Source organism: Corvus kubaryi, unplaced genomic scaffold (assembly GCF_017639235.1).
Source record: "Corvus kubaryi isolate FWS band 111438036 unplaced genomic scaffold, C.kubaryi_AGA036_p1.0 37385, whole genome shotgun sequence".
In the NCBI taxonomy this organism is placed as follows: domain Eukaryota; kingdom Metazoa; phylum Chordata; class Aves; order Passeriformes; family Corvidae; genus Corvus; species Corvus kubaryi.
In genome coordinates this window covers 13296492-13366422 of record NW_024581127.1, presented here as the reverse complement: position 1 = coordinate 13366422, position 69931 = coordinate 13296492, and the positions used below count along the sequence as shown (strand labels likewise).

Sequence of the window (69931 nt, the reverse complement as noted above, 5' to 3'; positions counted from 1 at the left end):
TTATTCTGACTTAGTGCCTCCCACTGGTTTGTTTTCAAACTAGTACAGCTCCTCAGGGAAATTTTTGCCTGTGTGATTTCTAGTTCAGTAGTTCCCACAGCTAAAATACAAAGCACTGAGGCTGAAGGGTTTAAAATCCACATCCACACTAAAATACACTGATTATTTTATAGAATTATTATTACTGTATGAAAGTGTACACTTCAAATCCCCTCAGAAGCAAATGCTGGGGTAGTGACACATGGTGGGAAGGAGAAAGGCTCACAGAGGTTTCACCTCTTTTCATCCTTCAAACCACATTTTTAAATTATAGTAATCACAGTATCTGATCATATTCCAGACTGGCAGAACCATTCCCAACAGAGTTGTTCTCCTTAAAGTGTTTAACCTTTAAATGTAAATAGATTTCTTTTAGATAACTTCTATAATTATAGATAACTTTTGCCCACTGAAATGTCCATTCATTTCCTGTACACTCACCACTTTTTCAATTTGGCTTTTTGTTAAGGAACTGTTTTTGCAGAAGTAAGAAAGTAGCATAAATAATCAAGTACAATTTCATTGTCTTTACCTGCTTGTAAATTAGTGATCTAACAACACGTTTAACAACCATCACTCCTAGATACATCGGTTATAGCTGAATCAATTGATGTGCTTAAATGTAGCTAAGGAATATGGGAAATATAGAGAGAAAAACCTGTCAAGAGATTGCTACAGCCATTTCCCTGATGGCAGTGCTTATATCTCTGAGAAGTGCAGCCAAAATGTCAAGGACTGGCACAGTCAGTACCCGTGGGGCTAAACCTACTTCAAAACCACTCCGAAGCACATAGATTTGGGTAAAGATGTGTGTCCTCCTTCTGCAGGGTGCACAGAGGGAAGCTGCCAAGCTGGAGGCATCCACAGAGGCACAGGAATGACATCGGGAAACCCAGAATATGAAAATAAGGTGGGAATGTGGGGATGTTTGCTCAGGTATCTCCTGGTAAACTTGCTTCTCTGAAAGAGGCATTGATGAGCAACCCCATCCAGAAGTGGGGTCTGATCCAGCCCAGCAAGTGGTTTTCCCCAGTTCCATGCACCTCATCCACGGTGGATTTTGGTCCAGCAGGCTGGCAGCATCTACCAGAGAAAGGCTCTTCAGGCCCCACAGTGTCGTTTTACACCCACCTGCCTGGCTGTGAGCAATCTGTGGGACTTCAGGGTGTTTTTTCAGCAGGCTGATGTCTCAGAACAGAGCTTTATTTTTGAATAATTTCTTTTAAAAAGGCCAAAAAAAAGGCTTTGCACTGGAAGAAAAAAAATTAGCATTTCTTTGGTTTTCTTCTCTCAGGAAGACTTTCAAAAAGCATCATTTCTGTGGCTTCAGCCTCAAACCCTTCTGAGGTCTCTTACGGCCTCAGCTTCTGCAGTGTTTTGCTTGAGCCACAGGCATGTGACAGGATGGTGTTGGGTGCAAGAGGAATGAGAGGTGCTGTATTTAGATACCCATTTTCTACGTAAGTAAAGACCTGGTGAAGAAGGGACATTCCTCTGAGCTTGCAGGACCTGCCCTTCACCCCCACCAGTGAGCCACTCACCCCGCGCCCTGCGCTGCCCCAAGTCTTTTATGAGGCTCCTGCCTTTTCTGGTGTGGGGCATTGCCAGTGTCAATATTCAAAGAGCCACTTTGGCCTGCTCAGAATTTCTGCAAAGCATCTGTAGAGCAGTGCTGCCACGGGTGAGCTGCCCTTTGAGAGCTACAGAATTGATTTTTGTTGTGCTAATGTGACTTGGAGGGGCTAACACCAGGGAGGAAAGTCTGCATGGTTGGAAACAAAGTTAAAATTAGATGAGCCTTTGACATTGGTCCAAAGTGAGTTCTGCCCAGAGAGGCCTGAGCATCCATGCAGGCCAAAGATGGGGGACCTTATTTCCCTCATTAAGGGGGAGGTCTCACCCCAAAGTGCTTAGAGAAGGGTGGCGTGGGCTTGCCCTGTGGCACCATGCAACTGCCCAGGCAGCTCTAGCTCTCAGCCCCCACGGCACACGTGCCGGGCCTGAGGACCATGATATTTAAAATTACCACTTCCTTCATGCTGAGACACAGGACATTCCCTGACATCCAGGGACACCCCCTGAATTTGTAGTTTTGGCTGGACATAAGCTCCATGAAGCCATGGAGCCTTGCCAATTAGAACTAATCACTGTTTACTCTCTCCATTCCTTCCCACCTGCCCACTTGCAACAAGTTAAAATAAATGAATAATATTTAAATGAATAGTGCATTTGTGATTCCTAGTAATTTCTCTTGAAGTAGTTATGATGAGCACATTAACTGGTACTAATTCATCATGCTGCTTGTAATCTGGCCAGGATTCAGATGGGAGAACCTGTTTTCACAGCAGCTAATAAAAGGTGGTTTATTGCTGCCCTGCCAGGTGTCCTGAAGCTCCAGCCACCTTCCCAGCACAGCAGCCATGAGCATCTGCTTCTCTTGGCACATGCTTCTGGTTAGAGACATGACAATTTACAAATAGGCCAGGCTGATTATGACTCAGCCCTAATCACCACAAGCAGTCCTTTTGTTTCATCAAGGAAAAACCAGATGGAGCAAACATCTACTGAACGCTGTACAGCTCAGGTGCATTATACAGCACCTGAAGCCCAGGGATGTGTTCATAGGCCTTCCCCTAAAACACAGTGCAGGCTCAGGAGACCAAATTATACCATGACCTTGCTTATGCATCATGCTTACAGCTGTTCTGGCTCACATGGGCACCCCGTGCTTCTGGGGTTCCCATGAGGCCAGACCGGCAGCAAGAACTGGCCCAGCAGCACTGAGGACTCCGACCCAGACCCAGGAGTCGATTTCAAAAGAGAAGCTGAGGAAAAAAGGCTGCAAGAAGTTGGCAGGGTCCCCGGGTCAGAGAACACTGAGAGCTCTGCGCTTACTCCCCCTCAGCAAGGCAGGAATTAAGTCAAAACCTGGCTTGTGAAGGCTGTGTGGGCTCTGCTGACTCACGCCAGGATGTTGGAGAAGGGGGCTTGCCTTGTTAGCCAGAGAAATGGCAAGGCTGGGAGAGGAAGCCAGGGCTGAGATTTCCATCCCACTTTTGCCAGCACACCCAAATCCTGTAAGGGAAAGCACTCATCCAGTGACCGAGTGGAAACTGCTTACAGGAGCATGGAGGGAATTTGTTTGTCAATGAGTCCCTCTAATTTGAAAGTGTTTATCTTAGTGAGGGCAAGGACAGGGCACAAACCCTTAGGGTATGCAAAAGAGCTTGGAAGTACCTCCTTATGGCTAAAGATGCTAAGCTTCTGCTAAACCCATGAGTTAATAATAGCTAATAGCTTACAAGAAAAGAAAGAGATTTGGGTTTTGGGGTCCCGATCAAGGCCATATCAAGACCTGACCCATGGTGGCCAGGGCCCAGGCAGTGCCTCCAGCAACAATCACACCACCAGCAGCCACCTGGAAGGGACAGGCTGGGTTTGCCCAGACTAGCCCCAGCTCTTCACTGACAGAGGTTTGGCAATGAAAGATCCTCATAAATTATTAAGAAGAGGGGGCTGCCTTGCTTAAAGGGTTTGTACTTTTAGGACATTTTACTATTTGCCATGGAGGCCAAGGGTGAGGAATTGGTCCAGGGAGAACCAAGGGGTAGAGGGTGGAGATGCACCCAAGGCAGTGGGATCAGGCTTTGGAAAGCACATCAAAGCCACTAAGCTATATATGGTGGCTTAACCAGGAAATACACCCCAAAGCTGCCAAATAAAAAATAAAAAAGCAGGAGCAGCGTAGCACAGAGTTGCCTACTCTCAAGACTGTAAAGGTCAGAATTCAATGCTTGAGAAGAAAGAATTTACATATAATGCACTTGGCTTCTCCTTCAGATTTGGAGCCTTTAGGGTTGTATTTCAGTTTTCCTCCCAAACCACTAACTGCATAATGAAACCTGACATTTTGATGTACTTCATATTACTCTGGGGAGGTGCAGCTTTAGTAAAACACCAAATACATCAAGAGCCAGCAGCACCTTTTTCATGGCCCTCTGCAGCCAGCTACCACTCTAATAGCCAGCAAAATGGTTCCTCTTCTGTGGGCTGCTGGAGCAAATTAACCATCCTGACTTCTCTGCTGAAGAGGAATGCTGTGGAGTGCTACCCCAAAAAAATGACAGCAAAACATGAGAGGAGCAGAACCTGGTTGAGAAGAAAATTAATAACAAACCACATAATTCATTCCCCACTGTTTTTTGGGAGGCATTGCTGAAACAGCACACTGCCCTCACCCTGGGTAAATACAGCACCATCCTACCCACCTGCAGACAGGCACCCAGCCCCGCTCTGTGTCAGGAAAACAGCACTGTATGGGTACCCAAAAATGAATGCACAGCGCTGCTGGGGATCTCCCCATGCAAAGCTCCCAGCCAAGTTCTTGCTTTCTCCAAGAGCTCTGCTCATTCTTGGTTTCTTATCCAGTTTGTGTCACAAGACTCAGAAGTACAACTCCAGCCAGGTCTTCTGAGGAAGCAGTCCTTCTCTCCTACACATGCACAGGCTTAAACAGGCTTTGAAACTGCCCACCATATTTTAACATAATATATTAAGGAAAAAAAAAAGAAAAGTAGAAGCCTTGAAGCCTGCAGAAGTCTTGTGAAGACAGAAATAGTAAATAAAAATGTTGCCACCACCCTCATGGCAGAATAGGCTGATAAAGGAAGTCAGCTTGCAGCAGGCATCAGAGAACCCCACAACAGAACCCCATCTCTCCTGGCTCACACAGCTGCCTGTTTACAGGACTTCTGTAGAACTCCTGCTTGGGACAGTTACAGCATTTCAGAAACACATGCAGCATTTCTCTTGGCCTGTGTGGCAGCAGCTGCTCACAGCAAAGAGGGGCTCTGGCACCACACGGCCACTCTGGGTACCTGCAGGCTGGAGGCTTCGGTGCAGAAAGGCCCCGGAGGACACGGTGACTCTGCACCCTGATCTGCCCTTTGCACCATGGAGAGCCCGACACAGGCGAGCTTATGGCAATGAGCAGCTTTCTCTGCGTGTGGCACGGTCTCCCTGTGACGTTCTCCATGCCCAGGTGCCTCCTGGGTTTGAATCATGAGCCTCCTGTCTGATTTGCTTCTATGATAAGACTTTCAATAACTAACTGCATGTACAATAAAGTAAATATTCAACCAACTCAGAGCTAGACTGCAGATCAAATATCTTTAAATCTTTCTTCTTTTCCTGTTAAAAGCAAAAACCCACACATGCAGCCTGCAGGGGAAAAGATTGCTCTCTTAGCACTTCCCTCAGCTCATGAGATAAATAAGCAGGTACCAGTTTTGTACTTTACAAAAAACAGGCGAGGCAGCTGCACCACTGCATACCATGGTAATGTGCTGGGAATGAGCCAGATGCCTGCTGAGGTCTGGCTTCTCTTCTGCACTTGCTCTTTAGTTCTGCCCTCCAACCCAGCTCATTGGCATGGCAGCATGGGCTGCCTGAGCTGTCTCTGGCCAGGAGAGGAGGTGGATGCCATCTCCTGTCCTTCCCTACCAAGTGGAAGGGCCACATTCATACAGACTCAGACCACAGAAAATCTCTGGAGAGACCATGGCTGAAAAGCCCAGGCTTAAAACAGAGGGAGGAAAGAGGGAATATGAGATTCATCCTCTTTCCTGGCTGTGGATCCTGCAAAGGTATGGATTCTGCAAAAAGTGCCAGCCCCAGGGTAGGATGTCACCGTGAGGACCAGCCAGAAGCCAATGTCCAACTGTTTCTGCAAACCACCACAGGTTTGCTGGGAGCCCCTTCTGCAGGGCAAGGCAGTGGCTCTTGGTAAGGGGAGGCAAACTCTTCTTCCCCCACTGGTGGCATTATTTCACTGAAGGAAGGACACAGTCCATCATGTAAAACATCTGCATGTGAAACAGCAGAAAAGGTTTGTGTCCAACCTCAGCCTGACATTCAACAAGTCGTAACTTCATTGAACATCCCATCCTGAGCAAAATGATACCCAGCACACTCTGCAAAGTGCTTTGGGACTGCTGGAAAGTTACTTGACTTTTCTCCAGGTATGGAAACTTTTACTTATAAGAGTGAGAAACCCAGACCTGTGAATGGCACATGTTTGGGGCTGAGCAGTGCTGCTCTGTTTGGAGCAGTCCTTTGTTGCAAGCAGCAAATCCAAAGCACAAATGACTTCTTAAAGCTTCTCATCTTTGAAGAGTTGAGACTTGAGAGACAAAAACCAAAAAGTAGCCACATGCTGCTTAAGTGCAGGCTTGGCTGCCCACCAGGTGTTGGTGACTACAGCGACTGTACTCTGGTGGAGTAACACAGCCCACAGCCGGCTCTCACTAACAGCTTGGCATCTCCCCTGGTAACACCAGGTCACCAAACAACTTCCCCATGGGACAGATAACAACTGACAGTCACTTGCCCTAAGCATTTTATCAGGTGGGAGCTCATATTCATGAGTTTCATGGAATCATTAAGGTTGTAAAAGACCTCTAAGATTTCCAGTGAATTGTGCATCTACGTTCACATATGTTTGCTGTTGGACCCACAAGGGTAACAGTTCCCTAACAGGGCTTTGATTGTTACTTGTACTAAGAATTGTGTTGCAAAAACAACTGGCAACACCTAAAAGCTGAGGTTTTCCTCTTTGTCCTCAGTTTATAGGCAAAAAGCAGAAATTGGCTGCTGTTCCCTTCACCTCCACACCTTTCCTGCTTGCCACCACAGCACGCTAGCGAGAGGGAAAAGAGCATCCAATTTTCTTTCACAGGAAACTTTTCTTTCCACTGTGAACCCCTTAGGAAGAAGCCTCCATCTTCATATCAGATTCAAGGGTTCCCTTATCTTTCCCTGACTTGAAAGGGTCGCCCTCCCTCATGGATACAAGGAGTTTCATTCCTCCCCCTCAGTGGAGTGCATCGAAGCAGGAGCTCTGCTCAGCCCCTGCCTCAGCACAGGACAGGACAGAAAAAGGCTGTAGTGCCATCACCAGGGAGCTCCCCCCTTCACAGGGGCTGACCAGAGCAGCTCTTGCAGCCCCTGCTACCCCACCTTGCTCTTAAATCAAGCTGCACTGGAAATCTACCAAGCACAGCTCCCGCTATTGACAGTGCCGAGCAAAGGCACAGGGAACTGCAGCGTGTGCAAGGGGAAAGGGAGATCAATGGCGTCTTTGACAGATGAATGATCTGAGCAGAGCAGGGGACTTAAAGATTTGGGGGAAGCTTTCTGAAGGCTCTGAATAGCTTCCCTGAAGGCTGCATCGCACACTGCAGTGTGAACTGGGCTCCACTGAACCCCAGTCACATCACTGGGAATGGCCCGTGCTGGACCCGGTGACACGGCCACTGCTGAGCGGGTGGCTGAGCCAGGCAGATGCCATCTGGAGACAGGCAGGCTCTGACGCAGTAGGGATTTAGTCCAGTTAGAGCTTTGCAGAGCACAAGCTGCACCCTTACATCCACCTGCTAAAAAAGCCCCGGCAGCCGCGAGCAGCAAGGCAGGCACAGCATGGGAAACCCTCTCCTTCCCACCACGGCCTCTGCAGTTCCCAGCACAAGCAGTTACACAAATTGTAAGAGGAAAAACCGATCTGCAGCATTACTTTATTTTTTAACCTTGGTTCAGCTCCCCTCCTGCCCTTACATGAAAAACTTGCCTGTAATTCTGCTTTGACTTTTCCATGCATAAAGACAGCCCTGGTTGCTTGGCCACTAACAGGTACTGACTGCCTCCTCCCCACATCCCAATACCCACGAAATACAGCTCTTAACATCCAGATAGCACCACTGTATGGGGTCATGCACTTTGTACAGTGGAGGTCTGGGGCAAAGAGGAGTCTGGTGCAACCTTCCTGGAGCCACAGCAGTGTTAAGGGTGCTCCCAGTGCACAAGCATGCTATGGGTGAGATGGATTTCCACCCAGACCGCCAGGACTGTCCTCCCTCCCCTTGAGAGTCCTGCTTCTGTGGGAAATGTGAGGTCAGGCTTGATTATGAAATCTCTGATCAAAGAAGAGAAAAAACTGCACACAGCAGGAAAAGGGAGTCAAGAGGAAGACAGCACAGCAGTCTCCAAACCCTGCCCTGAGCTTCTCTCGAATTGCCCTGAACCAGTTGTTTCTTTGTGACTCATACTCCTCTTCTCCTTTATCTGCCCTTTTTTCTTCCAAACTTGTTAGAGGCAGGTTTAGGCATTCCTAGGAGCTGAAGCAACAAAGGAGCCCATATCTCAGCAGGGATGTGGGCTGTTTCTGTAACAGCCGGGGTGTTGCCTCGCAGAGGCAGAGAAGCACCGCTTCCGGCTCCCCACCTCCCTGTCCCTGCTCCCCAGCCTCCCTGCCCGCAAGCCGGGTGACGCCTGCACCAGGACATGCTTCTTCTCCAGGGCAGGCACGAGTGTTTAACGCCAAGGCAAATGCCCATCCCACTTTGCTCGGTTGTTTCATGCTCTGAGTACCACATCCTCTCCCTGCCTTCTGGATGGCTGGAAGTGCAGCAGCTACCACACTTCTGCCTGCACTTCGCTGCTGTGGGCATTGAGGACAAACACACAGAGGTGAGGGAAGTCTTCTTCCCACTGCCACAGGCTGTCATAGAACCAACACCCACAGATGTGCTATTTTAGTCATAGGCAGGCCCACAGGTGTGGCAGCGGCCATGTGTCATCTGGGATGTAACCATCCCAAACACAGCCAAGATTTTTGGCATGGGAACTCCTGGCTGGAGCAAATGAAATCCTCACACTATGTTGGGGTGGCCAAATCAAAATCAAAAGTGTCAGCCCTTCTGCTAGAAAACAGAGAAGTATTTAAGACGTTGGGTAATAGTTCTCTCACCTAGAAAGAGACATGGTATGAATGAGAATGCATAGCACTGCAAAGGGTAAACATCCTTGTGTGAAAAACCTGAGTGTAAATAAAGAAGATACCAGCAACTTTTAAAATCTCTTCCTTCCTCATTCAAAACACATAAAAATTGAACGATTGGGGTGGGGGGGAAGAAGGAACACAACTACACAGGTGGGACAAGCAAAACTGAAATAAAAAATCAAGTTATCAGAAGCTTATAGATATGCCCAGCACTTTATGATCCAATTTATATGAGGCAAAATACGCCCTTGCAGCAAAGGCAGCAGTCTCTTAAGCTCCATGAGGGAAAAAACTGCCAGCAAATGGAGGGAGGTGATTCCTCCCCTCTACTTGGCACTAGTGAGGCCATAACTGAATCCAGTCCTGGGTCCAGCTGTGGGCTCTCTAGTTGAAGAGAGACATGGACACACTGGAGAGAATGCAAAGAAGGATCATGAAGGGATTAGAGCATCTCTCCTATGAAGAAAGGCTGAGCGAGCTGAAAAAGTTCAGCCTGGAGAAGAGTAGGCTCTAGGAGAACCTTATCTGTGTATATAAATACCTGAAAGGAGGGTACAATGAGGAGGAAGCCAGGCTCTTTTCAGTGGTGCCCAGTGACACGGCCAGAGGTAATGGGCACAGCCTGAAACACAGGAGGTTCCCTCTGAATGTCAGCAGACAGTTATTCACTGTGAGAGCACTGGAATATGTTGCCCAAAGAGATGGTGTAGTCTCCATCCTTAGAGATATTAAAAAGCCACCTGGACACATTCCTGGGTAACCAGCTCTAGGTGGCCCTGCTTGAGCAGGGGGTTGGTTCAGACGACCTCCAGAGGTCCTACCAGCCTCAGCCATCCCATTACTTCACACAGGAAGCAGCAGACAGACACCGTTTTCCTTCTCCTCCCAGTTTACACACATACAACAAAACCAAGAGAATAGGTCACAGATTTTTCTTCAGCCAAGGAGTCAGGTCAGTCCCCGGCCTCACGTCACTGGTCTGACAGCACACAAGACAGAGGAGAAGAAGGGACCTTGCATGGCACTGTTGGTCCCTTGCTCCTGCCAGCAATTGTCTTGTATTTATTCCGTGGACCAGCAAGCTCCTTTTTAACCGCATGTAGGTTGCCACTGTGTGCTGTGGTGAGCAGCACAAGCCAGAGAGGCGGCAGGGGCAGAAGCCGGCCCCAGGCATTAGTCACCTGTACAGCAGCACTGACGCTTGCGCAAGCAGGACAACTGCCTGCCTGCATGCCTGACGCTCTTCTGACAACCAAAACAGCCTCTTAACATGGGTACCAACAAAGAACACCAGATCCAAGACAGAAACTGCAGATAAAGCTTCTCAGCCAGCAGCTCTGGTGCCAGGTATTTGTTGCTGAGCCCCACCTACCCAACAGAGCCAAGCAACAAGCACAAGACATGCTGACACTCGTGCTATAAGCAGATTGCAGTCTCTGCACTCACTCTACTACCAACTGCAAACTTTACCAAACCCATCCGCACCCTGGGGTGATCCTCCCCACACCCCCTAACCAGCTCTGAGTTACCCAGCCTGTTCAGGTGAGGACTGCAGAGGCACAGCTGGGCAGCAAGAATTCACAGCATTTTTCAAGAGCTGCTGTAGAGCACCCAGCAGTGCTGGTACCCCCTTCCAGGGCAGACAAGCACAGGGCACTTCAGATGAGGCATGTTCCTTCCCCATGTGTGGTTTTGGGACAGCGTGGCAGGAAGTCACTTGTCTCCAAACCTACATCAAAGGAGCCTCAGGCATTCGCAACCACTAAGAATCACACACTGAACTTCCCAGCATTAATCGCTACATGCTGACCAGCAACAGCAATAACCTTTTCCTTCTCAAATTGTTCCTGTCCCTTGGAAAAGGGTGACAGGGAGGGACCATGTTAACCCTGTACTCATGTGCTGCTCAAGACCTGCTGTCATCACCCGCAAACCTGAAGCCACTGGTAGGCAGCACATGGAGACTGCTTTGTTTTAGGAATGAGCAGAACTGCACTGTGCTCATTCGAATTGCATTAAGTATTTCCTGCAACAAGTCAGGTAGGTATGTTTATTAACAGAAAGATGAGGTTTTCTTTGATTTACCACATTTAAGTTCCATCAAGGAAAGTAACAAACCTTTTTATCATGTGAACTAGGAAGTACCCCAACAGAAGGTAACTTTCCTCTCCTTCCAATTGTCTCACGTGAGAAACACTATATGCATTACTAAAAGCCAAAGAGTAATATTCAAAATAGACTTTTTCATGCACTCCTCCTCTCATACACTGTTGTTTCAATGCTGTTAAGAACATTACACAATGCTCTTCTTTAATAGCCAGGTTGATCTTTCCAACCTTTAAGCCCATCTATTCAAAAAGTTAAGTTATATATAAAACTGTCAGGTCAGATGCACGAGTAATACTTTCACAGACCTATTACAGACTTTTTTTCCCACTTTTAATAGTAACTTTAGCTTCCAGACTACAGGCCCTCCAAAGCCTGTTCCCATTGAAGCTGGTTGCCTTTCCTTCTTCATCTGGCAGCAAGCACCACAACATTTTGCATGCTCTCAGTAGGCTGAGAGGTCAGGTCTTTCCTTACAGACAATGTTTGTTTTCTCAGGGTAGCACTTAGCTCTGTTTTCTTCCTCATTCCCAGCACAGTGTACACATCCCACACCACCACAGGAGTGTTCACATCATCCCAGTCACACCAGAGAAGCAGGCTCAGCCCTCAGTTATTTATCTTCTAGAGTAATAGTGTGATAAAGCAAGTATGCAGCAAGCCAGGTGGGGAAGGAAGGAAATTACATATACATTTATACAGATGGAAGCAGATATCCCAACTCACTTTGGAGTTGTCATTCTGGAGACAGAACAAGCCTGGAGTGGGGCAAACAGGTACCAGAAGGAACTGACTGCTACTTCAACCAGACCAAGCACATCCCCTCCCTTTGCTGCTGGACACCTTTCTCAGACTGCTGATGCGTTATGCAAACCTGATACAAGCCCAGAGGTTAGAAGCGCTCAACAGGCACTATAAATAAAATAGCCAGCAAGCCCTAACTCTTATTACAACACAGCCTATGATTACATCTGCATAAAGGCAACAGCTTTTGGAGAGAAAAATCTAAACAGTAAGTCTAGCAGCCAGATGCCAAAATGAATCAGCAGCAAGACACACCTGTAATAGAGCTGACCACATCCACTTCTCATCAGCAAAAGAGACTACCTAAGAAAGGTCAACAGATGCTCTTGAAGGTGTGACTGTTGAAAGATTCAAGCCCTTGAACTCATTAGCATTATGCCTCAGAATATCTGAATAAAATCAGCTCTTGCTTTCTGCCTGAACACTTATTTAGTCTGGGGATATCATCTTGTCTAAAAGGATTTGTAAAGGAGGCTTCTTTTAGAGAAGTTCTTACCATTTAATTCAGTTACCCTCTGTGTAACTGAGAATGACCCTGAACGGGGTGGGGGGAGGCTGTGAATGCAATCAGGCCTCTTGGCGTCACCTTGGCCTTTGGTGCTGCTGCTGTTACTGTTATGTGTTAGCCTTCTACACTTGCAGAAATTAACCTGAGACAGAGTTTTTAAAAATACTAGGTACAAGTAACTGCAAGTTTCACAAATGTAAAACTTCATCTCAAGGGACAGATTCTTTCACTTAGGCAGGCTGAACCAGCTAGATGCACTAAGTGACCATGAAAAGCTTTCTGCTCCATAGCATATTATCTCACTGTTAACTCAACTTATTTACTCTGTTAGTTTTTATCCTAAATATGTCCAAGTGCAGTTGCAGCATTTTGATTTTTACTCTGGGCACATGTAGTATTTCACAGACAATTACAAATTTACATAGCAATTAATCTCTATTCCGAAGACTGAGGTTCAAATTTCTTACTCGTGAATGAGTTTAAGAAAATGTTCGGTCCATGCAGTACAGCAGAGCTATCACTGCACAGCAGACCCATGGTCACTGTGCTGCACTCCTGAGCAGCTCCCAACTCCATCACGGCAAGGGAACAGAGCAGAGATTCTTCCCAGCGAGAGCGCCGGGAGAGACCCGATGAGTCATGGGAGCCAGCGCTGGCAAGAGACCGGCTGCAGGCACAAACAAGTAGCTCAGATTTCATCAAATGAAAGGAAATAAAGAGCCAAAAGACTTTCTAATATTTACTACAATAATTTGCTATTGGAGGGGAAAGGGGGGACATCAGTACTCTGACTCTTTTCTGACTGTATCTGCTAACAGAACCAGGCATTCTTCTCTCAATTCAGGGATTACAGGAAAACACAAAAATCACAATACAATCCATAATCTGCTTCCACCAAACATTAACCAGCAACTACAACCGCCGTTTCATTTGCATTAAGAGATTAGCAAAAACGTATTCCCCTGGGGGAAAGCCTCACATAAATACAAGGTTTCTGTCATTTTCATAATCTGCCTGTTAAGAGACAGGACCTTAAAAGCCCCACTGCGAACGCAGCACTTACTAATCCACTCACCCATTTTGTTAAACTTTGTTTCAACTGAGTAGCAGTGCTTGACCCTCAGATTACAGTTTCAGCAAATTCAGCTGCATCAAATCTGAAAGGAAAACAGCTGAATTTATCTTAATGGCAGTTTAGGTGCAAAAGCTAAAATGAGTAGTGTTCAATTAATATCTTCAAAATAAAGACTTTTCCTTTTCCTTTAACATTTCCAGCAAGTGAACTATGAAAGTACTGGTAAAGAGTGCAAAATGTGAACTCGGCTAAAGCAAACACGTACTTATTTTTCCAATACAGAATCTTCAACAGAGCAGAAACTGATTGCAGAGCTTTGCAAGAGAGATGCAGACTGTTGCTTTTATTTCACTGAATTTGGGGGGAAAAAAAGAGCAGGTTAAATCTACCACAAACAAAAAGTACACAAAATACAGAGACTGCCCATATTTAATCACTACTTTAAGATCTTAAGAGTGCAGAAGTTTTGGGAAAAGTGCCAAGCTCCTCTTTGATACTCCAAGAAGTCTTGTCCCCAGGGGTGGTCTGACACGACCAAGAGCAGAGACCTGTAGCACTGGAGCTGGGCCACTCCAAATCAGGGCACTCCAGCCTCTTCCAGTGGCTGGAACTGTCAGTTCCAGCAACCAACATCAGTCCAAAAAAAGCCAAACTCTGCAACGCACTTGGTCATACTTCTTTTAAACTATTCCTTAAATGCACAAGGGGCTTCTAAATCCATAACCACATTTATTTCAAAATTAGTCTTAAAACTCCTTCTACAGTTTTATGCTCCCCATTTATTAGTATCTCTTGACAGTGAATAAACCTGCTGTGAAACTACTTGTCAATATAAAAACCAGCTGCCCTGGCTTTTCTCACCTTTGAAGGCCCACAGTTAAAGAAAATTAAACACAGGCTTGAAGCTATACCATGTATTTGTAAATAAAATAATTTGACAGAACAAGATTACAAAGTATGAAATGAGCCCTTTCAGAAAGCTTTAACTACAAGAGAAGTCAATGCTCAGACCATTTTGTAAAGTTTTAAACAAATATCACTGAGGAATAGGAATATTTCCATAAAACACTTTTTAAAATGCTTTTTAAAAAAAGCTTGGACCATATACAACAATTTCAGATGAAAAATTCCACATGCACGCATTGGTTTGGTTACAGCTTCAGGGGTCAGTGCAGCATAGTGCAAGTTTCATTCACAGATAAAAAGATACATGAAGTAGGTACAAGTACATTCTCAAAATACAGGATGTGATCTAACTCTCAGCAACCCTTTTCCCACCACCAAAAGGTGCTGAAAAGCAAAACATACGGAAACCAGGGGGAAAGTACACAAAGAGATGGACTCTTTAATAAGACAAGTTAATATTTGACAACTTAAGAAAGAGGAAACAATTGCATGAGGAAGAAAACGATTGTTAGTCATTAGAAGGTATGTACAAGGGAGGTTTGTACTTTGATTCTATAGAACAACTGAAGCTAGCAAGCCTCCACTCCTGAAATAGAAATACCAAGAGGTACAAAAAGTAAGCACTATTAGCTCAAAGCGCCTTCTCAGAACAGCCCATTTTCCCTGCTGCAGGTCACCACTCCCTCATCTTTCAAGGAAAAAGTATATGCAACTACTTATCTCAGCTAGTCTTTCAGTATATACAATCTGGCAATTCTACACAATCTTCCTGGTCCCAAGTCTGCGTCAGAAAGTGTTTTTCCCTTTGTGTATTTATTTCCAAACAGAACAAATACTCCTCAGTGCTTCTAAAGGAAGCCTTATTTTTAGAAATTGTCTAAGCTAAAAATACTGACGCAATTTTCACCTGAAGCAATGTCTTGCAAAGTTTGAATGTAGAGTGCCTCTCTATAGATGCTAAGTGCATCTTTAGCTACCAGAAATCTCATGGAGGGATACAGCTCTGAAGTACTCTGCTAATTTTTATTAAAAAATATGACTGATACTTTCAGCGTACAGAATGGGAGACTAGTGCAACATGCAGCATTGATTTTTTATTCAATAAATATTTAACCCAATTATTGCCAACCAAGGCAAACAGTGCAGAAATTGTCATTTAGAGATACAAAAGTTTAACATTTTTCGTATAAAGTCAGTTGCTACTATATTCATACAACTATTTCAAAGAGGTTTTTCTGCTTCAAAATTGAGGTTATCATTATAAAAATACAGAAACATATATTTGGGGGTTTAACATGTCTTTGCAAGTGTAACTTTTGCATTTATATGGGAACATGACACTTCTGTATTCAAGAAATTAAAATGAACACTATGATAGAGACATTTTCTGCACTGAAGATTTCATGATAGTCCTTAAATACATCTTTCTTGGTCCTGGGTATACATCTAGAATGAAATAACTTGCATCTCACATTTATCCTGAGGTCAGCTGTGTAAAAAGGAAAGCCAGTTTTATAAGGATACTTACAGGCTTCTTGTTCAAAATATGAGTTTATCTTTAAACAAGCCAATAAAACTCCTGGGGGGAAGAAAAAACCCAATACTCTCACCAGTGTTTTAAGAAAAAAATCTGTGACATTTTTGGGAATTATTTCCAAAATATATAGGCTAGCCCACCCAAATGCTGTATCACCCAACTAAAATTTCAGTATGTACTTGCCAAATTTGAAACTTAGAAACTGTTCTGGAAAGCGTGTATATAAATCCCCATGAAGAATCTCCCTAAGCTTCTCATCTCAAGATCCCAACCCACAAGGAGAACCCTGCTGAAGCCTGTGGGAATCTGCAGAGTCTTTGGATCTGCCCGCACAGGTGAGGATGTGCCATTTGGGTCTCCATCACCCACTACAGGGTGCAGTTATGACCTTGTAAAAGCTCCACTTTGAACACAGCAGTTATTTTCAATAGCACCAACAATCTCTCAGATACCAGCATGTAGGCAAATACAGATATAAAACAGGTTTTTTTGTTCCTGAAGCAGCACAATTGGTACAAGGCACTGCTTGGCATAGGAAGTCATAAGTTACAGCAAAACAAGAGTTTCCAAGTTTTGTGACATTTAGGTTTGTACATTAGATGACCTTGCAACGTATTATATACCACGGCTAGAAAAATAAGATAGTCTACAGGATTAACAAAAACATCACCATCCCATGCATGCTCACAGTTTTCCACCCTAGATCCAAAATAACCCCACATAACATATCAATATGAAACATTAGAAAGTATGGGTTGTTAAATTAAGGAAGTACGTTTCATTCTCCAATCTTCCACAAAAGTCTAACCTAGACACAACTCAAGTAAATGAAGTTGGAAAACATTCTGATAACATTTGCACCAGTCTATCCCTGCAGAGGAGAAAAAAAAACAACTATTGTCTACAGAATTCATAGATTGAGGCACATCGCAGTTGAAGATATTCAGGCGTATTTCATGGCTAGAACAGGATTTTTCTGAGGAACCTCACTACAGACTTCCCCAAAAGCAGCTCCATATGGTTTAAAACACAGCTTGCAACACACGGAAAAACATTTGGTCCTTAATCGCTACTGTCTTCATCATCATCATCATCAGATACATCATTTAAAGATGACTTAGGTGACTGGCTGTAGGAGTCTGACCTAGAGGACTGACAAGCAGTCATCTCCCCGGTAGAAAGAAGATCATAGCAGAAGTCGCAGATTCTCACTGGCTTGGAAGACTGGCTTGGGAGCAGAAACCTCTTTTCCGAGCAAGGCCCGCACACAACAAAGCCGCACTTGCGACAGTGGTGACGGCGGTTGACGGGTGTAAACTTGGCTTTCTGACAGCGCATGCACACAGTGGCTTCCGAGTCCGGTACCCACACAGCTGCGTGTTCATTGCTAGGAGTCTTCCCACTTTTGGAAAGCAAATCAGAAACACACTTATTTATGTGGTTCATCCACTCAGACTTCTCTGTAGCAGTGGCAGCATAAACCGCAAAAGACTTTGTTGGTGTCTTGATAAGCCACCCATTCCGTAAGTCTCCCTCATCCTGGATGGAATCAATAGTGACGTTTTCCAGTGGGATTATGTGCTGTTTATTGTATTTCTTCTTCTGGATGACAATGTTACCATAAACAAGAATGTCATTGAATAGGAAGAACTGCCTTGCTTTGGGCTTCTTCCTACAAAGTTTTGTTAGTACTCCCTCTCCAATCAGAACACGGCCAGGAATAGTCAGGGGTTGACCAGCTGCTCCAAAGCAGTTTTCCACTATACTTATTCTTCTAGTATTTGCCTCACTGTTTGCCAAGCGATCCACCATCTTTCACAAGTATCCTAAAATAAGAAAAAAAAGTTTGTTACTAGAACAGGACTGATTCAACAAGCAAGCAAGCAGCCTTCCCCAAGGAAGGTACCAACCCCGCATCTCTTAAAATATCTAACAGGACCTGCTGGCTGAGAGGCATTGACTTGGGCTAGATTTAAATCAAGTATTAACACCTAAGAATTTTTAGCAACGGATTAGTCTTTTTTCCAAAAGCAAAAATGTTCTATGCAGCTGACAGCTATCTTTATCACACAGACAGCACCTACAGCACTGCTTTTGAGAGCCTCCAGCAGCAAACTAGTTCCTCTCTAGTAAAGCTACTGCATCCTGGTTTGATACTCATATTTCTCTGTATATCCTCCTGCACCTACTCCAGATAGCAACAGAAAGTATCATTCATCATTTCAAGTTCTAATGCTGCAAAAACATCAACTTAACTTAGCAACCTGGAACACACACTAGTTTTAACACAACAAACAAATTATATAATTGACGTTCACATAGGAAACCATACTTCACGAGCTAGTTCACTATTACTTTTTTTTCCCCGTATGTAAACCTCAAATCATGGGCCAAAACCATGAACCTGCCTGCTGGAAACATTTTGTACAGGCCACAGCTTGCACCCCCCACTACGTCTGCTTTCATGGCACACTCTTGAGCCAGGAACAGGGAGTGAGTCATGGCTGGTGGCTCATCACCTGCTTGCTGCTGCCTTCTTTTTGCAGGAGTCCCACGGTCCCTCCCTCCACACCTACACAAACCACATCTGCATCCATCACACTGAGGCGGCCTACACTGGCAGTCCTGCACAGAGGACAAGCCACACAGCTCACAAATTGTTCCTGAGAAAGACTAAGTGACCTGCACCAGCTCAAATTTTAAAAACGACAACTTTATATTTCAGGAAGTGCTGATGAACTGTATGCTCCAATTACAGACTGAAAACCCACCTTGTTCCCCAAGAAGAAAATATGATTTTTTTTTTTTCCTGTGAGATACCTAAGACACCCAACAGGGAACTAAAATTAGGAAGTCACTATAGTGATTCATACCTTGGCAAACCACTCTTTAGCCTCTTTTGCCCTAGAGTTTCCCAGGAAGAAGTCTGGCAAAGGAAAATCTTGCCAGTCCAACCCAGATCTGCTCCCCTCAAACCTCTCATGAGTACAGCCATGCACCTGAACTGTTGTGCTTGATGCAGCAGCGAGATATCTGGCAGAGGCAAGCACTATGGACAGACTTTTCCTCAGCACATAGAAGACGCTCCCCCATGCCTCCCACAGGGCTGATGCTCACAACACCCTTTGCTACAGCCACAGCTGTGAACAGTGAAGAAGAGCAGAGCAGCAAATACTCCAGTGCCTTCTACCTGTGCTTCGTGACATGATCCCAGGTTGGGAAGTCCTCTACATTACCTACTTGAATCTACACTGCCTGCCATCAATACAGCACTAGCCTACAACTAAGAGGAAACTGGGCTGAAACAAGGCTCAGACTTGGTGCTGCTCAGACTCCACTGCTCTGCCATAACCTGATCCAGGCAATCTTCCTCCTATGAATCAAAGCACAGATACTTCCTTACAAAATAGGGATGAAACCCCTCATCAGGCCTCATCTAAATAAGTATGTTACCTGTGATTACACAAATCCACATGCCCATAATGTTAAGTATTATTATTGTAAGTTACTGCTTTGAAAGTGTAATTAGTTTCACACTAAAGTAGTTTGACAAGTGAGCTTGCACAGATATAACTACTTTTTTTAAGCTCTGCACACATTATCTTGTATCAAAGTCTGACACTCAAGACAGAAGAATATCTAGAAGTTATTTATCAGCACAGTTTTTGAATTTTCTTTACATGCCTCACAGCATTAGTTACAATACATGAATATTGTGTTAACTAGTTTTATGGTTAGGAGAATTACAAAGCCACCAAATCCACAACTATTTTGACCTGCAGACAGTGAAGACAAAACAGAAACTGCCAAGTAAAAAGTAGTAAGAAGGGAATGGAAAATAAACTAGGAGCTTTTTTACGTGTACTTGCTGTTGTCCTAGGCTCCAAAATCAAATTCAGGTGCTTGACTGCTGAAGTCCAGGATCTGGAACGACGCTTAATTGCCATTAACTGCCAAATAACCATTCCCATCTAACAATATATGAGAAAAAAAACAGCCTTTGCAAGCATCATAACTGACCCAACAGCCCTTCAAAGGTCTCAGTCACAGGCTCAGTCTAGAGTTACTTACTAATCCCATGTTCCCTGTGAAGTGGGAAAGGACATCAGAAAGCAAAGGGGACAGCCCAGAAAATACACTTTTCTGCAGGTACAAATCAATACACACTAATTATGAACTTACACTTTTATACAAATTATCTACAAATTACATCACAGTAAATGCCTTTGGTATTCCACAGGGGGGAACAGTACTCCTACCCCACTCCCACAAACATAACCATACTGATGGGTTTCAGTGAAGCAAGTTCTTGGTGTGAAGTCACAGCCACCTGTAGGAAGCAGTCACTGCTCCACAGCTCCAATTCAGCTACTCTGCACTCCCTGCCAATAAACTGCAAACTCAGTTCAAGGCCACTGCAAAAGCTTTCAAAATACAAGTCACTGGGAGATGAAAACAAGGAGAGAAAAAGCTAAAGGTTTTAATTAACTGTTCTCTAGGACAATCTAAGGGAAAACAACTCTAACCAGGATTGTTTAATAATCATCATGGCTTGAAACCAAGACACATGACTCCAGAACTTGTGCTGAAGACTGTATTTTGAGCTTCTTGTGAAAATAATCACTAACTGGACCTTAAGCAAGAATCCTGGGAAAGTTAAGGACTATTAAGAAAGACAAGATAAATCACATCTTCTCTAGATTGAAACTTTTTTCTATAATGGGTAACATTCTCACCTGCCAGCCTCAAGGCTGTAAATGCCAGAGACTGCTGATGCCAATTCCAGCTTTCCAAGGCATTAATTGTGTTTTTCCACACTAACAGATTAGACTTTTTAGAATAAGCATTCAGATATTTTCCTCATGAGTTTTTAAAGAACTAAAAATTAAAACTCCATCTGAAATCTTATGCACACTAATGCACATACACCTTCACTTGCCTTTTCTGAGAAAGGAAGTAAGTAGGAAACTACCCGAAATACATCCTGATTACAAGTAATCATGGAACATGACAAAAATAGACTAGAAATACAAGAGAAGACATCCCTAACTCACAGGAGCTAAAGTTACAAGAAGTGCACCTCTTCCTCTCATGAGCACACTGACCAAGGAGATTTAAATTAAAATATTGTCCAGATATGCAAAGGAACTTTTAACCCCAAGATGTCACAGTCCAAAAGCAAAGTTATCAATACCTAGTCTTTAAAACTTACAATCTTGTTTTAAAGCATATTCAGACCTATTGTAAGAGATAGCAGATCATCATACCCCGAAACTGGGTGGCAACATCCTCCTCTCTTCCAGCTAAACTTTCTTCTGAAGTTTCTGCTGTTGGCCACCATAAGAAGCAGATACTGGATTACTGCCCTGAAGATGCAGGATCTCAAAACCTGATCAAACAAAGCAACTCCTGAATGATGGCACATTGCTGAAAACATGCCCAAACCCTTCCCAAGCAAGTGAGGAATAATTCAGAACCATGGGCTTCGAAATAAAAGATTAGAAGACAGCTCCACTTAAGGGGAGAGTATCTTATACGTAGTCTCAGTTTGTGGATGCTGTGAAATCAAAAACCTCAAACGTATTATTAAACTTTATCATATTTGACTGATTTCACACTTGTGGCACACAAACTCCTAAAAGTCCTGAGGCCCTTATGCAACGGGGACTCCATTTGTGATGGACTGATGGTCCTCAAAGACATCAGATTCATTTGCTGCGTCCAGAGGGCAGCACAGTACTAGCTGCTAGTCAAAACATTACAAACCCCCCCCAAAACAAACCAAAAGAACACAAACAGATCACTTTGTAAGAAAAGTAGCTACATAGAGCTACATCATAAGCAGGGTTTAACAGCTTTCCAAATAAATAAATCTCAACTCTCAAAATGCTTCAATACCTTCACTTTGTCCCTCTCACACACACGATCTTAGTAAGTACCTTTCATGATGAAAATGCTGGGCAAATGTGTTCATTTCCATGGCATAATATGCTATTTAAAGGTGATAAAGTATTTCATGACACAGAAAGCCCCAACTCTTCTACAATATACAGGACTGTCTTTGACACTTAAGTTATTTCCATTTTTATTCCCAAGAAGCTTCTAGAGAAGTAACAATTCTGTTATCAAGATACCAAGATCTTCTTGCTCCCTTACTCCAGTTTTACACGTGTATCCTGTTGGTGAGAACAACCATCTCCAATGTGATCAAACATAGATATCACTGAAATTTTTGAAGAACTAACAAGTTATCCACTAAAGTAAAAGACAATCCATGTTGAGGAGGTCACACATTTACTACAGTTATTAACATTCCAAACTACTGTAGCAGGAAAATAAGGGTTGCTGTGCACCGACAAGTCACCTTCCACATAATTGTTTCTTTCTGCAACTGAATCCTGGAGACCAAACCAGTGATCTCCCAGGACTCAATGCTTCTACAGGTCTTATTTAAAACAGGAGAATGTTTATTTTATATGCTAGCTCTGCTTGTGATAGTGGCCAGACTGAACTGCACAGAATTGCTGCAACTGAGGACAGACGTAAGGACTCAACAAAAAGGAATGCAACCCTGACTGACATAGTTACACCCAATTCAATACTGACAGAAAACTTTTCTACTACTACATTAGCACTGTAGCAGTTAGCATTAGCACTGTACAGCAGAACCATAAATAACAAAGGTGCTGGAGGGGAGAAATGAGATAAAAAGCTGTTAGAGCACAGTGATGCAGACTGCATACAGCTCAGCACAAAAACATTTCCTCGCCCCAACTCAACCAGCACTCTCTTCAGGCTGCAGGACAGGAACAAAGGGTGTGCAAGAGAGGGACACAACCCAAATTCCCAAGTTTCTTCAGCAAGACAGCAGAACTGGCAGTGTTCCATTACTTCTGGGTTGGGCAAGAACAAATCAAATCCAGTGTACAGTCCCTGCTAACAAATGTTAATTAATAAGCATCTAATTTTGACCATTATTTTTCTTCAACACTCCTTCAAGGGAGAAAAATATTACCAGCCTTGTTGTAATTGTCAGTTCATCTATCAGCATCTTTACAATTAACTATTAGGCTGTTAACAACTACATTTAACATATTGCATCAATACAAACCAGGCAGTCTGTATTTCCCAGAGCCATGGTATCAGGATGCGGGCAGCTTATCCATTACTATGAATATTCATAGTTAAGGTGACAGCTTTAAAGAAAAAAAAGGCATATCTAAGCTGCCACAAAAAGCACAAGAGCTCAGAACTAATCACAGAACTGGCCCATCCAGTCCTAAAGCTGCAGCAGATCCTGAATGTTTCAAAGCCAGATTCAATAACCCAAGTCCAATAAAAAAGTGTCACTAAACACAGAATCTGACCACACCATCAGAATGGATGAATCTAGATATGGGTACACTGAAGCAAATGTAGAGAATAGAAAAGAGTCAGAAATGGAGGAGTACAAAAGGAATAAAGACAAAAAAGATAGAAACAGCAGATCTAAATCAAAGCACATTATACCTTGCCACCCAATAAACTTCTAAATAATTATCCAGGTCTCATAGAGAGCCCCTGTTCTCACACCAGCACATACAATGTCAGCAACTATGTTACACCACATACATTCAAATTAACCAACTTTCCTTGGTACCTAAAGGTAACATACATACTTCATAAAAGTTTCTAGTTAGTCACTTAATAGCAGGCAAAAATTTAAAGGTTTTATCATGTTTGACTCCACAACTTGAAGGCTCTGAATAAAACGGAAAATTTGAACAGAAATTCACTTTGCTTCCTTATACTTAAACCACACAAATTAAACATATGAAAGGTACAGAAGATAAAAAAAAAAAAAATGAGCAAGACAGAAACAAGTAAATTGTAAACCAAAGACAGACAAGAACTATCTGCAGACGAGATATCTAAAGCACATTAAATGACTGGTTTGTAAGATGAATCATTATTTGGATCTACAGAGGAAAATATCACACTCTCCCTAAAAAGAGTTCATCAGGCAGAATCAGGCATTTAGTTACATGGGAGTTTTTTAGCAGCAGGTTTCAAATAATTGTTATATATTATCACATCAGACTCATACAGTCTTCCTCTTGCACTTTGCCTATGCAAGGAAGACACGCTAATTTGAGTTACAGTTGCATAAACACCAACACTGAAGTTACCCAGAACCCTCATACATAGGGTTCTCATAAAGCTCTGTCTGAAACAGTAATATCACTACTTTTTGTGGACAAGCTTCCAGCTATAAAGGCATCTCAGTAGTGTAATACAGTATGCTAATCTCTATGAATATTACATATATTGCTCTTAAGAGCAACATTTGACATTTTACACCACTGCCGAGTAAAACACAAGTGTAAATTTCTGAAGTGCAACCTATTTAAGGAAACTTATCCATGCTTTGAAAATAGTTTGTGTGGAAAATTGCTGAACTAAAAACATGCACAGCAGATCTGATACAAGTGAGAAGACAAATGAGCATGTTTTAAATCTTACTTTGGCCTCACTAGTTACACCTCCTACCCTGCATCCTTCAGTAAATCCAGAGAAGGATGATACCATCGCTCATCCTGGTTGGCAAAATTACACTTTCTATGGACTTAGATCTCATCAGCTGTACTGAGAATCTAAGAATTCATGCACAAGCCATTTTTATGGTCCTTGACAGGTAATGCCAATAACAGCTGGATTAAACATAGTATAGAAATACCTGCAAGAGACATTTAATTAAACTTTATTTCTATCATTCAGCATGTAAAATAAAATACTGAGAAAAATTAAGTGCTAAGTATCCATCAATCCATGTTTTAATCCATTAGTATTTCATTCAATTGTCTACAGTTACTTAAATACGTCTGTAACAATTAACTGATAGCTTTTTTAGTATTAGTTATATATTTGGATTATTTACCATTTGCTTTTTATTAAATAGTAAAAAGACCAATTTAAGCAAAAAGTTACTACCCACAAAAAGAAATTTCACCCACAAAAATATTATATTGATAGGAGATATGGGTATGACAAGTGTTTTCTAAAGGTCTTTATCACTGCTAAAAGCTGACACAACAGAAACAAGTACATGCCTGTCCTGTGCTAGAGCTAGTTGGATGCTATTTAAAACATAAGACAACAACTGTCACTTAAAGAGAAATGCTGCCTTCTAACAAGCAGTTCTCTCAATGATTCTCTTCAAAAAAGTATTCCCCAAATTGTTGTATTTAACAAACTGTCTTTCTATTGCTATCATAACCAGCTGGTAAGGATATATAGGATAACCCTGATAATATACCAAAGATGTATCAAGTACAACAAAAAGCTTCATCGCAATACTGAAAAGAAAGAAGAGCAGAGATATTACAGAGACTGTATCAAGGTAGAGATAGCAGGAAATGAGGCTATAAGATCCCTCTGAACTTCAGCAAAATCTTTATCCAGATAATCACTTCTGACTAACCTGGTTAATGGCTGCAGCGTTCAGAAAGATACTGATAGTGGGACAGAAACTTTGACTTGATTTACAGACAAAAAAAAAACCCAGACAACCATTTTCTTACAGAAATGTAAGCTGTTCAATCTTCAAATCATTTTCCAAACCCTTAATAAATAATGGCATTTAATAAAGTCAAAAAAAGCTGCAAGATAAGAAACCAGAAAAGATGATGGCAACACCAAGGCTGCTTCAGATTACAGATGGAAAGATCTAAACACTCTAAAGAAACACTATAAAGAAACCCACAGGAAAATGGGTGTTACTGTGGACCACTCCCAAGTCTCATTTTATGATTCTCATAATTTTCACGATTTTCTACATTAATGCATTTTTTTTCTTCCCCCCATGAAGACACATCTTCCTGCATTGTGCAAGCCTGTGGAGCAATGGCTCCAGTGTGGGGAAACAGATTAGCTAACTCACCCCCTCACTGGTACATCCAGTATGACCCAGCAGCCTTAACCCTTCATTTGTCTCAACCTGTTGGCCAATGTTGTGGCATTGACCACAGAAGCCATGCCAGAAATATGTTAACAGCAACCACATTACTTCACAGCGTGCAACCTGTGAATACTCTGCCTTGACAAAACTTTAGAAACCTTCAGATTATTTCTCAGTCCAGCATCTAGTCATGTCCAACTACGTCATGAAAGCAAAATCCGTGCATTTGTCTAGTTGGATGTCATCATAAACCTATAACTACTATAATGAACCATATGATAGTTCACATGAACTATAATGAACTGGTTTGTTTTTAACTGCTGCACATGACTGTCACAAGTCAAATCCCACTAAACTCTTCTTGAGAGTACAGTGTAGAAATTCTTGTTTTAACTGGCTGGCATCTTATAGTTTAGTAATTCTTTCTATAAATTACAGTTAATTTTTGTACAATCTGATTTCCAACTTACTGCTCTTTCACTTTAGTTGACCAGTTGTGTAAGAATTGATCATATAATGTAAATTATTCTAAATGTGTAACAACAACAAAAACCCTCACTTTATTATCAAACCTGCATGGCAAGTGCATTGCTCTTCAAGTTTGCAATAGCCATTTTCCAAACGAGCTTGGAATTCCTGAGTTAGGATTGCCTAGAAAGGCCAATTCTATCTTCAGGTTGGAGATCATTTCTAGGTAAATCTTTCAATATGTATGACTTTATATTCCCCAACCCACTCAGCAGCTCATTTGGGTACAGAAAGCTACTTTTAGCAAAAGATTATTTATTTTTGTAAGCAGCATATGTATTAGCACAGCAAGACCTGAGCAATGCTGTTTTACTATCCAGGCAACTCTTCTGAATAGTTAACACACTCCCTGAGCTGCTGCATGCAGGCAAAACCATCTAAGTTCTGCACATTAGCTTCTCACAGGGTTTGGTATTTAACACCATAAACCTCAGCTGGAAATAGAACGCCAGCTTAACCTCCTTGCAAACAGAAAGGCCAACTCCCACATCCCAAAGAGTTATAATGCTAAGTAATCACAGAGGAGACACAAAGAAAATAAAGGCATGCAGAAGAGGGCTGTCCCATCAGACACGTTTGGCCTGTTTTAAACCTGCCCTGCATGAAGGATGAGAGCAATCACCTTGGCCATAAGGCCACGTGCAGGAATGGCAGCACCCCTGCTCCAAGCAAGAAACATGTGGCACCCATCAAAGAGACGCAGAAATCCAGAATTGCTGAGTCCAAAGCTGCTCCCACTATCTTCTCCTGCTTGCAGCAACAGAAAACATGAAAGATGGAAATGCAAGCAGTACTAAAGGGTTTGTACCACAGGGAAGTACATGATCAGGAGGCCTCAATGCACTCCTAGACCAGCTGGAAGGGGCTGTATTTCCCTTCTGTCCCTTGCTGCACTGGAAGTCATCCCTGAATGCCTCTTCGGGAAGAAGATACCTCACTGCAGAAATCCAGGAGGAACATTCTTGTAAGAGGTCCAACTTCTTAATGAAGTCAGTTGCTTATTACCACTGTCAGGCTTCTATTTACAATAAACCATGGTAGCCAGTATTGTTTTTGTCTTCTGGCATGATAAGAGACAGATCTGCTGCTGGGAAGAAACACATAATTGTCCATCCCGCACTTGGTAGTCAGGGGTTGGAGCACACAGAGCAACTATCTAAACTAACTTCTCTGTGTCCTTACCCATCTGCCGATAGGGTGAGCATTTCCCAAGCACCTACACAGGCTTACACGGCTTTGAGCAGCACTTCAGGAGCTCAGGTGACGCCACATTTAGATGAGGAAATTCTTAACACTGTTCACAATGTGAAAGAGGAGGTTGGCAGCATTAGCATGTGGAATGGCTAGAACTAAGGGAATTATTAAAAAAGCAACCAAACAAAAAAACATATACGAAAACCTCAAACCACAGCACACAGGCAAAAACCCTGAAAGCTTGAGGTCTGTAGAGGTGAACAGGCAGGCCTGATCTACCACACATAGTGCTCAACTTTGACACAGTCATCTCTCAAAGCACAGAAAGCAAGATCCAGACAACTACAGGCATAGCAAATACTTGCAGCTCTGAGCATACTAAAATGGGGATAAGTAAAAAGGCTGGTATTTTTTATATCTAAAAATTATGTATTAATAAACTACATAACACACATGTGCCCTTTAAAATTAATTAACAAACAACTGACTAAAAAAGCCCAGTATGCAGACCAAATCTTTGCTGTCATGGGAAAAAACCCTAGTATTTTGACTTGCCATTTGCATGTATTTAGGAGCACTAGCAGTGGTTTAGCTTAACTTCTGGTTACTAGCAAACTGCATCTTTCATCTTAACCAAAGCACTAGGGACATACACCAGAATATAGTTTCAAAACCAATTTCCACAGATCTGAAGTCCAAAAAAGCTCAAGTTCCTTCTCAAGTTTTCCACAATTCTGAGTAGATAACAGACATCAGAAGAAACACAGACAACAACAGATCAACACCTTCCAAATGTGCCTGAAGAGTCAAGGGCAGAGGACAGCAGCCTGGGATCCTGCTCCACCTCAAGAAGCTCCAGGAGATACAAACCCCATCTGCTGGGCCGGTGCCTAAAAGAACACTTGACCAGGCAGCAATACCAAACACTGGAACGTATTTTTGTTCACAATTTAATGTTTTCCTCCTCCAACTGTTTAGCTGTTGGGAGAGTCTCTCCCAGCAAACTTACTCTCCAGTTTGGCAGCAGCTACTTGCCCCTCCCTTCCAGACTGCCGGGACAGGCGCCGGGTGTGCTCCCCCTATCCAATACACTGCTTTTCAAGGGACAGCTTAACTGGTGATAGATAGCCCACTTCGGCAGCACCGGGGCACACTTCTGGACATCTGGGCTAGCAAATTACTTGACAGATATACACACTTAACATTAAATGGACGTTGGGTGAGGGACAAAAAAAAAAAAAAAATCAGTCAAAAGGATCTGACCAATTTCAGAGCAAGCTAGATCCTGCTTAAGCTTTGTCAACACAGCAGAACACAGAGAACCCACTGCATCAACATTTTAAATTTTGAAAAAGATCTATTTAAATTCTTTTGAGGAGGGGACACAGCATCATTAGTATAGAAAAAAACAGATTCAGATGCAGCTGTTCTACAAGAAGTATTGCCAAATCCATCTTGCAAGCAATTTTCTAAAACCAGATTGGCTGTGTGGTTTGTTGTTGTTATGGGTTATTACAGCTCACATGGAGGCAACTTGCTAATGGCTACCCAGACCGTCTCTCAGTCAATGCAAAAAAAAGGATTTGGTTTCCAGTGACTGAGATAAATTGTATTTTTCAGCATGCTTCTTGCAACAACTTTAACTGACAAGTACAGAACATTTACAGAAAGATCTCTATATGCATCTCTAAGACACAAGTGCACATTAAAAACAGAACCTCCTGGATCTCAGAACACCTGCTTGTTTTAGCACCTGAGAGCTACCAGAACAGCTACATGTTCCAAAGAGCTTCTTCAAGTTAACAGAATTTATTTTTCCTTTTTTTTTTCCCACAAAGGCAAACCTGTGACACACCAGCCTGTTCACTGGCTTATGTCTTTTTATTATGCATAGGTACTTAAACAAGACAGTGTTAACTTAAAACAGAAAGCTTGGGTTTTTTTTTCTTCAGTTCGCTTTTATTACCATTATGAGAGAAGTTACTGACTTCACTAACACTCTAAAAAGGACTAAACGACAGGTAATAATTTACAGCAAGACCAAACTAGAGAGAGTTACCAAGTAGTCAGAGCCTGACAAGAGCCATTAATTTTCTATAAAGTACTACAACACAAAAGGACTTTCTCTTTTAGCAAGCCATGTTTTAAACCAGAGCAAAGTTTTCCCATGGAGTCTCACAATTTACAAGCACAGCAATATAACCACATCATTGCTATTTCATTTTTATTATATCAATTTTTTTTCATGCGCATATGTCCTTTGAATCTTGTTATAGGAAAAGAAGCTGCACAATAAAGAGGTTTCTTTTACCAGCTCGGTAATTTTAAGCATTTCCACAAAACTAAACAAGACACAAGCCAAGTAACAACACTCAACCTTTTCCTCTCTGACCAGGTGCCATCACCTCAACTTTCTCCTGCTCCTGACCTACCTAAGCTAAGAACTTTCTACTTTAAGAGGCAACCCTAATAATACATTATACTGCAGAAATACCTTCAGGGGGCCAGGAAGTTGATCACTACCTAACAGGATCACACAAAACACTGCTGGAGCACACTTTCAATATTATAGTAGGAAAAACAGAATATACAGACCTACAAACTCATTCAAATTCTTCACCCCTTATTAAAAAAAATAGTTCCAAGTAACTTCTACCACTAGTTCACCAGCAAGAACAGACTAAGGACAAGTATGACTGGTTGCAGGGAATCCTTTTCCAAATATTTAAAACTGCTGAAAGAAGTTGCCCAAATTGGTACCTAAAATGGCTCACACCCCAGTAACCACGTGCAGGGCTGGCATCAAGAGAACCTAGGGGCGCAGGAACCTGAAACACAGCTTAGGGCTTGGAATCAAACCACACATGATTTTCAGGAAGCTTGACAACACTGAAGTGCTGCAATCATGGACCTGTCACTGCTGATCCCCAGCAATGTTTAAAATGTATTTAACCAGCACTATTTAAAAACACGTAAGCCAATAAGCCAAGGGTTGAATTCTCTTTCTGAGCAAGGGACACAAGACCTTTATGTCAAATGCTGCTACCTGGCGACACATTGGTGAATGGTGAAGGTCTAGAAAACTGACATCTGACAGCTATTAATAAAAGCCAAAAGGAAAGCTTTAACAATGATACCATAAATAAAATTTGTCAATCTTCAATGTAACCAGCTTTTTAAACATAACCTGTGTGTTAAAAGGGCAGTTCACTTGCCTCGATGCTGTTAACCTAGATCAGAGAGAGGCATGGAGGGGGAAATAATCACTGTCACACACAGCTTTCAGAACAGAAGTTACACTGAAAATCACTCTCAGAAGTTTTACATTACCAAGTATTGACAGCTATGTCAGGAGAAATTTAAAACAGAAGGAGAAAGGTAAAACCAAGGAGTCATTTCCTGAAAGAACCCCTTAATCACAGCAGCTTACTGTAGGTGGTGGCCTTCCTGGGAAATGCGTTCACTGACACTTTTTCCTTTCACTGCTTGTCAAATGTGTTTGATTCATTTTAGTTATATGGAAAGCAATTGGAGTACAGACTATCTAGAGGACAATTGGAAAACTGCACAAAGGTTTGCACTGAAGTTAACCTGCACAAAGAAGATACTGTCAACCCGAACGGCTGCGTGTATGGTACACTGTTAATTTGGTTGGCAAATTATGTGTACACTTTAGAAATGCAAATGTCAAAAAACATGCTGTAACTTTTCCTCTTTCAGAAGGCATACTAAGTACTTAAAAGCAAAACGGTTACCTCCCTCTGGATGATACGCTGGAGGCACAAGAAGCCTTTAAAGAAAGCTAAAGCTGCTGATACAAAGATCATATATATCACTATTTAGCAGCCCTCCCGTGTCTGTTTGAATCAGTAAAATTTCTCAAGAGATTGCCTCTCAACACAGTAACTAAGCTTGCGTGTTGTCTTACTACATTCAGCCACATTCTTACAACCCCCATTACACTGGGGGTCAGAGGGCAGGGTGATGGAGCAACAACACTCCTGTATTTGAAATCCTTAACTTTCAGCTGGTATTTTTTCTTCTTTTACAGTCTGACAAAATGCCAAAATCCTGCTATATTACATACATAATATGCTTAACACTGTTTTACTATAAAATATAACGATGCAAAGAGAAAAAATAGAAAGTCACTCCCACTTCATTTTTTAAATCCTTAAATTATTTACAATCACTAATAAGCTTAAAAAACCCAACCAACCAAAAAAAAATCAAAACATTATTATGTCCAAAGAAGCAGTACTCTTACTTATTTATGCCACTGAAGTCAACATGAGTGCATTTTTGACTGTGTAGCATTAAAATGACAGGCTGAAAAACATGCAGTACTCTTCTATTCAATAACACTTCTGCACAACAATATTTATTTTCATAAAAGGAGAATCTTTGTCCTACAACTCTCAAGCCACTTCTAATGTGCACAGACTCATTTATTTCAACAGTACTACTCGTGTGGCCCTGAATTTGCAGGACTCAACTTACTAACACAGCTGTCATCACATCTTACAGTTCATGACAACAATAAAATAATCTTTAGTAAACATATTCTACCACACCTATCTATAGATTAGTTTTTCACCCCCCTCAACTATAAAAACAAGTTCTCCAATGAATCATGAAGACAAAACTTATCCTACAACAGCAAACTTGACACTTGCTGCATTAGGGAGAAAGTTTTAAATACGTGTTTCTGTTTCAGAAGTCTGTATTTGCCTGTACGTATTCTCTTCTGGAACAATCTCCACATTACCACACTTTCATCCAACTACTGAATTAATTCATGAAAGTAGTAAAATATACATATACAAGCATGACCTATAACTTTAAAAAAAATACAAAAATGAAATGGAAAAGTAAGCTTGAATATTAACAGAGCTTAAAATAAGTCATAAACGTACCTTTACAATTTGAGGCTGTACAGAATAAGGTTTCATTTCCTAATACAAAACCAAGAATTTAAAATCCATACCTACCATCCTCTAAGAATCATATCAGTTGTTAATATTGGGATTTACTTATTTGGCATCACCCATTAATAAGTGCACTTTAAGAATAAAAACTGGCATGCCATTTGTTTGCTTGGACACCACTTACAACATTTTATCTAACAGACATTTTCAGAAAATCATATCTGCAGCTACTAAAAACTTCAACTCTGCCTTATCTATGTGCCATGCCTTGACCCTAAGCTTTTACTTAAACACCTCTAGCCCTCTTTGGTGAAGACAAGGCACTAAAAATGCTGTAAGTGTATGAAACCAGTGTTTGTACTCTGCCATAATTGCTCTCACGGGGCTTTTGGCAATGCTCTGTCATATCATGCCTCACCTGAAATTGCAGTTCCATCTCTTTACTGCTCTGAAACTATCCCACCCACATCCACTAACTCCGACAGTGAAACTTAAAAGCCACCATACCTTTTGAATATCGCAAACATTTTGCCAATGGCAGTTTTTGTAGACTAAAGGGCTTACTGATACTATGGATAGATCCCTCTGCCACCCCGGGCACATGTCTAATTACTACAGTTAAAGCTCAGCCCTTGATTTAAGGGAAACAGAACAGAGTTCTAGCTGAAGAATGGTTTCATCATGGCATCTAATGAAAATTTGCTTCTAGGTGGAAAGATGCTACTCTCTTTCTACAGAGGACAACCGAGGAAACCGAACCAGCTTCTCCAGCTTAAAATTTCTACACATCAGTTTTCATTCAGCATTTAAGGGACTTCCTCTATGTGGGCTTCTATGTAGAGCAAAACTCAGACACTCCAAAAGGCACACAGCCGATTTGCATTCAGAAGCAAGAACTTGGGACTCAGGCTCACAACACTTCACTTTCACTGTTTTTTCAACAAAACTGGTGGCATTGAAACTCTTGGGAAAGTATTATTTAAGAAACTGAGCTGATATAAAAGGCATTTAACAATACTGGGATTCCTATTACCTACTGGGACTAGTCAACAGTATTTAAATTAGAGACTAAAAGCAAGAGCACTGCCTTCTGAGCTAAAGAACCGATTCCATTCTGCATGCTGATGACTGTACACAAAGCAATTAATCTGCAGGATCTCAGCACCGATTACACTGCTGTCTTTAAATACTTCCATTCTTTCAGACAGGCATCTCTAAAATGATTCAGTACACAAGTATCAAAACTTAAGATCTGAATATTTAAGTTCTCCTTATTTCAGGAGAGAAAGAGGAATTTGCAGTCTCAGTTCTGAAACAGATTCCTGTGTTGTGGGTCTGGTTTTAGTCACTTTGCCTACTGTATTAACCTCATCTGACCTTAAGCTGTTAGGCACATCGAAGCTTCAGATATAAGGTTTCTCAAACAAGCATCAACCCTTCCAGTAACTCCTACCACAGCTTGAGAACAGCCTGAATTAGAGCTTAATGATGCTTCTGTAACCATTCACATCAATTCAGGCAAAAGACAATCCTTGATCTCTGGTTAAGGATATAACAACCTGTCCTTTTGGTTATCAACAACTATTGTACTGACGCTTCATGTCAAAACTCGAGTTACAGCTATTTCCCTTAGCAGGGACAAAGCCGATGCCAGGACGTGCTGCTCAGCAGACTCACCCATCGCTTTCTTGCCGTGATGAGAGCAGTTTTGCCATTTATAAATATCGGTGCCTACGAACATAAGTATTGCTAATGAGGCGAGAGGAAAAACACGCGGCTGTCTTTTCCCGAGCTACTTTCAGAAAACAGCTTATGAGCCATACATATCTCTGGCAGACCAATTACATTCCCCTCAAAAAACGCGAATTTCATAGAAAAAAAAAATAGCACCTTATGCTCGCAACCGCACGACTCGCGGTTTCGCTGGTTTTTCACCACAGCGTCAACACTTTTCAGACGACTCGCTCCGAGAACGACACGGAGTTTCACCGGGCGAGCGGAGGGTCGGGGGAGCGCGGCCCCGCCAGCCCGCCGGGGCAGGAAGCGCCCTCCGCCCACCCGCCCGTCCGTCCCGTCCCGCCGCCTCACGGCGCCTCGGCGGAGTCACGAGTCGAGGAGTTTCGGGCACTTACGTAACGCTGCGGGGCCGCCGCCGGTGTTTCTCCCCCTTCCCGAAGACGAACTCGTTTCCGAGGCCCCGCAACTCCCTCAGTGCCCTGGGACAACCCAGCGCCCGCCGCCGCCGCTTCCTTCCCCAAGTCCTTCCCGCCCCGCCGCCTCCCTCCCTGCCGGCGGGACGCGGCGCTGCCCCAGCCCCGCGGCGGGACAGCGGAGCCCAGCACCGCCTCCCGCCGGGGAGCTCCTTCCCCCCCCCCCAGGCAGCCCCCGGCTCTCAACATGGCCGCGGGAAAGCGGCCGGAGCCCCGGCGGAGAAGGACTCCACGAGGAAAGTTTCCCTCCCGCTCCCCAGCCGGCCCGAACCCGGGCCGAACCCCGGCCGCCAAGAACGCAGCCAAACGGCGCTGCTCACCCGGTACACCCCGCTCCGGCCGCCGCCTGCCCCGCTCCCCCCACGGCCGCGGTCACACACCCCGCGCCGGGGGACGGGCTCCGGGACACCGCCCGGTGAGGCGGGGCTGCCGCCATCTTGGGCGGGAAGGACTAGCGCCTGAGCCCCGCGCTGCCCAGAGAGCCGCCCTGAGTGGGGAGGGAGGGCAGGCTGATCCCGACCCACGAGTGGCACCTCGTGGAAGAGGGATACTTCAGGCACGAGACCTGCCTCATGGGGTTTTTTAAGAAACAGAACGTTTCCATTTTCTGTGGACGATCGCGGGTTTGTGCTCGCGCCCGTGGCTCTAAGTACACTCGCCCAGAGGTAATTCAGGATGGGCTCGTTTTTAACTACCTCTCTCTACACAGCACACGGAAGAAATTAGTAACGTGTTTCAGTCTGAAGAGTTGCTGGTCAGCCGGTAGAAACTGTGGCAGGTCTGCTAGAAGGGTTCCCACCACAAACACTGTCAACACAAGGAGGCACTTCTATCTTCTGTGTTAAAATTTTTTGTGTCTGCATATCAAGTCATCCAGTGCAGTATTTTCCAAATCCAGCCGGCTGCTCGGCAGCTAACCTGATCCTCTAGGATTTCCATCCGTTGATCCATACTACCAGAAGGGAAGGGTTGCTGGGGAGGTTCTGAAGAGCTGTGGAGCAAGGAGGGTAAGAGGGTACAGCGCCATTAATTTCTATGGTACTGCTCTGATGCTAAAGTCTGCGCTGGAAAATGGCCCAGTGGGCCTTTTTTTTTTTAAAGAAAATTTCACTTACATGTAATATGGCAGTTTCATTTTTCAAATTTCACATTATTGAGCAATAATGTGGTTGGCTTTTCTGGGAATTAAAAATAGGTAGTGGGGCTTTCCAGTAGTAATCATGAACCCGCTGAACTTTCTGACTTTCAGCTGAATTTTCTATCCCAGCTCAGACAAGGACACAGATAGGCAAGAACCACATCACTGAGCTGGGTTTCTCTGGCTGTGGGAAAGGGACACAAAAAGGGAGCAGGACATGGAGGTCTGAGCACCCTACAGCATGACAGCCTGGTCTTCCATTTCTCCCTCATATCCATTCAGTCAGCCTGAGCTGTCATGTAATTATTCTTAATGTACTGATTTATATAAGGTGTGGGCCAAGCTGTTTAACATGAGTTTTTGGGAACAGGTGCTTGTGGCTATTTAAGCCACAAATCTGAGAGTATGTGCAGGAGGGTGTATTTGGCAGGTGCTTCATGTGTAAAGAATTTGGGCACAGCCAATATTTAAATTGGCCACCAATATCTTCATTTTGGGATTGCCAGTTGCAGAGAGATCTTCACACTAGAGCATCTTTTATGCATGGGCTGGGCTGGTTCTTGTGAACCAAAATGGTCACTTTGTGTTGTGACCTTCTGTAGATTTTCACTTGTCATCTAAATCAATTTTCTTGGCATCAGAAGTAGCTTCATGGTTAATTAAATTTTCTTTCATGCTTACAAATAATTTTATAACTCCTGGTTAAGATGCAGCAGAAGTTGGATACAGGCAAAGTGAAGCAGTCCTAGTGTTTCTGGCTGTGTGTCTGTGTTTTAATTCTCTTCATAAAGCCCAAATTGGCATTGTTTTCTGAAAGGTTTGCAAAGTGTAACTAACAGTGAGATGCTTTTTGTACCATATATAGTCATGGAAAATTAGCACAAGACCTTAACTCCAGTTAAGAGAAGAATAAGTAACTTGTTGTCTGAGGAAGGCTGGGAACTAAAAATTACTTAATGTTATTATGCAAAGCAACTTTAGTGCTATGAAAGCCTGCCATAATTTTTTTCTGTTATCTTCCTATATCTTCACAATTCTTTTTTTTCCTACTAAATGGCATTTTTTTTTACTGTGTTCAGCAAGAGGAAAAAATAAACCTGAAAATGGTCTATGTTTGCAAATCCTCAAGCACTTGTTCCTAAGTCTCTCGATAAAAAAGTAAACATTTGACCTATTTTTTAAGTAGTGTTGAAAAACTTGGCTAAATACCAATGATTCTTGCTTTGTGTTCACTATATCAAAATGTCACACTGATCATATGTGCCTGTTTCAATGGGGGGTTTTTGTATTTATCTATCTTTGCTCTTACATGCCAAGTTTGTATCTTAGTACTGCAGAAGCAATCTTGCAAAAAACTGGCTTTACAGAGAAGACGCATAGAAGGCAAAGGATGGGAGATCATGGGGTGTTCTACTGGAAGAAGTAGACGCTAATTTATTTTACTATTTCACATAGAGTGATTATTTAATTGTAATTTTAATTTAGCTGAAAAAAACTTCTTCCAAAGCACAGTGTAGTCTAAAGTAATGTTTATTTTTGCTCTCTAATTATAATCTTACTGTCACGATTATGCCAGAGCTATGCTTTAAGGGTGGAGGAACTATCTTCTTCAGAAAATATGAAATAGCAGTGATATGCTGCAACACGTCTTACACTGTGCTTCCTGAATTGCCTTATTATTTTTGAATGGACACTGTTTACACACAGCTGTTTCAGAGCTTGCATTTTCACTTCAAATCTTCACAAGGATCACATGAAAATTGAAGCAAATCTGTCTGGTGTCAAGCCAATGCAAATAGATGTTTCAGTAAGTATTTTTACTTCATCATGTCAGTGAGATATTTGCACTATTTACGAAAGCTTCCAGTAATGGGCAGTCTACAACTCCCTTGGCTTACAGGTTTCTCTCAAGCAATTTGAAAATTGCTATGAACCTTTCCTTTGTGCTGACATCGAATTTCTGATGGAACCTTATTGAGGTTGCAGCTTTCTTTAACATACAAAAATGCTCCAAAATTTTCAGCACTGTAGATGGGGGTTTTTTAGTAGTAAAAAGCAGTTTTAAGAAAATTAAAAAGTAATATTTAAAAAATTGATAGAAACCAGCATATATGTAGGTTCACAGATTTACTGTGAGGCAAGATCCTTTAAAGGTGTCTTGCCTGTAAAAGCTGGAGTTGAAGATTTTTTCCTTCAGAGTTCCATGTACAATGAATGACCTACTGGTAGTCAACTGTAGTTTGTTTCATGGAAGTCCACTTGTCTCTCCCACAAACTCTTTTTCAAATGCCCAAGTATCAGTTTTACAACTGATAGGACTTGCAGCTAGAATCTTGCAGCATTCATTGTGCTTGGGCTAAAATAAGAATCTGTCCACTTCTCACACGGCTGAGTTGTGTGTTACAAAATTAAATTATTAGAGATTTAATTAATAACTTTATATATTCTTGGTCGGCAAAATTCAGGTATGGTATATTGAAATAGGACTTTAAATGCTTTGCTTTCAGTAACTTTAAAGAGCATTACAAGCAATGAAATAAAAATCTTTATGTCTTTTGCTTCTTTATTAACTGAAATTCATTTTGAGGCAGCAGCATATTGGCTTTTCTAGCTGATGGAAATGCAGAAGTGCAGAATACCTTCCCAGCTTTAGATTACTTCTTTATCACCCACAAAGGGAGACCCAACCCAGTAATTTAAAGCTTTTTATGCTTTACTCTCAAATCTTGCCTTTTGTGAAAAGAAGAATGAATATGCTGAACTGGTGATTTCAAAGTTATCCTGGTCTCAGATTCTGCACTGGAAGTTTGTTTGGCTCTACTGTGTTGTAACCACACCTGTTGGTTTGTCAGAGTTTTTGGAAGTGTCCTTCTGGGATGCTACTATCTTTTCTCAATGTTTTTTACATACACATTATCCTCTTCATTCATTTCATTTGCTGCCTTGTTGAATTGTGTAGGAACACTTTTGACTTTTCTCACACTTTAGCTGTTACTGCTGTCTTATCTATGAAGTGTTTTGCTGAGAAGAGCAGAGCTGTGTGTTTTAGGGATGGGGGTTGTAATAGGCACTTTTCCATTATGTTTTTTTCTTATGTGATTTTTTTTTTTTTTAATTGCAGAGATTTCCTATTCTGTAGTACACCAGGGACTGGAAAGACACTGGTAGCTTTTGCACTTGCTAATGAATGTAGCCAGGATGATGGGAGAGTAATCTTTTTTATGAGAAATGGTGTCAACTGCCTGAGTGAATGGGTAGGAGAATATGAATGACAGTTTCATTTATTACTTGAGTGGGTAAGGTTGAAATGTGCCATGTGTTCTGTCTGTAACTAGCTTTCTGTTGTCAAGAAGAAATTCTTTTTCATGTTTTGTCAGATCCTTCTACTGAATGGGATTGTCAGTGTTTCCTTTTCTAGTGGGGTTTTTGGGGGCTTGAAATCTTGGGATGTATTGGTAAATATTAGTAAAGCAAACAAGAAAATCTTGCAAAGCACCACCACCCCCCTCAAAAAAACCCCAAACTAACCAGTTCCAGTGCTCTTGCAACCATAATGTTTTTCATGTATTTTCTCTTTCAAACAGTGCTGCTTTCCTGATGTCAATGTTCCTGTGTTTTCTTTGTAGGCTTACCAGATGTGACCTTCAATTATTTTCCTTGATGAGATCGATGCTCTTGCTCCTGTACATGCCAGCAAACAAGACCAGGTTCATAGGTAGGACATGTCTTGTATCTATGTAGAAGGTGCTTGATCTTCATGAAAAGAAGACCACAACCTATTTAACTTGATGTGACACCTTCATTTAACCTGAAAACTAGTAATTCAGTGCAAGTGAATTTCAGATTATTTTAAAAAGAGAATTGAAAACCATTCACTGAGCTTGAAGTCAGCCTAAGGTCTGTGTTATCTTATCTGTATTTAATGTCTTAAAATGAGTCTTTTGCAAACCAGCATCTCATCATTAAAAGATTGTCCTTTTTGAAGGATCAGTGGAGAAGGTTATGTGGAACTGAAGAAAATTTACTGAACCAGTGAATGAAAATCGTATTTTTCTGTTGGCTCTGTTGTAGGAACACTGCTGGCACTAATAGATAACTTAGCCTGCAGAGAGGTTGTGGTAATCAGAGCCATCAGCAGACTGGGTTCCTTAGATCCTGCTTTACAAAGACCTGGATGCTTTGCACGAGAACTCCGCTTCAACTTGTCAGACGAAGAGGTCAGAACTTCAACTCAGCCTTAGTGCTTATGTGGCAAAGTCCACCTTTATAACAAACCCCTGTAACAAGGCAGCATCGCAGAGCAGTGCAGGTCTCCATCAGCAGTGTCCAGCCTGGACACAAGAGGGCTGTCTGGAGACTGCATTTTTGTGGAGGCCAGACCTGGTATATCACGGTATCCCGCAGTCGTAGGGAGGAGAAGAGAGATCCAACAGGCAGGAATTGTGCAGCAAGATTGATTCCTTTAATTATTTTACAAACTCTTTTATAGACTTTTTTCTTCGCAGTCTAATTGGTCAAAGGATCAGCCACCCTTGGGGTGATTGGCTAAAAATCCTAAAACATCCATTGTCAAAATATTTTCCTACTGTACTATAAACAAGGCTTTGCAAGGTTGCAGGTGTTCATAGCTTATAGAACTCTGCTAATATTTTCTGTGAGAGAGAAAAATATCTCACGGGACTGGAAAGAAGCAGGAAAAATTCTTGCTAGCACTGTGGATACAATATTTGTATCCACACTGGTACTGGAAATACGTAAGATGATTTCAACATGCAGTTAATTCTCTGTTAATTTTTGGTTTCACTGTGACCAGTGATGGAAATGGGATGCTGCCAGACACCAAAATGTTTAAGAAAGAATGAGTACATGAATTAATTATAAAGTACGGCTGTAGCATCTTGAAAGAGAAAAAAATGGTGTGCACACAAGAATTCCTTTTTGGTAACAAAAGCTTTGATCAAGGCTAGTACTGGAGCAAAAACTATATTGGGATGTGATGTTCTTACTCATACTTCCTAACAGAGGTTTGGACTAAGATGTAAAGTACACTGCACAGGTGCAAGGCTTGGGAACCTTCTAGTCCATTGGCAACAGCTAAAGAAATAAAGGGTATGTAGCAACCAAAAAGTTTTGGGATGGGGGTGGTGTGAGTGGGTCATAGCATGCAAAACTGGAACCCTGGTTTTGTGGTTTTTCTCTATCACTGATACTTCTTAGCACTTTTTGTAAAAAGGATTCTTGGATTGAAGGCCAGTAAAAGTACACTAAACAGCACATTTAGCACAAACATTTGTCTTCAGTTTTTATCTGCTTCCAGGAACAGAAGATGAGGTGCCATGAAACACATCTAATACACGATTCCCTACTGTGGAAGAATTCTAAAAATCTGCCATTGTTGTAGTGCTAGTTTTAGTTTAGCAAGCTGCAGCTTTTCCTAAGAGCTCAGTGGAGCAGCTTAGGGCAGGGCAGCCATTCTGTCCTCCCGCAGTCCTTTTCAGACAGCTCTGCAGTTTTGCTCCAGCTAGCTATCAGCTCTACAGCACAGTGACAGCACAGGAGGCAAGAAGGGTCTCTCCATGAGTGTTTCAGAGGACTTTTAATAAAAGTTACATCTTGTCCCAGAAATCCCCAGAGGCAGAGAGACCTGGTGATCCGGGCACAGGGGCTTTTTCTCAGGGGCTCAGGGGCGGTACATGGGCGGAGTTGGGGTACAGGAACCAATAGGGAGAACCCGAGGGAAGGGCCAGGGCTAGGGGCAGGGGAAAGTGGGGGAGAAACAATATGGGATCAGAAAAGCAGTGGGTAAACAGATTACTACGTGGCATAATTAATCAGGAAATACTTCAAAGAAGTATCTTGCTAAGATCAGAGATAAGGATAAGTGACATTTGACATTTTCTGAATGAGTGACAGTAGTTTGGGTTGTACTTACTCTTTTTGATAGTAACTGTAGCAATTTGGAATGGAGTGCTAGGACTGTTTTCCTCAAATGAACTGGAAGAAAAGCAAATTTACTGAACTGAGACTGTCACCATGAAATTTTGCTAAATTGCAGAGAATTTAATGAAAAATCTAAGTTTTCAAATAAGGTTTTTACTACAAATTTTTCATCAGGATCATTAGATCACTTACAAAAACTCATTTTTGATGGAAGATGTACATGCCTTTTATTTCACTGCAACCCGCAGCAAGTGTCTAATGTAACAAGCTGAGAATTAACTTTCATGCTTGAAAACACAAAGAGCGTATTAATAACTGACCTTTAAAATACTTAAACGTATAGAAGAGAAGTATTTGTATTGGGCTGAGGGCTTTGGGGGGCTGTGGGTTTTTTTAAAAGGAAACTTAGGGCAAACTAAAGTTGCAACCATTTTGGTTTCAGGCAAGAAAAGGGATTTTCAAAAGTCACACATGAGACTAGACCCTGAAGCCATTGGACAACTTTCTTGAGGACCTGGCTGTGCTATAAAGAACTGTGTTGGTGAAATATGTGTAGTTAACAAAAACTTTCAAGGAAGAAAAAAAAAACAAACACCAAATGATTCTATGTTTAGGAGACAGGTGCATAAAACTCCAGGCAGGACTTTTCAGATGCACTTCAGGAGCCACAGGAAGCAAGAAATTATCTTCCCTGGGAGTCGGAATGTGGCACGTGACAGCAAGCCAACCCATTCTCTGCGCTACACTGAGCCTCCTCTGAAGGCTTTAAAGGGGGAAATTAGGAGCTGTTCCCAAAATCACTGCTGGTTTTCCATCCTTCAGAGCTGCCCAAGAGATGTAAAAGGTGGGGCAGGAAGGACTCACAGGACTACCTGTGCTTGTATGACAGCAGGTGGTTGGCCAGGAACATGCTGTAGGTCAAGTGCTGGAGGACATAATTGATGAAACAAGTGTTCCCCAGGTTTTGGAGGCCACCTTCAGCATCCCACTTTTCCTGCCAGGCCATGGAACTCTTCTGTGGAAGAAGATCCCATTCTGGCAGAGCCATTTCAAGATGGAGGAGGACACTCATGGAGAAGCACCACCACTGCAATGGTTTCAATGCCTTGTTTTTGGATCCATTCGTACTTGCATGCTCAAGCTCTCTGCAGAAATCAGAAGCAATTTTATTGTCCCACACTCCTCAGTGCTTCTTACTGCACACCCTGTTCCTGCAGTGGTGCCACACAGGACTTCCTGCTGAGCCCCATCTTCATGTCTTCCTGGAGCTCCCCTGCAAATTTTCAACTTCTGGATTTCTCAATTCCACAATCTTCCATAAAGATCTGCACTCAGCCCAGCTTTCCTGCACCAGCACTCTGTGTCTCTTGGGATTCAGGACCTGCTGCAGGGGGCAAGTCTGCCGTAACAAGGGTAGTCTGAGTCTGGGGGTGTTCCTGCAGCCTCCTCATGGCTCCAGTCCCATCCTGTTGTGTTCAGGCAGCACGAGAGGACGCAGCAAAGACTCTGAAACCAGCACCTAGAAGCTGGAAATTAGATCAAGGTGCTCCAGCTGTCCCTGGACAGGAACAATTCCTGTCCTCCCTGTCCACACAGTGCATGGTGTTAAAAAGCCACTATGGAATGGTTCTGGAGTGACTGGGAGAGACTGAAGGCAACCACGGGAGACAAAAGGTGACATAGGAGCTTCTCCAAGGATGTTGATTCCAACCCAGGGGCCCCAGCAGCAGGGTGACCTCAAGCCCAGGGACCCCAACAGCCTATGCCTAGAATCCCATGCTACATCCCAACCTACTGCCATCCCCCCCCATATACACACCCCTCTGGGGACCATACCCTGGGCAAGCTCATCCCAGCACCCTGTGCCTGCTGCGCCAGCATTCCTGAGACACCCCAGTCAACCAGCACTGTTACACCACTGCGTCCCTGCCTTCATCAGTAAATGCTGGACTGGTGCCAGAGGGTTCTGTGTTTCCTGGGTGTCCCCATGCACTGGCTCTGTGTCCTTTGGTATCACGTCCAGTTGGAACACATCTATGTCTTGTTGGGTTTGTGTGTCCTATGGATCTGCATGTCCAAGACTAGCACACATCTCCAGGGATGGAAGGACTGATGAATAAGAAACTAAGTCATTTTTTTATCATCTGTCATTCTGTAAAGTGACAAGATTTCACCTGTTGATCATCTTTTTCTTTGCTCTTATTTTGTTTTTTCCCCATGTTTGTGGTTTTGGCTCTTTTCCAGTTCTCTTCCATTTCCAATGTGTTGCTTCCTGTACAGCATGCTGCTGCTCCTTTTTCTTTCTCTTTTTCTTGCTGCCTTGACTCTCCAGAGCTGGTACTGCTACTCTGCCTTCCAGCTTGACTCTCCAAAGGCTGAGGTTACACTCAAGACTCTTTTTTCACTTCTGCACACACAAAACAAATTACATTAATTCAAACAGTCACCCTCTCCCCATGTTTTTTCCTCCCAAATCTGGTCTGGGTTCTTTCTTTTCCTCTGCATATGTTTACACCAAAGCTTCTTTCAGCTGCTAACATAACGCCTGAAAACACATGAAACGTTCTGTTTGAAGGCAGAATAGCTGCTGCTTTGTGAGTGTAGAACACACCAGAAGGTCAGTCTGCTTCCACTCCCTTCTAGCCCATGATCTACCAGAGCTATTGATGGATTTCAACTGGTGTATACTGGCCTCTACTGGTACCTGACAGGCATTTTTAATGTTTATTGTCCAAATCTGTGTGCTCACTGACTGCACTGTGTGTTACTGAGGATGACTCTGACTGATCAGAATATTGTCAATGGAAGTGTTATAGAAGCTCAAGAGGAAGACTTTAACTTCAGCATTTGTGTGTCTGTTATATTCCCAGTCTGCAGATTTACTCCCTGAAAAGGCCCCTTTGTCTTTTCAGCAGAGAGAGATGTTCCTCAGATTCTAGTAACACTGTTCTGATACCTGTCAATAATTAGAATCATCAATAGTTTTTAGCCAACCTAAGGAAGTTTTGGGGGTTACAATCCACTATAAACCTCCATCTATAATTAATAGGCGAATATGATCTGGAATTGAGAGCATGAAGCTATCAATGTTCAGTAGTACCAGAAATTTCTGGTACACAGTAATACTGTCTGATGTGGGGATTTCACTGGTGTAACCTTTGAAGATGTTGAGCTGGCTGGGTCTGATGTTTCGACCAGTCTCTTTTCCACTCTCTAGAAAATGAAGAGTCACCCATCTCCAGGTCAATGAATAAACCACATTTCAAAGCACTCCAGATTAAACACTGACATAAATCTCTTTTCTATAGCCATGCCACCAGAAGGAGGAGGAGGCAACAATTTTCCTTCTGCAGATGATCACTAGATCAACTAAGAAAATATCTCAGGCTAGAAAAAATAAATTTTTGACTGCTAGAAATGAATTTTCATTGCTGTTACTGTTGTTGGTCTGAACCTGCAGGTTCAATTGCAGGACAATATCGTGTGCTCATGACACCTCACCAGGCTGTTGGTTGAGGATCCTTGGAAAATCATAATAGAGACAGCTGACGGTGGCATCTCTGCCTCACCCCTGCAGCTCAAACACCTTCTCATCTACTGCCACTTAAATGGAGGCTTTTGGCATTTCTAACCCTCCCCCACCTGTCTTTAGAACACCTTTGCTTAAAGAAATGGTCCAAGTCCAATGGGTTCATATTTTCTATCCCATCACATTACCTCAGTCACTAACTTCTCTCTGGGGGAAATTACTGATTGGGAGAGAGGTCAGGAATGCAGGCCAGTAGCACTGACATTCCAAGGCATAAAATGGCTCATCAGGAGGAGACTACTGTGAGAGGGTGGGAGATGGGATGTATTTATTATTTGCTAAAACTGCAGGCATTTTAAAAACGAATTTATAATTTATTTTACTTGCATAAGTTTAACAGTCCTGGAAAAGTGTCATTGTCGTAGAGGTTACAGGTAGGGCTGGCTCCTATGCCTCAAAGGCTCTAGGAACCCACCATCTCTCAGTGATGTTAGGACCATTTATTCAGTCATCTACAGATTTTGGCGGAGAAGACCCATCAGGATCCAGAAGCAGGAAAAAAAAAATTATGTCCTTTTTCTGTGTTGGTAACTACAAGTCTGACACAGCAGGCTCAGCAGGGACCAGCAACTGAAGGGGCCTGAATCTGACCTAAGCAGAAAATGTAAAGTAACTTTTCAGCTAATGCATTTGATATAGCTAAAGACTAGAAATAAAGACCATCACTCCAAGCGGAAAGTTCACTGTAGAACTGTAGTAACATCATTATATAAGCGAACAGAAACATTCAGTCTTCTTTTTTCTGTTAATCAATTACTAGCCATTGAAAGTGAGTACACAAGTAAGTCCTATGGTTATATAAAATACATTAATAACATTTAAATTATCATATATGCAGCCTGTAAGTAACTTAAGTGAATACTGCTAAATTCATTTTCCCTTACTTGGGAGACAGTGAGAAAAATATGTATTTTGAGAGGAAAGCTTTTCAATTGGTGTTTAATACTTCATGCAGCTCAATGGACATAGGATGGTTTTAAATTATCAATTCCTCCAGACAACTGCAGTCATATAAAGGTGTCAGGGAGACAAGCACTGACCCCAGTTTTTCTGGCCACACGTGTGCACTGCCTCACACATAGAGAACACCAGAACTCTTGCAGCATGTGAGGTTCTCCAGACATCACAGCACATGCATTATTCTCCAGGTATCACAGTTTATACAGTCTAGTTTCATATAAGGGCACCAGCTTTAGTCATTAAACAGCTAGCTTTTAGTAAAAATTCCTAACAATAGAAAAGCAAAGAACATCCCAAAGAATATTTCCATGAAGGAAATACTGAGAACAAAAATGGGATTGTTACTACTCTTGTGATCTTTGCCTAGTAGGTAGACCCTACTTGGTAAAACAATACAAAGCATACAGAATTAGCTACAACTAAACACAACAAACCAGACAGACAAGCTTCTGTGCTTTTAAGTAATCAAAAAGTAGTTACTGTGAATGAAAGGACAGACAAAGTCAGCAGTTCAGATGAGTAAAGGAAGCATACATAACTGGAAAGCTCAAACCTTTCTTTACATGCAGCCATTTGAAAACTTTGAAAAGACTACAGCATGCCAAAAGCAAGGGCTTGTGACTTAAAGGTGCATTTGTTTTGGTTTCTTATTTTTCTGATGTTTTGTTTTCCCCTGAATTGCACTGGCTTTCTAATAGGAGGGTTTGATTTGTTTGCTATTAATGCAAGAAATTTTATCAATTCAGTTTGTGATCAGAGGCCAAATATGCTTTTATGAACAAGTCAAGCTAGTCTGTCTGCAAAGACAAACCACCAAAGAACCCTAAAATTCCTGTTTAACAAATCCATAAAGATACTGTTCTGCAGGTCTGAGGCCAATTATTTCCAAATACTTTATTTCTAGGATTTTTGTCTAAAGGTGAGATTCTGAACTTCAGCTGAACAGAAGAACTGTGACTGTGTTTTCATTATGGCTTAGTCAAGTGCAGGAAAATAATCCATCAGAGTACTATGTGTAACCAAACTATGTGGGTGTTTTCATTATTACTTTGTTCCATCCTTCGCCATGATTTTACACAGTCTGCTGATAGCAGAGCGCCAGAAGTGTGCCAAGACCCTGACTCAACTGTCAGATCTTGCCAGACATCAACACCATTTCAGTTTGGGTGCCAAATTTCCTGAAAAGCATTTAGGACTTGGTAAGAAGAGTATCATTATGGTACAGGAGGAGATGAATGTCTGATGTGGGGCAGTTCATGAGTTCATTGGAAAGAAGCACTTGGAAAACATGAGCAAAATCAGAGTGGGCCAAACAGCAAGATAGAGGATGGACATGCTTTTTTCTCTCGAGTGAACCAGTAGAGGTATTTTATGTTACTGTGCCAGAAATGCAGCTTTAAATTGAGAGCCTGCAGGTCCAGGTTAACACACACCCTGAATGAGTCTTCAGAGGAGAAAGGAGAAATGCCAGTCAGAGACTGAGGAAGAGAAAGTAAATAAATGGGGGGGGGGGGGAGGGAAAAGGCAGAAAATATGTCTGTGCTTTGATATGGGTGGCACAAGAAGGAACAGACAGATTGCTTTCAAATATTTTATTATTTCATACAGTTTAATGAGGTTTCTATCCCAGGAAAATCAGAAGGGCACAACTCCAGCAAAGTCTTGTGTAAGTATGACCAAGTTTAGTTTTCATCTCAAAGCCCAGGTAACAGTCTCATTCACAATGGTGTTATCAAATTTTTTCCCCTTTTCCCTCAGATATACCTTACCCTGACTATCCCAAAGTTAGGTACCAACTCCCATGATAGAATCATCCATGGAAGCAATTCTTGAAGACTATTTTCTGCAGCAACCAGCAGTACCATAGCACATTATAAATATAAATGGATGGCAACTGCCTGCGAGAAATAAAAGCTGACTGCAGTACATGCTCAAATGCACATAAAAACAACTTAATCACCAACCCCTCCACTTCCTGCATGCTCCATCGCAAGTTCCTCTGCACCTCAGGTGTCAAATCTGACCTGGGGCCCTCAGGGATGTGGGGAAATGACAGAGAGTGATGATTCTCAACAGATTCCTAAAATACCTGTGTGAGGTATCAGCACTATCGGGATATATTAAACTATTTTACAGTACCTGTAATAAACATTCGGTCTTTCTTCTCATCAATCTTAGATAGTGTCCAGTGAAACATTACATGTTGCCAGAGGAAAATTCCTTGGAAAAGAAGGAAGAAGTTACTTTCTTCCAACTCAGGAGGCTGGGTACCCTGAGGACTGCTGGTCTTACTGTTAAAGACAGTACCTCTGCTTTCTCCTCATCACATGTTATAGATGGGCTTTTGGAGACTGGTCACTGAACTAATTTTGAAATTAAGGGGTTTTTTGTTTTTTCATGAAACACTACGTTTTTATGAAAGGCTTTGCTACAATAATTTTTTCAAAGGTGACTGAGCTCGAGTTGTCCACAAGAAAACAATGTGGGAAGGGAGCTTTAGCTGTGAAAGCTGGTTTGTTTTTTAGGTTTTTTTTTTCCTGAGAGCTACTTCTTGGTGTAGAAGTGGTTCATTACCGGCTGTTAGCTGAGTCAGGAGAATTACAGTGTAAACTTGCCTTAACGTGTCAGAATTTCCTTCTTAGTTCAATGTAAGTGGTTCAGGTAACTGTGTGTTCTTCCTTCTTTTTTTCCTAGGAAAGTTCAGTTTGCATCCTTCCAATATATTCCTGTGGCAGAACACTAAAACATCAAAGACAACTGAAAAATGGGTCAAAAAAAATTAAAGAGAGTGATCCTTGTGGCTAAGTCTCCTTTTGGAAATAGGAGTATCATATTTCCTAAACAGTCAGACCTAAGCGAGGAGAGTGAAATGCTGGATTGCCAAAGAGCTCAAACTTCTGAAGACGTAGGTTCAAATAGCAAGTGAAAGTCAAACTAGACCTTTACCTCCTTTTTTCTTCCCAAGGACGGTTACAGTATTTCCTAGGTTTTAGCTTTCTTGAATCCATTGTTACTTCTATTGTCTCTCCCAAATCAGCACACAGTGTTTCTTGCATAATGCTGCTGCCCCTCTAGTTATGCTGGCCAAACCCATGTTTTTCGGCAGCTGCTGGTTTTTTGATTCTGTAGTTTGGTTTCAAATGGTACCTAATTGAAAAATAATCTCTTGGCTTTCATTTCTTCTATGAGTAGCTTCCCAGTAATAAACAGTATAAACTAAAAAAGCTGTACTTCAAGCAGCATGGACCGGGAGTCACATGTGGAATAGAATAATTATGTCCTAAAGTTTGCAGTGCAAAGATGTTTTTCCTAAACTAAATTACTTGGAGTTCTATCCTACAGTGCTGTAATGGCAACATGACTGTTTTCCCTAGTGGTTTTTTTTGTATCCAACTTTCTCATTTTTATGGAGCAGTGACTTGTGCCAGAAAGTAAAAGTCAAGCATTTCCTACTGAAAAAATGGTAACAGTTCTGTTATTGCAGAGAGGTACCTATTCCAGGTATGGGATACTTCATTGATACTGTATTCCAAATAAAGAGAAATCCTGACTGAAGACATTTGTGTCACTGCAGATTTGCAGATACACTCTATGATTCATCCAAGATGTTCTCAGGTGGACATAGAATCACGAGTATGTGATGGGAAAGCAAAGAAAATTTACACATGGGGAGTATTTTTGGATTACCCTGACCTCAGAGTAAGTCTGATTTCAATTTTGTTAACACTGAAGTGGGACATTTTCTTGATACCTGTACAGTCACAAATCCAGTTGGTTGTTAACCAATGCCAATTCAAACAATTAGGGGAGGGATATTTAGCTTGTGAAATAATTCAGCCTGTAATGGACCTTGTTTCCACAGCTGGTGTAGACTGTTCCTCTTGCTTTTAGTGTACTAAATTTTAGGAGACTGTTTTCTCTTCCTAATTTTTAATGTAAAAGGGGTTTTTACATTTTAAAATAGCCCACTGACAACTTCCTAGTAATGTTGGTTATTAATGTCTTAGCAGTTTTTATGATGGATTGGGGTGGGGTTGTTTTGGTCTGCTATTTGCATGTTTTTATTTAATAGGAACCAGAAAATAGGACTGATTTTCAGCAGTGATGGCTTTAAACCTGAAGTTTAGTGATCTGAAGTTCATACTGGATAAAATACTAGTACCTGCTTTTCTCAAATTCTTTCAAAATCCAGTGTTAGAATTGTGCATTCATGGAGTTGCAGTGTTATAAGGTTATCTTGGTTCCTTGTAGAAGAGAATCCTAGGCTACAGTTGGGGAAAGGGTGAAGAATGGGCCTAACTACAGCTTTGCATGGATTGGAGAAGGTTGGAGAAGGACCTCTCCTTCAGAGGATATTGCTGTGAGGAAAATTTGGGAAATTGCTAGGTTGAAGTGCTGGAAAATGGTCAAAGCAGAGGGGGCTGCTGTTTACCTGCCATGATGAGAAGGAAGTATCACAGAATCATTTAGGTTGGAAAAGACCTCTGAGATTCAGTCAAACCTGTGACTGATCACCACCTTGTAAACTAAACCACAGCACTAAGTGCCACATCCAGTTGTTTCTTGAACACTTCCAGGGATGGTGACACCACCACTTCCCTGGGCAGCCTGTTCCAATATTTAACAACCCTTTCCATGAAGAAATTCCTCCTGATGTCCAGCCTAAACCTCCCCTGGCACAGCTTGAGGCTGCGTCCTCTTATCTTGTCACTAGTTGCCTGGGAGAAGACTACAGGAGATTGATTCCTTTTGAGAGAACAGGGCTGCCTCAACTGTCCTGACTCAGCACGTTTGGAACAAAACATAACCAAGTGCAGAAAGAGGCATTTGTAATGCTTGCTCCAGATCACGAAATCAACAGAGCAAATGTGCAGCTGGCCTGGTAGCAGCAACAGAGCCTAAGCCTGCTCTTCATTTGGCAGGAAGAGCTGCAGTGCCTGCATAGGAATTAACCATTTTCTTTTCACCAGACTTCTTTGCCACATTCAGAAACACCAGCGATATGATACCGCAGCTGATTTGAAAAGTTAAAGATTTTACATTAAGAAAACAGCCAGTATGCTCCCAATCCAGTACATACTGATTCTTCTTGGTTTGTATCACCTTGATTATTCCATCTCTAGTAATACAGAAACTAGGACCTGAGCTGAACAAACTCAAAGAGAAATGTCTTACTTGGGAATAAAAACCTGCAGAATTTACCAAGCCCTGTATCACAAACCAACTTCAAACATGTAAAGCAAAATCACCAAATAAAGAACGTAATGTTGGGTTCCTAAGATTTCTTGCATGCTGACAGTTTGTGATAAAAAAAGCCACAAATCTTGTTCACAAAAATTCATTATGTAGCATTTTACACTAAAATACAGAATGCTGTTATGCAGCTAAGCATCTGGGGAGCTTAGCCCCAATTTTAAAAAAAAAAATCTCTAGGAAAAGCAGCTATTTACTAGAACAAGGATGAGGGCAGAACAAACTACCAGATTTGTGCAATTGAATCAAGCTGAATGTTAGGAAGCGTTTTACCATACAACAAATCAAACAGATTTACCTTGACCCTAAAAGATGCAGAGTACAAAGCTCCTAGTAATTTCCCACAAAAAAAAACCCAGATCCATATCTTTAGAGAGAGAGGACTAAAATTATCTGAAATGTTCAGGAATATGTTTTCACAGTACCAAAGAAAAGGAATTCAGGGAAGCCATGTAGGAGTTTGTCCTGAGAGACATGCTGGATACTGAACAAAGGGGCAGTCAAACCCACATTGCAGTGACAGCTGTGGGCAACAACAGAGACGAGGCCAGGAGGAAGATACAGCCAAACTAAGAGCAGAGTGAAAATTCCAGAGGTAAAATATGTATTTTATTTTATCCATGCTAATTCATACATATTAATGTATGGAGACTCTTCCTTGGTTGCAAAGCTATCCTCCCACTACCTACAGTCACTTCAATGCTCAATCTCAACACACAGTTAAATAATTTCTGCTAAAGCTTTTCCTGACAGTTTTCTTGCATTCAAATATACCTGCTCATTCTTCCAACTTTGAAGCATCATCCCTACTTGCAGGAAACCTGCTCCTTGCACTAAATAGAACTACTTAGCTGATTTATAGGGCATTTACTGTAACTGCTTTTGGGCACAAACAAAGCAGTCTTTTTTCTTTTTCCTTCTCTCAGCAAAGAATCAGAACTGTCAGAAGTATCCATTAGCACAGTGTTTGTCCAAGAATTCTGTCATATTGCTGTTATTACAGGAAAGACAAGAAAAGCAATCTCAGACAAGGACATATGACTTGGCAGACATATGAAAAAGAGATATCAGCCTAATATTCCAAGAAGAAACTTAACTACTGCCAGCAAGCTGACAGCTACAGTTCATGTGCATCTGCTGTTTCCCAGGAACTGCATTTTGCAGAAGTGTGAAGTCAGACACTTCACAATTTTAGCAAGTTAAGATATTAAAGAAAAAAACCTCAGCACTCTGAATCCATATTAAAAAAACCAAGCAAACTTTAATATGTTTTCTTCCAAGATCTAATATATAAATACAGTGGCAATAACGTACTCTTCTTTTGTAAGCTTGGATGAAATATATTGAAGTCCACTTTTCGCATGTTATATAAATAATCATCTAAAGCAACCTAGAAAAGAAAAAAAAAAGCTCAATCCAGATGGTGCACACAAATAATTAGGCATTAAGTTTAGAAAGCAATACATGAAACTGAATGGGAAACTGCAAAAAAGGCTTGACAGTTTGTGCTATTAAATGCTAGTGTAATCATCACATTTCAAGCATATAAAAAAGGCAACTTTTGTGAAGAGAAGTGTTATCTTTTAGTAGACCAATCAGCAAATTATGAAAATAGACAGGATTTGGGGGTCTTGCATCAGAACAGCAGTCTATGAATATACAGACATCTTGGTTGGAAAGATGTAGTTAAAAGAGAAGGATTACAAGTGTTGATCTAAACTGTAAGGTTCTACAGTCAGGCACACATTACGATTTTTATGATTTTCAGGTGTTACATCCTCCCAAAACAGACACATGAAATAGTAGTTAACCATGCTTGATTTGATACTCTTCACAAATGTATCAGCACAGTAATAAGTCCATCACTTAAAGAGTGCATATATCACACCTACCGTACAGAAAAAAGCAGGATATGCCTTCACAGGAACTTTCTTACTGAAAGATCTAGCCTAAAAGTAAATGGGGTAAGGTGGGAGGGAAAAACAAAACACAAAAAAAAAGTACTTAGCAGAAGAATTTGCCATTTGAGATTAAACATCAAGTACTATATATAAGGCTTAGAGGCAACAAACTGTAAAACAAGCATTATCCCTTCTTATTTTGACATCTTGAAACTGTAACGTTTCATTCCATGAAAGCTGCGTACAAAAGTAGTTACACCAAAGTATGTAAAACTGGGAGAGTCTTGCTAAAATACTTATATGATTTGACAGACTTCCAAGACCACATACTATAAACGAAGGTGAATTAGCATTCCTTGTTCCAACAAAGTCCCAAGTAGAATGTGGTTTAGTGAATACAGTTTAACCTTTTTTTTTTCCCAACAGATAAAAATGATGGAAGACCAGAAATGCATTTTTCTGAGTGCATCTTTTTGGTTCAATGTTGCCATCAGTCCCAGGAGCCCAGTTATAAAAGCTCTAGTTACATTTCTGAGACATCTAAATGATCTCAGTTCCCCAGTATCTACAATAAACATCTAAAGCATGGCTGAATCAAATCTGCAATTTAAACTCATATTCAACTCAGTACATCTAACAGAGCTGAACAAGTCTTCCTGTAATGCCTGTCTATAAAAACAAAATTCCTCCTTGTTTTGCCTTTTCTTACAGGTTAAAACAAACTAACTCTCTATAAATACTGACAAGAATGTGTGAGTTTGTTAGCTTAGTTTTTCATGGACCCTTCCCGACAACTGAGAAACAACAGCCTGAAACTTTAGAAGGAAAAAATTAACAATCTTTTCAGAAGACAAATTATTTTAAAACTTTGAGATATAATAACACGTGTGTGTGTGTGTGTATATGTATCTCTAAAATAGAAAAATGTTCTTCCCTGATCTAATGCTCTGCCCTACTATTATTAATTGCAAGATGAAAAAATAAAGTAGTCTTGTTTGACCTTCTTAACCCAGAATGGGTCACATGTCATGCAGAAAACATTTTATCTCCCTTGGTAAGCTGAGTCCATAATGATGTAGCACAACTGAGACAAATGCAAAAAGCCAAAAGGGAGACCCTTTTAAACAAGGGGAATCAGGGAAGGGGTGCTAAAGAGAAAGAGGGAGAATGTGTAAATGTATTTGTAGGCTTTCAAAGGGAACACTGTGGGACTGACAGAACATTTGTTATATGCTTTCATGCTGATAAAACACACAATTCCTAAGGAAAACTGCAATCTCCATTATCATATTTTGCCATCTGCTGGTCAGCAGTTGCAGTGTCAGAAGACCTGACCATACTCCAGAAACCTTCCTCCCAAGATTAAGGGCCACATACTACAACATGCTTCATGTAACATGGCTGAAACTCCATTCAGCATTTCAGATTTATGTGTCTTCTGGCTGTGGAATGGGGGTGGTAATTGTTACCCTCATCCTCTAAAATATGTGCTTTGTGTAACAAATACTGAGATGGCTGAAACCTCTCTGCAGTTTTGAACTTTACCTACCCTGTAATCCCAACTAAAACAAAGGATAAATGGCTGGAAGGACCCTCAGGCAAAACAAAATCGTGATTTTATGCAGCAGAACAAATGCATTTAAAGGTACCAGCCCATTAGATTCACCTAAAGTCCTGAAATACTCCACAAGCACTGCCAGCAAAAGCCCATTTTGTCCATTAGGGCAGAAAGTAGCCTTGTCCTTGCATTAACAAAGACCATCTGATTATGAAGGAGGCCAACACCCTGTTACTGCTGCCAGTTATGGCCAGTTCAAGTGGCTTGAACACTATAGAGTTCCTGCACTTTCAACTATTCACTGATGATGGAGACTAGAAGCAAATATTCAGAGAGGAATTTTTTTAAATTTTAATTAAGATGATATAACCCATCCATTAAAAAACATACACAGGGGGAGAAAAAGGGAGGAGGGCCAGGATCAACATTCAGTTGAATAAAATGCTAATGCTGTCCTAATCTGGTTTCCTTGGGTTTATACTTTTCTATTTAGTCTCCAGTTACATGATCACATTGCGTATTTCCCACAGGACCCTCCCAGTGCTTAACATGGGCAGGGCTCTAAGAATGAAGTGGGAAGGAAGGAGGCCTGTTCTATTCAGAAGCTGGTAGACTCATGTTGGGAGCCAGGGGACCAATGCACTATGAATTATTGAATTATCTGGAAGGTTCTGAAGAACCAAATTCTCTTCCTGCTTCTGTCCCAAAGTTTCCATACAATACCAGCAACCAAATTTTAAGTGTGCGGACCATAAATACACATTACTCATTTTCCATGCCTCCCATCCCTGATACGAGGCATTACAGGTCACGCACTTGGCATTTTTCTAAGCCAAAATTGCAACTAAAGTCAATGGGTTTTAACACTGTGCATTATGGGTTGAAGGGTGGAGAATAAAAAAACTAAAAAGCCAAAATATTTCAGCTTGAACAAAGATAATTGACAGTTTTGATGTTGTACTTTTGTCTCTGTTCCCTGCTTGTAAATGGAATAAAGTTTTCTTGGGCATGTGACCACAAAAACTGAGACATCAGGTTAAACAACATGAACAGGAATGCCTTAAATGCAAATTATAATTAGTGTATGAAAAATAAAGCCAAAGGATACACAGAATGGTTTGGGTTGGAAGGGATCATCTGATTCCAACCCTCCTGCCATGGACAGGAACACTTCCCACTAGACCAAGTTGCTCAAAGCCCCATCCAACCTGCCCTTGGACACTTCCAGGGATGGGGCAACCACAGCTTCTCTGGGCAACCTGTTCCAGTGCCTCACCACCCTCACAGTAAAGAATTTCTTCCTAATATCTAATCTAAACCTGCTGTCTTTCAATTTAAAGCCATTATCCCTTGTCCTAAACGCCCTTGTAAAAAGTCCCTCTATGGCTTTCTTGTAGGCCCCATTTAGGTACTGGAGGGCTGTTATAACACATAGACATTACTAACATGAAATAAAAACATTGATCAGCTAAGTAGGCACTGACTGAACAAACCAGGAATGCCACATTTGACCTTCAGAAAAAAGATGAAGGGCTCTTCTATTTCTATTGCCTAAGATACTGTGATCACATTTAATCCTGTAATTGAGAATTACATTAATGGTGCAAATGCAGAGATAAATCTGGCATTTCTTTGCTCTGAAGTGGTATCTTTGCAGACCACCTTGATTGGAAGCACTGGGTGCAATACTCAAAGTATACACATACATGTACTTGTAAGAAACTCTTTGCAGTGCTTTGTTTTCCAGATAGAGGCAGACAAAGCATCACCAATAAAACATTCTCGTGCTTTTGTACTACGCACTAGCAAGTGTCTCAGAATGCAGCTAGAATAAAAGCATGAAAGAAAAAACAGAGGACTCTGCAGTTCTTCAGGGCCCATCATCCAATGTTCCAACCAGACAGACTTTCCTAATTGACTTGGCTGTGTGCCAGGAAAAAAATAAACAGAAAGCACCTTTCTCAACATAGCTTTGGGCATGGCTGGTCATGTTAGGGAATGAATCCCCCCTCCCGCACACACTAACCAGCAGTTAAAGGCAACAAGCTCTGTTTTCCTGGCAGCCATTCCACATACATGCTGCCATGTGAAATACCATATGCAGATGTGCTTTCTATGGTGGTGATCCCATGCTGGTACATAGCTGCATTTATAAAAGCCTGCTTAAAGTTTCTCTTCCAGTAATAATTCTTCTAGGCTGCATTTATATATACGTAATTGGACCTGGCTGTGAGTAAACTGTCTCCTGTACATAAAGACAATACTCATACAGAAGTAGTTGTAATATTTGAATGTTTTGTGTGGTGGGATTTTTTTAATGTAAACTCTCAAAATAATAAAAGGCAAAATATTTGAAATTAAGTATGCAGCTTTAAGTCTTCTAACAACAAATGCTTTGTGAAGACGAGCATCAGTTATGCTTATTTAGATAAATGAAAGAAAAGGAATCTCACATGTTCTAGATGAATATGGGCCTGGCTGGCGATGTCATAAATTACATCTCTCACATTTTTGTCTTGCTTGCCTCTTATGAAGTCCTCTTGTGAAACTCCATGCTAGACATAGGAAGGAAAATCAAAATTAAAAAAGAGAAAATACCCTCTATAAATATCAAGTTTCCTTTTTTGCTTCTCAAGAAGCCATCCCAGCAACGAAGCTAAGGACTAAAGACTAAAACAGCCTAAATGTTCTATCATTGCTCTCTCTTCTTTTAATCCCTTTCTTTTGGTCAGTCACTTGGAAAAAAATTCAAGAGAACAAAGAGAACAGTTGGTACAGACTCTCTGCGCGAGTTTGTTTCCTAAAATTTTGTGGTCAGTAAGATAACAAAGTCAGATTTTAAAGTTTGGGGGATTTAGATCAGTTTAGATACCCTATTTTTAAAACCCTAATCCAAGAATCGATATTGAGCAGAAGGAAGCCAGTAACAGCTAACACAGAGGCCATGCTGGCTTTTGAACCTTGGGATTGGTGTGCACATCCCAGGCTTGCAAAAAACCAACCAACCAACCCCCAACCACAAAACATCAAACAAACCCATCTCCAAAAACCAACCAACCAACAAAATCCAGAACCATTGGAAAACAACCCTTCCAAACCCCCAAAAAGCCAACTCTGAACTTATTCTTTGACTATAGTGACCAATGTTAAGACAGAATATGGCATATTCAGAATTGCACCAGTTGCCCACTCCTCTCAACAACACTCAGGCATGTGAGAGCTCTATGAAGGTGGGCAGAAAGGCTTCACAGGAGGTACAGACTCAGGAGAACTCCGCAGTTCTTGCCAGAAGCTGAAATGCTTACAAGATTATCTGCACAGAAGGGATACAAGCTGTTTTTACAGTTTCATTGCAGAACACCTTCCGTGGCAAGGAATGACTGAATTTTCAGGCTATGTTTGAAAAGCTGAAAACTTGGAAGGCCTCCCATAACATGCAGTCCCAGAAGAGCTGAAAGGAGAGTGCAATTCCCTTCTGCAGTCTTATAAACCTGACCTATATCAGTACCTACATTTTTTGCAGCTACTTACACTACTAAATTTCCAATCCAAACTTTTAATTGTATTGAAATTATATTCAGAAAATACTAACACAACCACCTCAGGCATCATCATAATTGCATCCATTTTGGTTATGTTGAAAAAGAACAGCATTAACATTTACAAATAAAGACTGGAAATGAAGGAGTAACAGCTGACATACCTACAGATCAACCCATGGAACATTAATGAAAAATTCTGAGCTTTAATCCCATTTTAGCTAAACTGCAAGATCTGCTAAATTCCAATGCAAATTTGGTGTGCAGTTTAAATTGAAGGACTATACCATCTCCTGCAGAAATGTATGGAATATAGGCCTATGACTGTCAAATATGGAACAAAAAAACTCCCACAAACCACCAGCACATTATGAAAACGTAATAAAGAGAAGCACAAGAAGATTGTTCGGAAGTAAAATTTCTGACAGTGCTTCCTTTATGGTGATAGGAAAAGGAAAAAAAACCAAAAAAACCCACACCCAACCCCAAAACACAAAACCCCATGCCCCATTCCGTACACACATTTTTATACATTAATGGAAAAATTCCATTTTTAATAAAAATTTGCTTCTCTTACCAACATACAAATGTCCATGGGAAGAAAGACCTTTCGTCTTGTACAGTGATACGGAGTTGCTCTTAAACAGGTAACTATGCCTTGTGCTTTCCCAATGTGACTGGCTGCATGGTCAGCATGGATGTCCCTCACACCTAAAATTGCAGAAACAGTATATTAAGAAACATGCAGTCAGGCCTTTTGAGGGCTATGCTCTTCTCTGGTGTGTATCACAGCCATACTTTAGGAAAGCTACGTGCATTGGTCCACAACAGAACTGTCCAAGTGCATAAACTGCCTTGAAATCTCATTTCAGAGGTGCAAAACAGCAAGAAAATTCATTCATTTCCACATTCAGGAGCAAGATGCCTCTTGTTGCAGTATCTGCAAAGGGTAGACTTAGCAGAGCAGCACCTATTTAGATATAACACACTGGTACACAAGCTCATTTTCATTGGCATATCCTCTCCCAGGCTAGCAGTATTCCAAGAACTGCTTTTCCTGCCAGAAAAAGTCATTCAAGTGTGAGATTCCTTACAAGCATTAATGCTTGCAGTGTGGTTTCATGATTAGCTGCAGCTGATTCCTCCGTGTAGTGAAGGCAAAGAGAATGATCCTATGCTTCACCCCCCAAACCCATATTTCTGCCCCCTCCCCTGTGCTGTCAGGAGCAATGAGGCAAAGTGAATCAGATCACCAAAACAATGGAAAAGTAATGTAAGTTACTGCACAGTCAGTCACACAACTGTGAGAATGGAAAGGGGGAGATGAGTGGGACAGAGCAGCACCATTGCTCTTCATGGCAAGACCATCCGAGTTTGGCTCAGACTGATTACAAAGCTAACCCAGGATAAAATGAAAATTTAAATTAAAATTTATAAAAACTCTAACAGAAGCAGCATCCTACAAAGAAAGAAATGAGGATAGAGGAATTACAGATCACTGTAATTGATCAGAAACTGACATCTGGAAATGATAATGGGGGTACCAGAATCACTGCAGAAGCCTGTCTAGGTCTTCAGTGGGTCCCAGAAGCCTCTGTGAAAGAGTGACTATACCCAGACTACAGGGACTGATTTTGGCAATGGCAGCAGAAAACAAAGTGTGGCTTGGTTGAATCAATGGATATTATTTACTAACTACTTAGGCAATTATTTAGAGAGCACAATTATTAATATTTTTAAATGACAGGAGCTGAGAGGAAGTACCAGAACGCTGGATGACACAATTACCAGTAAACATGAGCTTGATGAAAGGAATAAGATGAAATCAGCAAGAATAAGACAGCACTAGTACTGGGAGAGAGACACACTAACTGGTCAGGAATAAGGAGTCTAAAAAGCACAAGAGATTTCGCAAACACGACCTGAATGAAACCAGGTCCACCTAGTCTAGAAAACCCTGCTAATGGGCAACCCCAAGAAAGGGGCTGTGTTTGATTACTTTCTCCATCTGTGGAAAAAAATCACAGAAGTTAACTGTTTAATACGCAGTGAAGGAGACTTTTGCTTAGGTATTTTGTTACATTTCTATATTTAAGAGAAGCTAAACATGACAATAGAACACTTAAAATATCCAGAGTCTCCACACAGATTTTCAAAAAAAATTTTATCTGATTTGTACAAGGAGTGAATGATCCAAGCATGACTGAACTTATTCAGGATTTCTTAGAATGGAAGACACTGGTATTTCTCATACTCCTACATCTCTTCAAATCAGAGGTTCAGAAAGACACTTGCAACATTTCACTGATCTCCTACTGAGGAAGCAAATATCAGATGCTAAGAAGCAAGTTCCTCAGTTCTTCCAAAGAATATGCTCACCATCTCTGGTTTTTTACTTCTCTTTTTTCTATTTTTTTGAACTCTTTTAACATCAGTATTTGCCTTTCATCAGACTACTCTGATAAGCAAGAGGAAAATATTGCTACTACAATACTAAACACTACTAAATAATAATAATAATATATATTCACCTTTTTTTTTTTTTACATCAGAACTCATACAGGGAGTACTTCCAGAACGAAACAGACACCTAAATGAAAACTATCCTTTTCTTCAGCACAAATGAACAGTTCTTTCCCAGTCTATGATTCTTACATTAGACATGACACAGATTGTAGCTCTTGATCACAAGGATCATCTTTGTCACGTTTTTTCTAGCTATTCATTTAGTGATAGTTAACGTATTTCTAGGAAGAGGAGAGGATTCAGACCCAAATTTACATCACCAAGGGAAGTTTATAGTTTGGGAAGTTGACTGTTTCAAGATAATCAGTGTCTCTCACTGATTATAGAACAACAGCTGCAGGATACCTATGGTACTTTGTATTCTAACAAGTAGGACAATCCAAATACAGTGAAGAGCTGAATTTACCTCGCTCTACAAGAGGAGCAAGAACAGAGAAAACAAAGCAACAAAGAACAGCAGGAAACTGCACTTCAATGAGCTTTGCACTGAGCAGCTTCCAAGGCTTCCACAGTTCTAGGACAGCTGCAGTACGATTCCACATTTATGGTTCATCATTCAAAAGGTATCTGAAGTACTACCTAGGACAACTTTTACTGAAATTAAACTCCAGTGGAAAAAGAAAGGGCTTTTTGAAATATCAGTAAACATTGTACCTGCACTAATAAGTCATCAGCAAAATCTAGAAAGGGGAAAACACCTACCCAGCATTTCCAAGGTGAGGTACAAGAGAGCACTCTGAGTGTTCTCGGCGTATGTTTCGAGCTCCTGGATGTTACGGTATGCCCTATCATCCAAATTCTTCTCCTGTAACATGAACGCGGAACTTCAGCAGAACATAAACATAACACTGCTCATACAGGCTTATTACTACAGTCACGTCAACCCAACGCACTACCAGAAACAAAAGAAGAGCAAAAGTGAGAGACAGAGAGAGTATAAACTCAGACAGAAGCAGCCATTAAAGCTTACCAGCAAGTCTAACAAATAGCTATGCTCAACTGCAGCCAAGTCTGCTTACAGGAGGAAATACAACTTTTTGCAATAATATGAAATCAGAATTCTCCATAAAAAAAAGAGACAGCCAAAACAAAACATCATACGGTATCCTTACACCATAGGGTTGTCAATTTTAATATTTAATTTGCATCTGAAGGAGAGAGAAATTTAGATAAATAGGAACGTATTTTTTAAAAACATAAAATAGATCTATGAAATGCACACAAATTTCTAAGTCATGTGCAAACCATAGATTCATAGAACCATAGAGTGGTTTGGGTTGGAAGGGACTTTAAAGATCATCTAGTTCCAAATTCCCTGCCATGGACATGGAAACCTTCTACTAGACCAGGTTGCTCAGAGGCCCATCCAAACTCTGAAGACCTCATAGAGAGCCCACAACCTCTCTAGGCAACCTGTTCCAGTGCCTCACAACCCTCACAGTAAACAATTTTTTTCTCAGATCGAATCTAAACCTACCCTTCTTCACCTCAAGGCCATTCCCCCTTGTCCTATCACTACATGTCCTTGTCAAAAATCCCTCTCCAGCTCTTGTAAGCCCCTTCTAGGTAACGGAAGGTGCTCTAAGGTCTCCCCAGAGCCTTCTCTTCTCCAGGATCAACAGCCCCAAACCACTCAGTCTGTCTTCACAGGAGAAATGTTCCAGCCCTCTGAAAAACTTAGTGGTGCTAATAAATAATACACCCAAAATAATAAAATACACCCAAAAATGTAACATCCTCCAGCATTCTTCCTGTCCTAGCGGCTTCTGTGGTTGAAACATACCACTCTTAAGACTAAAAACCAGTCTTAACATTAAGAAACTCTGAAGTCTTTCATGGCAACGACCCTCTGCAAGTAACTGACAATCAATCTGCTCAGTCTATAGCTTCATGAGACACTAACTTTAGCAACAAAATTAGCTTAGGATATTCCTGCACTCTGCTTTTCATTCTTGTCCTTGTGTCAGAGTTCATAGCAACATCACTGTACCAGTGATATTCTTAATCTTGTTTTTTCCCCAGAAAAAAAAGGTGGCTATTTTAAACTTCATGTCATTTGAATGCTCCAATTTACACCACTGCTCAGAAAAAATTCCACAGCCATGATTAGGAGTATCATGAAAGCGTGGCAGAAGGGTTCCGTTAGGTCATTTAGTTTTTGAGGTTTTATATCCACATGAACTCACAAACTACATCAATTTAAGACAAAAATAAACTAAGGATTCTATTAGCCATTTTGGCAGAAAGAACAGAAACTATGAAGAGTAGCATCAAGAGAGAATAAAAAGAAATATAGCAGTATCATTTTTGAAGAGAAATACTACTGTCTGGAAAAGATGAATTACATAAGCTTTTGTTTTACACACGAACACATAAAAATAAGGAAAAGAAAACCAAATTATGACTAAAGCCAGAATCAGACTCTGAAGGATAAATACTTACCCTTTCATCTATGATCTTCATCAACCACATTTTAGTCAAGTTATGTCTCTTGACAGCCTGAAAAGTATCAAATAAAATCTCCATGTTAATGTATATAAAGTCATGGCAGTACTACATTCTGAAGGCTGAAATACATTTTAGACATTTATTACAAGAATTGTATTCAGTGGGTTAAATTAAAGTGGCACGCCATTGGAAAATGAGAATCTTCTTCAAACAGAAAAGTTTTCAACTGGCATTTACTGCAAGTTGCTGCACACAAAAAAATGACATACCAGACATCAAGCCAGCTAACTAAAAGCATTTCTTTAAAAATATTTTTTGAAACTAATTTATTCTTGGAATCATATGTTCCCACAAAATATTTGCAGATAAATGTGTTCACTTTCCAAAAAGAACAGAGTTTCCTCCAGAGTCCAGGAAAAAAAATATTTCCCCTGTAAATTTTCAAGAAAATGTCGGTACAACATACTAATACATACTGTAAAGACAGAATGCTAATAAAGCAATATAATTAATATTATGGGTTTGTTTAAAAAAATATCTCCCAGCATCTTATATTCATGCATTCTTCTTTTGGTTCTTATCTTGTACTTGACTTCCTTCCTGTGCCACTTCATTCTATCAACTTACCTTCAATCCTCTTAATTACACCCTTTGAGTTTTTCAGAACACACTGTCAGAAAGGTTACAATCACACATATAAACATCTATAAACAAAACTTACAGAGCAAATTTTTCACAATTTAGTCCTTATAGCTCACTTTCAACAACTTCTTTGCATCCATCATATTAGTAAATGTTTTTTCAAAGTTTGACAAGACCAGATCTTGTTGATTCAATAAATTCTGCTTGAGACAGTACTTGGTACATGAAAAGGCAAATTTTAAGTTACAACTACAAATGTCAGGTTTGACTGTCACTTGTTCACCTTGAGTACCATTTTGTAAATGAAATCCTTGAAACGCTAATGGGTCAAGACTTAAAAGGACCAAACTCAATTAATTATGCTAAATTACCCAACTTGTACATTACATCCATTTTGAGTTACCTTCATCCTAACACATGGGTCCTCATTTCTCCCAAGTTTTAAAAATTGGCTACTTCCACAGAAATGAATGGAGAATTAGGCCTCACTTTTCAAATGTTCAAAATGGACAGAAAAGTAAGATCAAACATCATATAGTTGCTGTGTAAGTTTATATTAAAGTTACCAAGAGCTGAGCTATTAAAAAATTAGAAATACTACTAAAGGCTATTTATCTACTTCACTAGTGTATTAAGATTTGGAATCCAAATGCAAGTATTCTGGGATATACAAAACTTCAGGAACACATTTAATATCATGAACTAAATTTATTCTGGAAAATCACATTGTCCTCATATAAACTCAACAGCCACAAAAGACTAAACATAGAATATGCTGTGGAAAGACATGCTAATTCTATTATTGTGAGTTCAGGTGTCTTTCCAAATCCTTGTTTCTAAGAATTGCAATGACATTCTTGGGCATTTGTGAAGTCATGGGCTTCAAGTAGGTCACTCTTGGGGTATTTGCTGAAATATGGAAATAAAATCCCATCTTGACTGCAAAGATCACCAACTCACATTGAATTGTTAGTTCTCTGCAGTGCTCAGAGCTATCAGAGCTCCTGGAAATACTTTCTGCATTATTTCTGATCATCTCATTTTGCAAGCAATTCTGTTTGGATTGTATTAAATTGGTATTCCTTCATAGGAATCATACATGAGGTGAAGTATCACCAAAAACAATTCTTCTTCCTCTTCAAAATCAATTTTCTGGTTTGTGAGAAAGGAGTACAACTGGCAGTCTTAACTGCTGGAAAGGGTTGCAATTGGTATCCCAGTATCTGAATAACTTATATATGCTGTACTGGTTTGGGCTGGGAAAGAGTTCATTTTCTTCACAGTACTTTTATGGGGCTGTGTTCTGGATTTGTGCTGGAAACAGTGTCATTGGTTAGAACAGACAAAACCCTGACATTATTTCCCACAGTAGTATTAAATTTAAGCCAATTTTAGGACAAGAAAAGTATGTTTTACCCTCCACAATTCTGTAGCAACAGGCTGATGTGGTGGGTTATCGCTGTATATGTCTTCCACGGCGTCCCTCCAGAACTGCATCCGCATTAAACCTGTCGTCTTCTGAGTTATGGAGTCTTTAATCTGGAAAGGATACATCTGGAGTGAAATCAGTGTCTTTAGGCCACTTGGTCTATCTATGCTGAAAAGACAGACACAGGACATAGTCAAGCTCAGCAGGGAAAGAGCTCAGTTCTGTATTGACATTTATTCCTCACAAAGCTTAGGAACACTACATAGAGTAAAACTGAAATCTTCACCACAACCTGATTTTAAAACATATAAAGATTAAGTGCCAGACAACCCTCACCTTAGCTTTCTTCCCAGGAGGAAAAAAAGCAGTGGTGACAGCAGTGAGGGAGGGCACACCAGGGGTTGCCAGAAGCACAGCCTACAGTCAGGGGTTTTGCCTCGTCAGCTCACTTCCTCGATCACTCCTTTCTGGCAAGTGTTGCCAACTTTCCCGATTGCACTGACAATTTCTGGCCACCTAGCAAAGGGGAGAGACTGCAACCACTCCTCTCTCACAACTCTCTTAACAGCAAACTTCCCTCCTGGCAGCCTTTTCATCACCTCACTTCTGCCAACAAAGACTTGGTCCTGATTGTATCATCCCATTTTTTGACAGACTTTCTACAGTTAGGATTTAGCTGCACTCTACCCATTCACTGCATGTGAAGCCAGGATTTAGATGCAATCACATAACAGTATCAAGAACCACCGCCTGTTTGTTATAATTCAATTTTAAAATGCATGCCGAATTAAAAAGTCAGATAAACTATACACATAAACAAAGTAATAGGGGCAGGCTGGCTACTTTCCACGGGCCACTCAAAACTGGAGGTTTGTACTGCACTATTTATTCATTGCCCTTGACACTATAAAAGTTAATCTTGGGAAAACAGCACCTACTACAGAAAGAGTACCTACAAGTGTAATTTAGATAATCAAAATTGTTATTTTAAATTTCCAGAGTTCACAAATATATTTTAATACCTGCCTGAGCCAGTTCCACATTGAAGGCTCTCAAGGCAAAAGCAGAGGTTCGAGATTCTGCAGGCAACAGCAGAGAACACAGAAACCCTTCATAGTCACGCTTCCTAGAAAAGAATCAAAATGCACATTTGTTATTTATAGCTCAAAGTCAATTGGTGTGCTATTCCTTAGCACTGAACTCCTGAAAGAGTAGGGGTAAGTAATAGCTCAAAACTCTGACTTTGCAGAAGTAGCAGCTTTTTAAGCTTGTTTTAAAATAAGACCAAGTCCAAGAGAGAAGGGAGGCTGTCTGAACTCTCAGTGCACCTCTGAAATCCAGATCTCAAGGCATGAAGCATGGCTGTGGCAGAACTGCAAAAAGAATCCAGATTGTCCAATTTGCAGATTTCTGTTCCAAACATGACACCACGTTTCTTTAAAAGATTGTGCTTTGGAGCTTGGCAGAAGAGTGTTTGCTTAACCATTAAGTTTTTGTTTACTGGCAACTATACTCAAAGCATAAAACCTCCAGGAGTTGGCAGTTTCGCTGCAGGTAACTTGCCTTCATTTGGCCACGTGGATGTGCCACGAAATTAAAAACAGTGCTCAGAATCATAAACTACAAAATCACTTCAGCTAACAAAAACACCTGACCATCTCTGAAAAGCTGAACTGCTTGTATTGAACATTTCTGTGTACTTTCTGATAAGCCTGAAACCTGATTCTTCCTTAGAACAAGACGAACTCCCAAGTTTGGCCTGGAGAGTGAAGAAGCAGGTTGTCAAGGAAAACACATGTACTCATTTCCATTAAGTTTACTGTGCTTGCATGTATTCGTATTTCTTTTGAGGATGATCTTAAAATAGCAAAGCCAAACTAAACCCAAGGGTTATTAGGATTGCTACTTTTAGCATTGAACAAAAAGGAAGTAAAGTTTAACAGAGGTGCTTAACCCTACAATACACAGCAGCTGAAAGCTAGCAAACGCTTCTTTTCCACAACTGTTGTCAAACTATTTTAGAGCTTGATGCAAATCCAGAAATATTAACCAAAATAATTACATTTTTGAGTTTTAGTATGCTTTAAAGGACACCTTCATATTACAGAACAGATGCGTTAAACCTCCCTCAGTTAAGACACTATCTGAAAAGCATTTATCAGCTCAAAACCTAGGGTTTTTTTCAAGATTAACTGTAGAAATATCCAGTATTGCCCACCCGAGACAGAGCTGCAAGGTTTACAGCCACATTTTCCCAGTTCCATTCTGTCGGTGTTGTTCACACAACACAGAACCACCTCTACTTTCAGAAAGGAAACGAAGAAATGCGTTACACAAAGTACACAGCAACACAATAGAGAAAATTGTCTTCCCTCCGGTAGTGGCATTGACATGGTGGGTTTTTGGTTGTTTTTTTTCTTTCAATTATTCCAAGCTTAAAAATTTAGTGTAGCAAATCCATTAAGCCTCAGTAAAATAAAATTGATATTGCTATAGATCATGTTCCACCCCAACCCTCTTCATGTATTAGTGTAAGGAATGAAGGAGGGAATGACCTTAAGTCATGTATTGAGTGTTTTTCATAGTTTTCAAATAAGCATAAGCTTACATATGAACCCAAAGACAGAAGAAAAATTAGTAATGGCCATTACTGGACTTTCCATATAATGAATTTATAATAAAGCTATCAATCCACAAACTTGTCTTTGAGACAGTGAGAGACATAAAACATACCTATAAGGGAAACATATTTTTAGTCAAATAGCTTGTAGTTAATTTAGGCATTTAACACAAAAAGGAAGACGCAAGAGAAAGGATATCTTCTGTACTGCAAAAACAAATACACATTATTAAAGCATAACTCAGTTGTACTTCCTAATGTGCTGGAGACTCAAATTCAGAACTAGGGAGTTGCTGACACTTGCATAGCCCCAAGTGTTTTATTTCTGTTTGAATAGTAATTCCTTCGACTTATTTTTAATAGTTTATTATTTCCATGCAATATATAAGCTACTGGGAACAGCAGCTTCAATTAAATTATGCCAAAAGCACAACTACCTTTCATTTTACTATTTTGAATGCTTGTTTATTTTTCTAATTCGTCCTTTTATCATTTAATAAAAATACATATAAAAAAAGTTTTAATTCAACCATGTCATTGGAACCTAACTATTCTGTTCACAGTTGCTTGTTACTGGAAACATTTTACCTGCAGATGTTAACTTTACCTGTACACACAGCCTCTGGTCTCCTGAGTATCAGGTAAACAAATCCTGGGTAGAATAACTAGGAAAAGAAAGCTGGATTCTGAAAATCATGAAAAATGCAACGTGGCTGTGCATTCTGGTGCATCTGTATAGGTCAGCTGCTTGGTACTGCACAAAACATTTAAGATCGTCCCATTCCTTTCCCTTAGTTTTCCTACCTCAGACATTACTGCAGACCACACACACCTTTCTTTCAAAGCACCAGTTTGGAGAAAATAAGCCTTTTCCACTCTTTCTATACACACATGGAACCCTTCTCCCAGCTTTTGCCAACCATCTGGAACAATTTCCGAAGGGAAATTACCTAGGTCTTTACTAAGAGACTTGTTTAACATCTTACTTTACAAAGAACTGTACTCCTGGCAACTACAAAGCACCAAAGGGGCCCTACAGATTGTTTACGGCCCAGAATCCAGGAAGGAAAAGTAGCCTGACCTGGAAGTGTCTGAGCTGCACTCCTGCTCCTCTCGGAGCATTTTAGATTCGACCAGAAAAAAGCATGTTTTGGAAACATAGTCTTCCTCCTGGGTTCAGGGTAGAGACGGTACTGAGCTGGTCCAGCTGTCAGAGGGGGAGGGTATTGCCGTGGGAGGCTGCCCAGGAAGGTCGCGGACTCTCCCTCTCTGGAGACATTCAACACCCACCTGGACACGTTCCTGTGTAACCTGCTCTAGGTGACCCTGCCTGGGCGGGGGGGATGGACTGGATGATCTCCAGAGGTCCCTTCCAACACAAACTAATCTGTGATTCTTTGTGCAGGTCGAATCATCCACGCAGCCTAAAATATACGCCTGGTTTCCATGCTCCCGACATAGCGTGGTCCCGCCGGCCCATCGGCGCCGCCCACACGGGTTATTTTCAGGGCCAGTATATTTCAGGGCCAAGGGCAGCCTGGGCAATCCCAGCCATCCTTTCCGGGAGCCCGTCAGCGTTCCCGTCAGGTGGGAAGCGCTGCCGAGCCTTCCCGGGCCGGACTCGCCGCCCCCGCACCTGCAGCCCCCCGCGGCGGGCACTCACCGCACCAGCTCGGCGCAGTACTGCACCGCTCCTCCGGCCGCCGGGCCGCTCCAGCCCGCCGGGCCGCTCCAGCCCGCCGCCGCCGCCGCCCGCCCGCCGAGCGCCGACGGCCGCACC

General features: G+C 41.4%; 3 protein-coding genes across 9 annotated transcripts; 1 reads left to right on the top strand and 2 right to left on the bottom strand.

The window, feature by feature from the left end:
• Positions 1-14267: 14267 nt before the first annotated feature.
• On the bottom strand, positions 14268-35031 carry PLEKHF2 (pleckstrin homology and FYVE domain containing 2). Of its 5 annotated transcripts, none has more exons than XM_042036086.1 (2): positions 34929-35031; positions 14268-17637 (listed from the first exon to the last, which is right to left on the bottom strand). In XM_042036086.1, the coding sequence occupies exon 2, from the start codon at positions 17621-17623 to the stop codon at positions 16874-16876; it is 750 nt and encodes a 249-aa protein (XP_041892020.1). In that variant the 5' UTR covers positions 17624-17637; positions 34929-35031; the 3' UTR covers positions 14268-16873. The 5 variants fall into 5 exon arrangements, with proteins under 5 accessions (XP_041892020.1, XP_041892019.1, XP_041892021.1 ...); XM_042036085.1 differs by lacking the exon at positions 34929-35031 and adding an exon at positions 34531-34644; XM_042036087.1 differs by lacking the exon at positions 34929-35031 and adding an exon at positions 34289-34457.
• On the top strand, positions 29441-45108 carry LOC121668403 (spermatogenesis-associated protein 5-like protein 1). Its single transcript, XM_042036178.1, has 7 exons — positions 29441-29491; positions 29747-29788; positions 34339-34931; positions 39373-39461; positions 39818-39963; positions 40769-40855; positions 42129-45108. The coding sequence occupies exons 1-6, from the start codon at positions 29441-29443 to the stop codon at positions 40850-40852; spliced, it is 1005 nt and encodes a 334-aa protein (XP_041892112.1). The 3' UTR covers positions 40853-40855; positions 42129-45108.
• A 7615-nt stretch (positions 45109-52723) lies between these two features.
• On the bottom strand, positions 52724-69780 carry NDUFAF6 (NADH:ubiquinone oxidoreductase complex assembly factor 6). Of its 3 annotated transcripts, XM_042036286.1 has the most exons (9): positions 69442-69780; positions 66558-66657; positions 65519-65699; positions 63455-63511; positions 61715-61817; positions 59064-59197; positions 57401-57502; positions 53381-53437; positions 52724-52878 (listed from the first exon to the last, which is right to left on the bottom strand). In XM_042036286.1, the coding sequence occupies exons 2-9, from the start codon at positions 66572-66574 to the stop codon at positions 52750-52752; spliced, it is 780 nt and encodes a 259-aa protein (XP_041892220.1). In that variant the 5' UTR covers positions 66575-66657; positions 69442-69780; the 3' UTR covers positions 52724-52749. The 3 variants fall into 3 exon arrangements, with proteins under 3 accessions (XP_041892220.1, XP_041892222.1, XP_041892221.1); XM_042036288.1 differs by lacking the exon at positions 69442-69780 and having other exon boundaries at positions 66554-66657; XM_042036287.1 differs by lacking the exon at positions 69442-69780 and having other exon boundaries at positions 65519-65641; positions 66554-66657.
• Between the last annotated feature and the right edge of the window lie 151 nt (positions 69781-69931).

Excerpts from the sequence above, each read along its gene's own strand:
- NDUFAF6 (XM_042036286.1), bottom strand. Across the intron at positions 57,503-59,063 it reads CCATGGACATTTGTATGTTG|CATGGAGTTTCACAAGAGGA; the intron begins GTAAGAGAAGCA and ends TCCTATGTCTAG. Across the intron at positions 52,879-53,380 it reads ATCCTGCTTTTTTCTGTACG|GTTGCTTTAGATGATTATTT; the intron begins GTAGGTGTGATA and ends TTTCTTTTCTAG.
- LOC121668403 (XM_042036178.1), top strand. The coding sequence starts at position 29,441 with ATGAGAGAAGTTACTGACTTCACTAACACTCTAAAAAGGACTAAACGA. Across the intron at positions 29,492-29,746 it reads TAAAAAGGACTAAACGACAG|GAAAAGAAGCTGCACAATAA; the intron begins GTAATAATTTAC and ends ATCTTGTTATAG. Across the intron at positions 34,932-39,372 it reads CAAACGGCGCTGCTCACCCG|GCTTACCAGATGTGACCTTC; the intron begins GTACACCCCGCT and ends TTTTCTTTGTAG.
- PLEKHF2 (XM_042036086.1), bottom strand. The coding sequence starts at position 17,623 with ATGGTGGATCGCTTGGCAAACAGTGAGGCAAATACTAGAAGAATAAGT.